This window comes from Artemia sp. Qi Xiang Cuo, chromosome 4, assembly GCF_049724085.1.
Source record: "Artemia sp. Qi Xiang Cuo chromosome 4, ASM4972408v1, whole genome shotgun sequence".
NCBI lineage: Eukaryota > Metazoa > Arthropoda > Branchiopoda > Anostraca > Artemiidae > Artemia > Artemia sp. Qi Xiang Cuo.
Window position 1 is genome coordinate 59,367,073 of NC_142797.1, and position 72,089 is coordinate 59,439,161.

A 72,089-nucleotide genomic window follows, 5' to 3' on the forward strand; every position below is an offset into this window, starting at 1 on the left:
TCATCTTCAAAGACCTAATTTCCAGAAGTTAAAACTAAGTTGAATATAATGGCTATCTCAAAATTTTGCTTGGATGGGTTTGGGGAAAAGGTGGGCATGAGAGGGGGGTTAGTTGCCCTCCAATCGCTTTCGACTATTTAAAAGGGCACTAGCCCTTTTAATTTCCAATCGAATGAGCCTTTTTTGAAGTTAATAAGACAACACCCTCTATAAAAACGGTAAATTCCCCCGGGGCGTAATCCTTACAACCCTTGCCCTGAAGGCTAAGGGGGAGTTTCATCCTCAAAAAAATAATTTCTATATGGAAATCACCAACGCGTAACAAAATGGACATCTCAAAATTTTGATTGGATGTTTCGGGAAATAGTGAGCGTGAAAGGGGTGTTAGTTGCCTTCCAATCACTTTCGACTATTAGAAAGGGCACAAGCCATTCCAATTTCCAATCGAGTGAGCTCCTTTCGAAGTGTAGAAGACAACTGCTTTCATACGAATTACCCTGGTATGGAAAAAAAACAAAAAAATAAATAATACATTGTGCCAACATCTCTTTTTATTTAAGCAGTGCGATTCCTCTGCCTATGATTCATGTTTGCATATGGACACGAATAAATAAAACAAATCTATAATGAAATAGCTTACTAACAATTGTGTCAATTGGGGGAGGGTATCTGCTCACTATATTTTTCGCTACCCCAAGATTTTGAAAAATGCTCCTTTTTGTGGATTCACTTTCATTGAAAAATGCTTTTTTTTGTTTTTTTTATTGTAAAAATGATAAATTTACCCCCCCCCCCCAAATAAATTTTATTTCAGAAAGATATCTATTTAACATAGGATTTACGACACAAAATATCACTGAAATCTATTCTAGTATTCTAGTTAAGCTTGTTTTGCTGTCATAAACGTGACAAATTTCAGGTAAACAAAAAAATCATGTCATGGATCCCAATGTCAATTTTTCGTAATCCAAGATCTTTTTAAAAGACATACATAAAGGAGGAGGGGATTACTACCCCGAATCATTGAGGGGTATTGGGGGGAATCATCCTTCTGAATTTACTCCTCTCTTCTTTAAGCGAAATTTTCTAGAATTACAGGCATATTTTGCCTTACATTAATTGAATCATTATTACGTAACTAACTGGATAAAAACGTTGTCTAAAGTTGAAGTGGTTGTGATTGAAGACCCGAAATAGCTTTGTACCTTCTTGATCATTTCGATCTAACTACTGCCAAGCATTATATTTGGGTGATATTTTCGAACCTGACAATGGAGCTAGACGCTTTACACTGAGTATGCCACAAAAGGCGAAAGCCAGTTTGCGAGCCTTGGCAATCCTTTTGATTTGAGGACTTTGTTTTTGATCTTTCCCGTAACCATTCTCCATAGAAGTAAATTATTGATGACGCAGTAGAGGGTAGAAAAATGATAGGGTTTACCTTGAACAACACGTTAAGGTTAAGCTTCTTCTGGTAGTTCTTACTTCTTCAGACATACTAATTTTTTTTAACTACAGACACAAACATAACATGATATTATTGATTATTTAACCCCCCCCCCCCCCCATCTCAAATCCAGGATAGAAACGTGGCCAAAACTGCTATAGTTGGAGTACATTGACTTTAGTCAACTTAACAATACAGCATCTGTATAACTTTCATGATTTTCATTATATTTACTTACAAGGCTGACGTAATGGTGAATACTACAAAAACCCACTGCATCTACACCCTAAAAAAAGACGAAGCTTACCTAAAGAGAGTTGACCCATAATTAACCATAAAATAAATGACGAATTCGATAAGAATGAAAGGACGCGTATGAACAAGACCACTCACGATTTAGCTAAACTCTGCCGTTCTAACGAATCTTGGATTTGTAGCATTACAGCAAATCAAGTTGCTAGTAGTTGTCTAACTTTTGCTGAAGTTCACCACTCTACCCAGGTTTTCCACTTTAGAAGAATCTGTGAGTCTGAGAATGAGTCTGTTACTTTTTCGGGTTTTTAAAATTATTTTTTCTGCCTCCCTGTTTGGCAGCTTTTTCCTGCTGATTCCTTTGAACTGTAATTTGTTTGTTCTTGAGCGAGCATTTAAATGTTTGTTTTGTCCATTTAATTTTGTCATTTTAATACACCTTTTTTTCGAATGTTGAACAATGGTCTGCGTTGCGCAGGTACAGATCTTTTGATCCGATGCTTTCAGCCAGAAGTGCAATGCGTGGTTGGGGGCATATCATCCGACGCTTCCCGTGTTTTCGCCCCATATTTCTTCAGGTACCGATTTAGAGCTGGGACGACTCTGGTTGAGCTTAAAGAGTCACACCATTGACCCCGTCCCGAACCAAATAACCAACACCAGGACTCTAACTCCTGACCTCAGGGTTTCAAGTCCGGAGCACTAACCACTCGGCTAAGACGGCACTTTTTAATATAGCTCTAAAATTAAAGCTGATTGGTAGGTGAGTGTTATATCTTCGAAATTCAATGGAGTAGCAAACCTGCTCGTCAGACATGAGTGACCGTTTAAATTAGTTCCTTGATGTATTTAAATTGCTTATTGACCTGACTGAGCATTTTTAGACAGACTAAATAAGCAATTTTCTAAATAAGTTTTTGTACTGTCTTCACAGTTTACTGCAGGTGATGTGAACTAACGTCGACCAACACAAAGAAATAACAAATTTGATTAAATTTTACCTGAACTAGAATTTACATACCACCTTATGAGCAAATTAAAAAAAAAACTTTCAAGAGAAAACCAGTACTGTGGTATCAGTATAGCCGCCTCTTCAAATTAATAGATATGGCAACGCTGCTGGCTCTTTTTAATTCCTATTTACTCTGCAAAAAGACAGCACTTTTAGACTGCTCAAGATAATGACGACAATCAATTTTAATGTTTTTTAACACGCTGAACAGCCTTTCAACCGTAACAGTGTTGAGTGGAAGAGTCAAGAGTCTTTGGATAGGCATTTTGACTTTGCTAAGGTGAGCATTTCCGGTGCCATTCTTAAGGCTCAACACGTAATTAGAATTTAAACCCCACCCCCTCTAGCTAAGTAAATTCTATTGACTTGTCTAACCGTTTTCTTCAACCTTATTCACCTCTCAAGATTTTTTGAAGTTTCCTTTTCCATACGCTCTTTTCTTACTTGCAGATATAGTTGGATAGCACAGCTCTTCATACCAAAATTTATTTTGCTGTGTCTTGTATTCCAATTTCCTTTTGTAAAATCACTGGTTCTTTATAACTGTCCGAAAACCCAAACATATTTTTCAGTTTTCTTTCACCCCTTTAGAATTTACATTGAGTAGCACACTGAGTTCTGAATAACAGCACATGGGGCGCTGATACTCAAAAGGTATAAATGGAACACTAGTTCTTACTTCCCAGCAGGTTTGGTCGAGAAACTCTTCTGAAACTTGTTCTGAAAATTCAACAATCTTCGTTCTTCTCCCCCACGGAGGTCATATTATATCATGCCCCTGCTATTCCTTGATATCAAGTTTGATACGGAGTTGACAACCCTATCTGGTAGAGGTGCATATGACAAGATTCCAGAAATTCCCCCTTTTTGGAGAATGTCAGTGATGCAAAGCTGAAATCACCCAAAAAAGAAAGAAAAAGGGAAACAAGAAGAAGAGGTGAATATTACACACATGTAGATGGCTTAAAATTTTTGAAATCAATCCATAGGCAATTTATCTGGAAAACATCTAGCAAATGTTCCTCAGTTTTTCGTAGCGCCCATGCTTTAGAATCATGTTTGACCGCTGCCATCATTGCAGCTTCCAATATTCTAATCTTGGAGAAAACTAATTCCATTGCATAGCTTTCATCATTCCAGAAGTTTCTAACTTTTAATCTCGGGATGATTTAAAATCTTTGGGACAGACGAAGGCTACTCAGACTGATTTAGAGCTAATATAGAACAACAATTATCAGGTTTATCCTGAAATCAAACAAATATTTTCCTATTACGGGCTCTCTCAAAATATCCTCACAAATAAAAAGTTTCCAATTGTTAATTAATGTCGAAACGTCACATTCATACAAGTCTTCAAGATTTAAAAACTGACGCGCTCTTTAAAAAATATTGTTTCTTGGTATTTTCGTAGAAAAGTAACAAAATTAGCCCCTCCCAACCCCAATTTAGAAATACATTTTGCCTCCCCACTCCCCATACATTTTCGTGAATTGAAGCCCCTGTAATTGACGGCGATTTGTCATTTCTTCAATCCACTTCAGGTAAATAATTCATTTTCCATTTACTTGGCATTACAAATCGGCTTTGTAACTTTATTGACAAAAACAGGAGGCAATGAAAAAAAAAATAAAAATAAAAAAGGCAATTTGAGTGTTCACAATCAAGAACAACCGATATATGAGCATGATTAAATACTACAATGGGGGACCATCACCCAAACATTGCATCAGAAGAAAACTAAGGTACTTTTAGAAAGCAATCTATATATAGTTAAATACATAGACATAATTTAAGACATTAGCACAAGAATTTTCAACATAAACGATTCCTCAGCCTTGAAAAGACACAAATTATCTATCTTCTACAGGATCTTCTCCGAAACACAAATCCAATATTTCTTTGCAATACTCTTCCTCTTCCTGAAAACAATTTAATTTAATTTTTAATTTAATTTAGTTTAAATTAGTTGCACTTTTGTCAAACGTGAAAATTCACTTGTCAGACTGGGGAGACTGGTGAGCCACGAGAAAAGATAATCTTTTACCCCTATCTTTCTTCCAAATGCATAAAATTAAGTGCGTGTGAGCATCAAAGGAGCAGATGAAACAGTTACAGGGGGTCACGGGAGCCAAAAGGACTAAAGTTAGAAAGTCGATCTTTCTAATATGTGATATCAAGCATCTCGCCCAACATTTTTTACAACCCGAAAAAAGAAAGGACGTTGTCCGTGAAATTATTATTTCTTTCTTCCAACACTGTGGCTTCTTTAGAGTCAAATTAATTTTGATTAAACCTTATGGTGTGAAACCAAGAGTGAAGTAAAATTAAAATTTATTCATTATCAACGAAATTTTTACAAGCTAAAGTCAAAGAACTAATTTTTGTTCAATTCTTGAACAGCTAATACTCTGCAGGACACTAAATAAAAATAATAGGCTCAATTTTACAGAAAAAACAACGATTATATCTTAAAGTTTAAGCTGGAAGAATTTTAACCAAGGATTAACATGAAAAAAAAAATGACGGTGCGTAGCTGAATATTGTAAAAAAAAAAAACGAAAAGAAAAAAACCCCTATATTTGGGTACAAAGAGCCAGTTTTGGGGCTCGGATTTCACAGACTAAAGTCCTTGAATGATTTTGATTTCAAAAAGCTATACACGCCCAAAGTTCGACAAAATCTATCAGTGAGGATTCTCTTTAAATCTCTTTAAAATCTAGATTCTCTTTAAAACCTATCAATGAGGATTCTCATAACGCCCAGGTGGCATCTATTCGGCTTTTCGACCATTCTGATTAAAATTTTTGTTTTATAATTTCGATGAGACACTACGTAGAATCAAGGATGGAACAAAGGCGAAAAGGGAGGATGAGTGTCGTACAATCTGTTTTTCCCTTATAGAGCCCCAAAATTATTAATTTAAGATCGACCGTCTCAATTTTCAAATTTCATCCATTCTCTCTGATGAAACTGAGAAACCATTAATTATATATATATATATATATATATATATATATATATATATATATATATATATATATATATATATATACATATATATATATATATATATATATATACTATATATATATACTATATATATATATATATATATATATATATATATATATATATATATATATATATATATATATATATATATATATAGAAAAAGCACTTAAACACATCGTTCTTTGTTAAATATACACTATTATGTGAATAATATCTATTTATTAAAAATAAATATTACACTATTATTTTAAAATACCTGAAAATTAATTAGAATGTTTGGAGTAACACATAGTGTTTTCAGAAAAGGCAAATTGACACTTAAACATGGAAACTAGGAGATAGTAGCCGTTCTACCGAAGATAATAACTGTTCACAAGGATCTTAACATCACTCTTTTCTTTTATTCGAAAAAAACGAATTTAACAATACCATAAAACAATTCTCATTCCCCTTCGAAAAATATTGAAAATAAACTTCATTCTAATTAATAAAAATGTGAATTTCAGTTAAAGATTCAAAGTTATTTGGACCCAACCCGAAATATTAATTAACTCAACAAATTATTTAGTTTTTTTTTAATTAATTCTATTGATTCTTAAACAATTTGGGCTGGCTTAGTAAGCAGAAAACAGGCTAGTTTAAAAAAAAAAAATACACCAAAATAGGTATTGAGTCCTATTAGCAAAAGAGGCTCTCTTCTTTTTGTCCCGATGTAAAATATAAGAAAAAAAACATAAAAAAAGAACTAATGAATTCATGATTAACTAAAATTTGTCTGGGTAACATAAGATGGTATTATTAGTTGCTTAGTTCTCCTCCAGACGAATTTAACTTCCTTCTTTCATCAGTTTCGTGCGCTCTTTGATTGCTGCTTTTATTTCAATAAAGTAGCTGTAAAGAGGCTTAAAAAGTGGGACAAAAAATAGGCTTAGTTAAAATAATCTACTTCTACTTGCAAAAAAGGAAAAAGGAAAAAAAAAGAAAAACAGCAATGTGAATTCCAGCTACACACAATTTCTACGGATTTGGAGACTCTTTTTCTAGTGTTTCGGTACTTACAAATATTGGCTATAATGGCTCTTTTTTATGCTAAAAAAAAATAATTAGTATGGAAAGAAATCCTGTTTGGGTTGGGATTCCACATGGACGGGCTTTTCAATTTCAACTAAAAAAACAATTCATTTGCCAAAAGAAGTTTCTCCATACAGCAATTTTTACAATTGGATTACAATAGGTACACAAATATCAGATCCTTAGGGGGGGGGGGATGAGCACGTTTTTAGGCCACTACTTTTTAATTTTTCAATGGGAACGTCCTTCATACAAATCTCAAGGAAGATTATCCCTCCTCCTCCCCCCTGTGTGCAAATATGATGATGATTGCCGGAAAGGTTTGATAATTACAACACAGTTTCAAATACTATAATGTTTGGTGCTATGATAGTATATTTGCTTAGTAACAGAAAAACCAACAGATAGGAAAAAAAAGAATTTTTTTTTTCATGATCATCAGTGAAGCGTCCAAGAATGAAAATATTACACACCTTTAGAGATTCTTCCCCTTTACATTCTTCAATTTTGTCAACTAAAATCTTCTGCAGACCCAAATTTGTCCTCTGACACTCAATTCGAGCTGGATTATGATCTCTTACTAAAGACAGCAAGGCAGAAAGGAGGTGCTCGTGTGCTGAATCCCTGTCAGTATAAAGGAGGCCAATAATTTGTTCTGCAAGTCCCATTTTACACAATGTATCTGTAAAAGCAACAAATTCAAAACTATTACTACTACTACTAACAACTCACCGCAGCACCAGGCCACCTGAGGCCAACACGGCTACGCACGCTCCAGTGGTTTTAAAAGTGGGACAAAAAATATGCATAGTTAAAATAATCTACTTCTGCTTGCAGAAAAGGAAAAAGGGGAATAAAGGAAGAAAAACAGCAATGTGAATTCCAGATACACACAATTTCTACGGATTTGGAGACTCTTTTTCTAGTGTTTCGGTACTTACAAATATTGGTTATAATGGCTCTTTTTTATGCTAAAAAAAATTAATTAGTATGGAAAGAAATCCTATTCAAAGCCTCCCTTTTTACACCCTCCCAGGAAGTTCCCATTTGCTTTAAATCTTCCTTTATGACGTCCTCCACCCAAGAGGAGGACGACATGCTTTCCGTTTAGCCCTAGACGGTTCGCCGGAAAGGAAATCTTCGGCAATCTGTCATCCGTCATCCGCACAACGTGCCCTAACCATCTTAACCTTTCTTTCATTATAGCCCTAGAAAGATGGATTGAACCACATTTTTCGTACAACCTTGGAAAGTATAAACAAAATCAAATTGAATAATTGACATATAATGATACCAATTGTTGAAAGATCCATCACTTCAAGATCTTATTTCACTGTAATTTTATTTTCATTTTCAATGCTGTAAGAACTGGAGAAGAAAATATTTGTAATATAATTCATTTTCAGTGAAGCGCCAATGACGCAGTAGGGTTTATGTTTTTACAATTAAGGAAAGGGGCAGTATCCAAACTCTTATTTGTTGTGAAACCATATTCTTTCTTGAACAATCTTAGAAAAAACTAATAAATTAAACTAAATATCGATGTATAATGACATTAATTGCTGAAAGCTCATTAATTCAAAAATTTACTGTAATTTTAATGTAAGTACAAAAGAAAATATTTGTATTATAATTCGTTTTCAGTAAAGCGCTAATGACGCAGTAGGTTTTAGACTTTTTACAGTGACAGAAGGAGGCGATACCCAAACTCTTGTTTGCAGTGATTTTTGTTCGTTTCAAGCTTGATTTGCATGTTCAATTTAAGTTTCACTCGTTTTAAGATTTATTTATGAATTTATATTAGTATCTATTGTATGCTTGTTTGCATTGATTGTTTATTTAATTTCTGGTCGCTTTCTTTAATAGTAATTTCTGGTCATTTTGAGTTTCAATTTTAACAGGTATTTGTATCTGCTAATCTGAAGTTTCAAATGGCCTTTAGACTACATTTCTTTGAAAAACTTCTTTTTCGGAAAGTTTCTTTTAATTAATTTTTGTTAGTTTTTGATTGCAAAAAGTTTCAAGTTTTTAAAAATTCCTTATTTCAAAATCAAACTTTTTCAACATCAAAATAAAAAAATAACAAAGCAAGGATAGCACCAAGGTAAACAAGGCATCGAAGTAACAATAAGCAACTTGCATAACTTACAGCCCTTGCACTGTAAATCAAAGTTGCCACGTAAATCACTAAATCCAAGTATCAAAGTAAACAAAGTGTCAAAGTAACAATAATCGAGTTCCGTAACTCAAAGTCACTTCCCCGGGGTGGGAGGCGGGGGGTTCAACCCCGGAAGCATAGTTATTTGGTCTTTGAACTTTTTTGAACAAAATGGCAATCTCAAAATTTTGACCGGATGTTCTTTGAAAAAGTGGGGCTTGGGCTAGTTGCCCATTAATCACTTTTGATTCTTAAAAAAGTACTAGAAGTTTCAATTTTCGATCAAATGAGCCCCCTCCAAATTTAATACGACCACCCTTTCCCCAAAAACCTTATATCTAATAACAGGCAACTTACATAAGTTAAAATCTTTTCCCCGGGTGCTATGGAGAATTTCTCAACCCCTAAGCTATAGAATTTTGAATTTAGAACTATTTTGAATAAAATGACCTTTCAAAATTTTGATATGATAAATTTGAGGGAAAAGACACAAGGGGGGGGGGTTAATGCTAAGGGATGGGTTTGGCTGTGCACAGCCTTCCCGTGGAGGCTCTGTTTTCACTAATCTTAATGCACAACTAAAAAAATAATAAAACATCGAAACATTATTGCCTTTATGACCTTTAGTTTTCTATTGTCAAAAACTTAGTAACAGAAAAAAATTAATTTAAAAAACTAAAATAACTTTACACAAGAGATAACCATTCACAAGCAGTAGGCTATATAGAGCTATCCTCCCATTTGCGCTGCAAATATGAGGATATTAGGGGGTCAGATTTAATTCTAGGGATTGTGTCATTTGAGTCCTCTCCAATGTTTATACGACCACTTCTTGCATAAAAACCTTGTATGCCCCCGCAGCATGAGTTACAGTCCTTCTCCCGGGCTCTGGGAGTGGGGGGTTATGTTGACCCCCAAGTTTTTGTTATCTGATCGTTGGACTATTTCAAACAAACTAGCAGTCACAACATTTTGATCGGATGCATTTGGAAACAAAGGATGTGTGTGTGGGGGGGGGGAGGAAGGAGAAGATACCCTCCGATACCTTTTGAATCATAAGAAAGTAACTAGAACTTCCAATTTCAAATCAAATTAGCCACTTCTGAAGTTTATACGGTCTCTCATTGCATAGAAATCTTATATGTCCCGGGGCATAACTTAAAACACTTACCCCCGGGCTCTGGGGGTTTGTGTCAACCTCGGAGTTTTTATTATCTGATGTTTGAGCTATTTCTAACACAATGGCTATCTCAAAAATTTTTATCGGATGGGCTTGGAGGAAAAAGGGCGTGGGGGGGCTAATTGTCCTTCGATCTCTTTTGACTCTTGAGCTACTTCTGAACTAGAACTTTCAATTTCCAATCAATTAAGCCCTCTCTGAAGTTTATAAAAACATCCCTTCCATAAGAACAATATATGCCCACAGGACACAAATTACAACGAATGCCCCCAGGCCCTGGGGACTGTGTCGACACCGGAGTTTTTGTTGTCAGACTTTAACTATTAAAAAAAAAATGTCAATCTCAAAATTTTTATCTGATGCATTTAGGGAAGAAAGGGCAGGGGGGGGGGTTATCTGCCCTCTGATCACTTTTGACTCTTAAAAAGTGAACTAAAACTTTAAAGTCCCAATCAAATAAGCCGTCTCTGAAGTTTATACAAGCATCCCTTCCATAAGAACCTTATATGACCTCAGAGCATAACTTACAACGCCTGTCCCCGGGCCTAGTTGGTTGACATCGGATTTTTGATATCTGACCTTTGAACTATTTTTAACAAAATGGCTATTTCAAATTTTTTATTTGATGTACTTGGGAAAAAAGCGTGTGGAGGGGGGGGGGGGGGCTAGTTGCCCTCCGATCTCTTTTGACTCTGAAAAAGTGAACTAGAAGTTTTAATTTCAAATCAAATGAGCCCTCAGCGAAGTTTATACGAGCATCCCTTCTATAAGAACCATATTTGCCCCCAGGGAATAACTAACAACGCTTGCCCCCGGTCCCTTGGAGGTTGTGTCAATCCTGGCACTTTTCGTTTTTCTGGCGTTGTCAATCCAGCTGCCCTTCGATCACTTTTGACTCTTAAAAAGTGAAATAAAACTTTTAATTTCCAATCGAATGAGCTCTCTCTGAAGTTTATACAAGAATCCCTTCAATAAGAACCTTATATGCCCCAGGCCATAAATTACAACGCCTGCCCCAGGACCCTGGGCAGTTGTGTCGTCATCGTAGTTTTGTTATCTGACCTTTGAACTATTTTGAACAAAATGTCTATCTCAAAATGTTTATTTGATGCATTTGGGGAAAAGAAGGAGTGTGAGGGGGGGGGGGTAGTTGCCCACCGATCTCTTTTGACTCTTAAAAAGTGAACTAGAAATTTTAATTTCCGATCAAATGAGCCCTCTTTGAAGTTTATACAAACATCCCTTCTATAAAAACCATATTTGCCCCCCGGGGCATAACCTACAACGCCTGCCCCGGACCCTGGGGGGTTGTGTCGACCCCGGAGTTTTTTATTTATGATCTTTGAACTATTTTTAACATAATGGCTGCCTCAAAATTTTTATCGGATGTATTTAGGAAAAAAAGAGCGTTGGGGGGGGGGGGGGGCGGTTAGTTGCTTTATTATTCTTTAATCCTTTTAGTACTGTCGCTAATTCTTCCTCAAAACACAAATCTTCCTTCACATCCAAGGTATGACAAACTTCTTCATTTTTCTCTATATCTTTTCCTGTAACTCATTCTCGGTTTTGCATATTCTCAAAATGTTCTGCCCATCTCTCTTTAACTCTTTCCTTGTCACTAATTGTGGCCCTCTTTCTATCTTTAACTGGAACAAGTCAGGATTGACTACTCGCTCTCGATATATTACCATCCCACTACAACTTTTTTACTATTATGCCGTCTAGCTACATCTTCCAGATCTTTGGCAATTTTATCCATGGCCTCCACTTCACGCCTCCTTTGTTCATATTTCAATGCTTTCCCCACTTTCTTTACATTCCTTTTGTTTTCATATGATCTATCACCAGATAATTCCTGTACAAGTCCTTTCTCCTTTCTATTAAGCATAAAGATTTTTCACTAATATTTCTTTCACAAATTCAAAAAAAGAATAAAATTACAAAAGTAAGGACAAGAAAGTCTGTAGAAGGCAACTTAGCAAAGTTCCTATACGCCTCCTCCCCCCAAAAAAATAAATAATGGAAAATAGTCTAAAAAACATTCAACTCAAAGCAAAAGGTTCTTCATCCCAAACATCAAGCCTGTTTGCTGTATTTTAAAGGCTTAAATATTGGGACGGACAATTTAGATTCTCCCTATCGGAGTATTTCAAATATAAATTTGTTAAATTTTAAACTTAGACAACATATTCGAAGGATTCTAAACTGAAACTAAAGTCGATAAAGGTAGCGGAGGATAAAATACTGCTCCCCAGCGATTAGGAATTACTCAGCTTTTATGTTGTCTGTTAAACGTGTTGTCCGTTAAATGTGTTGTGTTGTCCGTTAAAAGTGCTTTAAAATCCCAAGTCATCATGTTTAATCAAATAATTAGCAATATTTCACCTGAGATATTGAAAATTCATTTGTTGAAAAAAACATAAAAAAGAGGTTTCAGCCAAATCCGAAGGCAATAGTTAATCCGCTTCAATGTACAAAATAAACAAATTTGATGTGAATGCGGATGCGTTTTTGCTCCAGCACGACAAATTAATACAATATGAACTGAAAGAATAGTCAGACTCGTATGAATTATTTTTACTCTACCAGAAATATTGATTTTTTCACTAATTCCAGTTTGTATTTGAAGCTGACGTTCACCTGTAGTAAGAGAAACAGCAACTGTTGAATTATCTAGGATTTAATATACAGTGAATATTAGGGTTACCACCTTAAGCACGAAAGCGCTATTTTAGCACTATTTATTATGTCTAGCACTGTAGCACATGCTCAGGGTTACTAAAATAGTGCTAAAATAGAAAGAAAGTGATCTAATTAGCACTATTACAGTCATTTGTTTTTACAATAGCACCGAAAATCGCTGTGTAGCACGCAATTTTGGGCAGTTGTAGCTCTCTACGAACAGACCGTGGTGGCAACCCTGGTGAATATTTGTGTTTGACAAAACTACTACAGAATATTGTAACAAATACTTTGGAAAGATTCACTGGAATATTTACTTCTGTGTCGTACGATTGCTACGTTCCTCCAACACACAGCTAAACTAACAGTTTGTAAAATAGGTTTCCCCTACACCATTTATTAAGAAAACTACTACTACAACTGCTATTACTAGAAACTTACCGCAGCACCAAACCGCCTGAGGTCATCACAGCTACGCGCGCTCCACCTCCACCCCAATATATTCAAAGCCTCCCTCTTTACCTCCTCCCCCGAAGTTTTCATTCCCCTTAAATCTTTCCTTATGACATCCTCCCACCCCACACGGGGACGACCTGCTTTCCTTTTAACCCTAGACGGTTGGCCGAAAAGAACAGTCTTCGGCAATCTGTCATCCTTCATCGGCAAAACGTGCCCTAGCCACCTCAACCTTTCTTTCATTATAGCCGTAGAGAGCGGTATTGAACCACATTTTTCGTATAGTCTATTGTTTGAAATACGGTCAGCCAGCCGGGTACCCAGAACAATCCTTAAGCAATTTTTCTGGAAAACATCTAGAAAATCTTCATCCACTTTTGGAGCGTCCATGCTTCAGAGTCATATTTGACCACTGTCATCACTGTAGCTTCTAATATTCTAATCTTGGTTTGCAGACTTATGTCCCTATTCTTCCCGACTTTTTTTAACTGTGAAAAAACACTCTGAGCCTTGGCTATTCTATTTTTAACATCTTTACTGCTCCCACCCTCTTTACTAATGATACTACCAAGGTAAGTGAAGCTGCCCAACTCATCAATCTTTTCATTACCCAACGTCACCTTTTCATCTTAAATTATTCCTAGCCTTAGTGACTTAGTGTTCCTATCATTAATTTTCAAACCTATTTTAGCACCCTAAACTCGCAAAACCTCTAAAAACTCATTGATTTTGCTCATGCTTTCATATAGGATTCTTAAAACATCAGCATAATCCAAGTCTAGGATACTTTTCCCTCCCCATTTGATTTAGCGGTCTCCCATTGCATTTCCTTTTCTCCTTAAGGCAAAATTCATCAAAATAATCAATATTAAGGGGGATGGAATACAACCCTGCTTAGCTCCTGATTTAATACAAAACCAGCTGCTAACCACATTTCCTACCTTAGCCGCAGCAGTTTTATTCTTGTACAAAGCAATAATCACTTTCATGTATTTGTCTGGTATACCATACATGGATAAACCCTTTACTAAAGCTCTTCTATCAACAGAATCCAACGCTTGCTCATAATGTATAAAACTGAGGACCAAAGATGTTTGACAACTCAGGCACTTCTCAATTATTAACCTAAGAGTGAAAATTTGGTCGACGCATCTTCTACTTTCTCTAAAACCGCACTGTTCTTCTCTTAAAACTTTGTCTACGGCATCTCTCAGTCTAAAAAGTACCATATTACAAAGTAATTTTCTACCTACAGAGACCAGACTAATGCCTCGATAATTACCACACTCACTTTTTTCACCTTTCTTATAAAGTGGCTTAATTAAGGCTTTCCTAAACTCGTAAGATACTTCCCCTTTTTCAAAAATCATATTCATAATCTTCAGTAACTTATTTCTAAGCTCAGAGCCACCATATTTAAGAAACTCATTTACCATCCTATCAGCACCTGGAGCCTTATTATTCTTTAATCCTTTTAGTACTGTTGCTAATTCCTCGTCACAAAACAAATCTTCCTTCACATCCAAGGTATCACAAACTTTTTCATTTTCCTCTATATTTTTTCCTGCAACTCTATCTCGGTTAAGCAAATTCTCAAAATGTTCAGCCCATCTCTCTTTAATTTTTTCCTTATCGCTAATTGCGACCCCATTCCTATCTTTACCTGGGCCAAGTCCGGATTGACTAATCCCTCTCAATTTGTTAACGTGCCCGTACAATATTTTACTATTATGCCGTCCAGCTGCATCTTCCAGATCCTCGGCAATTTTATCCATGGCCTCCACTTCACACCTCCTTAGGTCACATTTAAATGCTTTCTCCACTTTCTTTACATTTCTTTTGTTTTCATAAGATCTATCAATCAGACAATTCTTGTAAAAGTCATTTCTCCTATCTATTAAACATAGAGCTTTTTCACACATATTCTTAGCTGCAGTTCTAGCTTTCTTCCCTAAGGCACATTCAGTAACTTCACAAATTATTTTTCTAAAATTATTCCAACCATCTTCCACATTATCAGATTTTAAACTCTGAAGTTTAGTATTCAACTGTTCCTGGAAAGTTTCTCTCAAATTCTCATCCTGGAGTCTACCAACATCATAACTTCCCGGGAGGTAGTTACCCTTCCGATATTTCAGGTTTACATTAACCCTTGACACTACTAGATGGTGATATTTACTTTTAACCTCAATAACAGCACTCCTATATACCCTAGTCTCTTGTATTGATCCTGCCAGTCTTCGGTTTACTATAACATAGTCAAAAAGGTTTGCTATCTTACCATCACGTGAATACCATGTTAACTTATGAGCCATTTTATGACCAAACACCGTATTGGTTATAACTAAATTGTTATACCTACAAAATTGCAAAAGTCTGTATCCATTACTGTTTTCTTTTCCTACGCCAAATTTACCTAGGCTGGGATACCATCTATCCCTATTTCTACCAACCTGGGCGTTAAAATCTCCCAGTAATGACATCACATTTCTACCTGGGACCCTGTCTATTTGCTCCTGTAACTGTAAGTAAAATTCATCTGAGTCATTATTATCTCCGTCAGTCGGTTCTACAGGGGCGTATACTACTATAACTGATACCCTGAACTTTCTAGTGATAAAATGAGCAACTAGTATTCTATTATAAATAGCTTCCCAGCCTAAAAAAGACTTAGCAGCTTCCTTATTCATCATGAGCACTACTCCCTGTCTATGTACCCCATCCTTCCTGCCTGAGTAAACAAATTGTATATCACCTAATTTGATGCTTCCTACCCCTGGGATATGAGTTTCTGAAATTCCTAATAAATCCAGTTCGAATCGTCTGAATTCGTCAGTCAAAATGTCGATACGATAGTCATTTTTTAATGTCGTAGCATTCAAAATTTCAATTTTCATGTTCTTTAAATCACTGAAATTACTTTCGCCTCAGGAAAAGCAATGATCCCGGATACCAGTGCAGGACGGGGATCACATATCTTCTCAAGTCTACACCGAAGTGCTTAAGCCGGCTTAGAACCGGACAGCGAGAAGTCCCTGGGACCTCCATGAATGGAGGCTTTGTGCAATCCTGGGCCCATCTTGGTCACAACATGGTTTTCAGCCCTTGGCGATGCTCTTCTATAAACTAGAATTAAAGCCCTGCACAAGCATTCTCTGGCTCATTACCCATGTCTCATTATATGGTCTTGCCTAAAAATGTTACTCAACTATAAAGAGGTGGCCCATAGTCGGAAAACCAGCTAGTATGAGGTTTTCCCGCACATACTCATACGTCAAAACATACTACGATTAAAAAAAAAATTCATTAGTCTGAATCCCGTGCGAATGTTGTGTCGTTTACTAGGCTATAATTTCTTCGAGGGGCACCACTCCTCGAGTGGGAATCGAGTTCACCGTAAGTTCCCCAGTCTTGCAGGTACCCCGAAAAGGTCGAGGCAATCCTTTGCAGAGGCCGTTGTTCATAGATCTGGAGCTTACGCCTTGCCGCAGTTGTCCATCTATAGAGTATCCTCCCGCGATGGTGTTCTGTATCACCATGCTATTTAAACCATTACTGGAAGAAGGTTTGTAACTCATGGAACTTGTGGACACACCGGTGGGTCCTATTGAGTGTACATTAGAGGGGCCTTCTTCCTCCTCCGCCTGTAGTTACTGCCCCAGGCGAGTGTCCCAGTTTCTATTACGTACCCTCAGGGACAAAGTCCCCCCTTGGTCTGTGCCTCCTATGGAGGTACCCTATTTATCTGTAGAGCGTTCCCCTATCGCCACCTGGGGACACGCTGAATGGCCTGGGGGAGGCCAGGAACATAAAAATTAAATTAATTAAAAATATATACGTAATAATTTCTGTTTGTTTTATGTTTTAATGTTGCTTCTTACTTTCAGTTGAAATTTTTTTTTAAATTTAATTTCTGATCTTTTTTTTAGACAATACCAGGAAATCTGGCCACACCTCCACGAAAAAATCCCTCATCCCTATGGATTCATTATCTAGACTATTCAATCCTGTTGAAAATTTACCCCATACAATGTAATCTTGATATCTCCACGCGTGATTCGGCAAAGAGATAGCAAGACATGAGAAGAATTTCGTATAGGAATTCTGGCAAATTCCACCCGTGTAAAATTTCCCCTGAAAAATTAACTCACTAGAAACTTCCCTCCCCATGTAAAACTATCCTTGTGGAAAATAACGTCATCAGAAAATTCCCTTCCCCCCCCCCAACCAAAAGTGTATGCATACGTCCCAATAACAGATACTACACGTAAACAATAGGCAAATTTTGTAACCTAAAGCACTTTCCCCAGGGGCTCTGGGGTTGATGATATCTCCAAAGGGCATAGGTATTCGGCCTTTCAACTATGCTGAACAACATGGCTATCTCAGAATATTAATCGGGCGATTCTGAGAAAAAAGGGGATTGGGAAGAGGCCTAATTGGCTTCCATTTTTTTGGTCACTTAAAAAGGGTACTAGACTTTTAATTTCCGTTTGAATGAGTCCTATACCGATATTGAAGGACCACTTGGTCGATAGGATTCACCCCTGAAAAAAAAAAAAAAAAAAAAAAAAAAAATCCGCGATCTTTCTTCTGGAAGGAAATGCAAAATTCCACACTTTTACAGATGGGAGTTTGAAACCTCTACATTGGGGTTCTCTGATACGATAAATCTGCCGGTGTGATATTCATTAAGATTCTATGACTTTTAGATGGTGTTTCCCCCTTTTTTCGAAAATCAGGTAAATTTTCTCAGGCTCGTAACTTTTTTTTTGGGTATGACTGAACTTAATGAAACTTAAATATTCAAAATCAGCATAAAAAGCCCATTCTTTTGATATATCTATTGGTATCAAAATTCCGCTTTTTTGGAGTTTCGGTTACTATTGAGGCGGGTCGCTCCATACTTACAGTTCGTTACCAAGAACTGTTTGATTTAACATGTCTACACTGAGCTTACTTGTTGGTACGAAATTTTTTAAGCTGGTATGGGATACTAGTAACACAAACATGGTAAACATTGCAGAATACGAAAATTTGCCAGAACGCGATTGTTTGTTGTTACTTTTTTTTATGTATTAAAAATAGTTTATTTGTATCGTTCAATTTTCTCAAACTTTATAAAAGATTTTTATTTGCTTTTTGAAATTCCAATCCCGAGTAGTGTCTTAAAAAGACAGTCTTTGAACTTACCTCTGAACTCCAGGTTGTCCCCGCAAAGAGCCGTTAAGAGAAACGCAGCTTTTGTTTTCAATTTTTCAGAATTACTTTGCAAAGTTCGCAGAAAAACAGAAAAACCGTCATGTTTGGCTAACTCTTCCTGAGCCTCTTGACAACCTCTTGCAACAGCTAAAATAATATGAAGTTGAAATAGAGATAACTTAGACTAGAAAAGAGTCTTTTTGGAAACATACTCTTTCCTAGGGTGGAGTACAGGGCTACATATAACCATACCAAACCCATACGAAAATCTAGCTATATCAAAGACGAAGCACATATATCACATTTTATGAAGAGAGGAGAACGGATCTGATGGAAATAGTTTCTGTCTCGTGGGTTTGAATAAGAAAATAATAATGTCTTGAAGGATAATATACATTCATTTTAGCATATAATAGGAAAAATGCACTGAATTACAGGTACACCTTTTGTCCAATCATAACTAGTCTTCCCTCATATCTATAAACAGGCCAGTAAATGGACGAAAAAAAGTGGCTTGACTCAAGAAATATAAAAAAAGAAATGAAATTCGTGCTGCCCAATATAAAAAAGACACTCTAAATCCGAAAAGTTCCCGACTCTATCGAAAAGTAATTCGGTAGGCGGGAAAGAGGACGCAAAATTGTTGAATTCAGTCATTTTATATTGAAACTGTGTATTGTGATGACGAACATAAAAAAAACGATTTATTTGTATGCATGGGGATGAAAACCACTACCCCTTCCCAAGCGTGGGCATCCAGGGTTGCCAAGACAACAGAGATCCTGTCACTTTGACAGAATTTTAACGCATAGTAGACGCTTCCTCCATCGCAAGGGACGAACTGGTATCATGTACCATGGTTTTCGGTACAAGACCAAATCCACTGGAAATAACTACTCCTAGAGCATCCCACCCACAATTGCCACTAATTTCACATTTCCAAATTATTTTCTTTAACCTTTATCTTGCTCAGCTATGGTAACTCAACCCCAACCACAAAAAAAAACGATATCCCCTCTTTGAATAATTTTTTTTATTTGTCTTACTTTCTCTTTGGCTGTCAAATTTTGCATGCGTAGGAATTTTTCAGGGGGGTTATTGTCTACAGGAAGGGGGGAGTGGGATTTTGTTGAGGGGGGGGGAAATCAGCCTTGAACCAAAGACAATATTTAGCAAAGGTTTTTGTAGTAATATTGCGTTTGCCAATGCATTAATAGGAACGACAAACGTCATAAGCTTATGGGCTTGGTGAATGACGAACCATAAAGACATTTCAGACGGAAAACAAGTTTGTCAAGCTTTCTCAGGTGTTCCTACAGCATACCTCTACCAAGACTCAATTAAATAGGCTGATGAAGTAGCAACGATAATTGTTATGAAACTTGACGAAAATTTGATATTGAATCAACCATAGACAATTTGAGACATAGTAAATTCGTAAAAAAGGTTGCCCATTCTTCATTATTAGTTAAATCCAAATCATAACCGCCACTCGGGATTCTTGCAAGCTCCATTCCTAAAAAATTTTTTTCAGAAATTTTAATTGCTACAAGAACTGGATATTGAAATCGAACCTACAGGGTTTGGTTGAAAACTAGAACAGGATAAGTCCAAGCGTATGCATGGGGAATTACCTTCCCAGTGTAATTAAGCATAACAAAGCTACAGTCGAAGTGTGTTAACTACAATTATTCTGCATACTATGAAGTAAGAATTGTTTTCTTAGCATATTTCCTTCTTAGCAGCATCAATTCTAGAGTTATAACTAATCCCGGTACTTATCGGTTAGCTGGAACACACGCGAGAAGTAAAGTTTGGTTAATACTAATGAAATAAAAAATAGGATCAAAATATTATAGTTTAGAAACAAATTTGGGCTATATATTTGCACATAAGGGGGGAAGGGGGGCTAAAGCATAGCATATATTAAATACGTAACCTAGCCTAACCTAATTAAATACGTAATTCCCAAAGGCACGAATTACCTTCTCAGTGGTCATTAAGTGAAATTACAGACCAGGGTGTTCGTATGTTCGATGTTCTCGTAAGAAAATCAAACTGAAATGTACTTCGGCATCTGGCGAGTGCAAAGGCACGACCTGGACAAACTCTCAGAGAGTAATGAGAAAGAAGATTATAATATTAGGTCTATGTAAGGTTTTCTTAATTTTCAATATTAAAGTTGACTTACCTTTTTGTTTATGACTAGAAATTATTCAGAATAACTTCTTAACTATAACTTAAGCGTGATTTTGGTAAAATCTGAAAATGCGCTCCCAAATGTGCAAACGTCGGGAAGGAAGTGACATCTTTCAACAAAATTAAAATTAATCACAACTACAGCGCAAATTATGAATCCCGTTCGTAATTTCTCGAGTTGGAAAATGCTCAGCTTTCAAGCATAAAATTTATTATCAACTAATCAGAGCTAAGAGTTAAGTTATAACTCTTTGAAATTAGAAAAAAAGCAAGCTTGGAACAGCCGTTTTCCCATCTGTAAGATGAACCTTGCGAAAGATACAAATACATGGTCTTAGAAGGCGAATTAAATAAAAAAAAAACAGGTATTTTTTTCACTGAAAGTAAGGAACGACGTTAAAACTTAAAACGAACCGAAATTATTCCGTATATTAAAGGGGCTGCCCCCTCCTCAACGCCTCGCTCTTTACGCTAAAGTTTTTTATTGTTTAAAAAAAAATATAGTTGTGAGAAAGTCAAACTTTAGCGTAAAGAGCGAGGCGTTGAGGAGGGGACAGCCCCTTTAATATACGGAATAATTTCTGTTCGTTTTAAGTTTTAACGTCGTTCCTTACTTTCAGTTTAAAAAACTTGTTTTTTTTTTTTAACTTTTCAACATTTTTGAATTAACCCAGGTTTTGATTTTGGCTCACCGTACATTAATAATTAAAACAAAATTTGTATATTAATTTTACTTGTACTTGGTTAAATGGCTTTCTTGAAGGTTGTTTGATTTTATTTAAGAACGTTTTAATTGGTAATAAATATACGTAGCTTGCGAATTAACTAACGTAAGGAACTTCTATATTCATAGATTTTTAATACGTATATTAAGGGTTTTGCCCCCTAGTCAATACCTTGCTCTTTAAGTTAAAGTTCGAATTTTGTTCCAATTCTCTAAAAATGACCTCTTAATCACAAAGGCCGTTAATTAGAATAAATAGCTCTTATGAAAGTACTAAAAAATCTTTGTCTTAAAGAGCGAGATATTGACTAGGGGGTGAACCCAATCATAAACGTAATATTCTCTGTTCGTTTCAAGTTTTGATGTTGCTCCTTACTTTCAGTTGAAAAGCTTGTTTTTTATATATTTAATTTCTGATCTCTTTTTTTTAAATAATGCTGGAAATCCGGCGCCCCCTTCATAGCAATGTCCCTTCCCCCATGAAAACTTCCTTCATGGAAAGGTCCTCCCACATAAACCCCGACACCCCCCCACTATCAGAAAAAATCCCCCTGCAAACGTCTGTATACTTCCCAATAACCAATACTATATGTTAACATTGGGTAAAGTTTATAACTTTCAGCCCTCCCCTTGGGGACTTCGGGGGATTAAGTCATCCTGAAAGACATAGTTATCATATTTTCGACCATGATGAACAAAATGACTATCTCAAAATTTTGATCGGATGACTTTGGAAAAAAAAAATAGCGTGGGAGGGGGCCTAGTTGCCCTCTATTTTTTTGGTCACTTAAAAAGGGCACTAGAACTTTTAATTTCCGTTCCAATGAGCCCTCCCACGATATTCTAGTACCACTGGGTCGATAGGATCATCCCTGGAAAAAAAACGAACAAATAAACACGCATCCGTGATCTTTCTTCTGGCAAAAAATGCAAAATTCCACATTTTTGTAGATAGGTGCTTGAAACCTCCACAGTAGGGTTCTCTGATACACTGAATATGATGGTGTGATTTTCATTAAGGTTCTATAGCTTTTAGGGGGTCTTTCCCCCTTTTTTCTAAAATCAGCCAAATTTTCTCAGGCGCGTAACTTTTGATGGGTAAGACTAAACTTCATGAAGCTTATATATTTGAAACCAGCATTAAAATCTGATTCTTTTGATGTATCTATTGGTATCAAAATACCGTTTTTTCGAGTTTCGGCTATCATTGAGCTGGGTCGCTCCTTACTTACAGTTCGTTACCACGAACTGTTTGATCAACATGAGAATTACCATATAAGACGGAGATAACTGATGATACCTCCACTATTATAATTTTGGATCAGAAAACGTATCCCTTTTTTATCAAAAAAGGCTTTTTATTCTCTGGGGAAAAAACAATATTATCCCATATGTTTTTTGCAGCGTCATTCTAAAAAAAGGTGGCTGGAAGAGTTATTTCCTGAAACTTCTAAAAGAGAAGGATTCTTTGCATGCATCTGTGGCTAAAAGCCAACTTTTTGGTGTTTTTCTATAGTACTTCTAAGAAAGGAGGCTCCTTTACATGCATTTATGACTTAGAATAAACTTCCGATTAGTGGTATATAGCCCCATTTTTTATGTATTTTTTAAAAGATGAACCTGACAAATTAGAAGATGAATTAGAAGAGGAATTAAAGAGCAAATTAGAAGATGAACATGGCAAAAAAAAAAAAAAAATACACAGTATTAGAAGGTGAATCGTTGAGAGCAAATTAGTGTCGATACATACTTTTCAAACGAATTTCATGCTACTTCAATTTTCCGCTTCTGTAGTACAAATGTGACGTTAGTCCAGGAAGGGAACGGTTTGACCAGGAACAAATTGCAATAGAAATGATTCTTTCTCTACCCGACTCAGAAAAATGCGCTGATTCCAAATATGCAAAGTTTGCTCATCGAGCTGTTACACAAATATTTTTTTTTTTAGGTTGAGGTTGATTTTGAGGAGGTAAAATTCGTGTTTCCATATAAAGGCGTACAACAACAAAATTGATGTCTAGTATATGGTACTAGATCATGATGATTATGAATATCACCTTTATTCGAATGTAAAATTAGAAATTTCATTTATCTTTTAGGTTGAACGATGAATATAGAGCAAACTACTAATAATTATGTTCTTGAGGTTGATGTTAATTTTGAGGATGTAAAATTTATGTTTTCATATAAAGGCGTACAGCAACGAGATAAATGTCTAGAACAGGGTGCCAGATCATCGTGATTACGCAAATCATTTTTTGTGTACAATAAAATTATGGCTATCAGCTAAATATTCTATGATTTTCATTACCCTTTCGCTACTGATGGGACCTCATTGTCCCAGCAGGTAAAAAATCCTTTAAGCCGATTTTGCATCGGACACTACAGTGATAAAACCTATTCCATCATGTTTTGCCTTACCTGGCCAGTCGATTAATGGATAACAGGTCAAAGTTGTGTTCAGTCAGTGAGAGTTGTTTAGCTGATGGTGAATTTCTGCTGTTTTATTTTTTTCAAAAAAGGTAAGAAATCTGGTTTTTTATTAATGATAGCAGATTACAGCATAGTAAGGTCAGAGTAAAAACTGCAAGAGTTTTTGCTGATTTGTAATAAAACATTTCAGTATAGAAAAAAATATGATAAAGCCCTTTGGATGCCCGCTGGGATGGATTCTATTTTAGAGACCTTGCAGTCCCAGTGGACAAGGCCCTTGCCCGGCGGTGACTTTTAATTCCCGTTCGTCGAAGTTGGTAAAACGGCGCTTTTGAAAATGTCAGAGGCGAGAATCTTCCCGTTTATCTGGAAACTTCAACTTCAAATCCGATTGCCTCTTTTGCTCTACGCCAGTTACCATTGACAGAACGAAGAGCTTTCTTGCTGAGAATACCCCTTTCGCAGAAGACCCGAGCTTGCGAAACATTACCTCTGGAGTTACGGCTGATGAAAAAGTCAACGTCGACACAGCTAGATCCGTCGGACAAGAAATCATGGATAGCATGACAGGGGAAAACGTCAACACGTACACATTCAAGAAAAAGTCTGTGGCCGTAACGCTTGCTAATAAAGCTGCACCAGTTATTGACGGACAGTCAGTTGCCGTTGATTCAACATTGATGTTTCAGTGGCTGGTGACAATTGCTGGAAATGGTAAAGACGATTTGGAGTCATACTTTAAGTATGAATTGTGTTCACTGTCTCCGTCACTTTTTGAAGCAAACTGATTTCCATGAACAGTCGATAAGCCTGCCCTCGCCGATGCGATGTGGCGTCTAGTTGCAGAGCAGCAGCCAAAAACTGAAGACTTCGTCAAAGATTTCATTGACAAGCATATAGTTCTCGGTGGTGGGGCACTGCTTTCAGCGAATTCCTTGGGAAAAAAAACTCAACTTATGATAATATCTGCCAGAAGTACGTTGACTACGTTGCACGGAAATACGGGGCGCAAAGGACGTCGGTGGTTTTCGACGGATACGACCAAGCACCTTCAATTAAATGCACACCCCATTTGAGATGGAAAGGGACATGATCCTACCTGCAGATCAATTTGAACAGGAATACTGCCTGTTCAACAACGAAAAAAGTGTTCATAAGCAGTTTCAAAAATAAGCAAGTAATCATGGCCATGACCAGTGAGCACCTGACCAAAGCTGGGTGTCAGGTATACCAAGCAGAAAGTGATGATGATCTTCTCATTATTCTAACTGCAGTTCGATGTGCTTCTTTTATGCCTATTGTTCTGGTTGGAGAAGACACAAATCTGCTTATACTCCTCTGTTATTACGCACACACAGACAGATAGCCAAGCGATCTACTTTTACTCTGAACCTCGAGCTGGAATCGCAAAGAATAGAATTTGGGATATACATGCAACAAAACATAAACTTCGATCTCGAATATGCAGCAAAATCGTGTATGTCCACGCCTTCCTTGGGTGCGATTCAGCTTCTCGTATCTATGGCATTGGGAAGTCAGTGGGACTACAGCTTCTGATAAAAAACAACGAGTTTTACGAATCCGCTAAAGTTTGTATGGACCCACTATCCACCAAGCACGACATTTCAGCAGCTGCGGAGAAAGCAATGATGCTTTTATTTAAGTGTCCAGGCTCAATTTCAACCCTCAATCAGTTGCGTCATCTCAAATTCATCGAGAAAGTTACAGGATCTGCTTCGTATGTTGAGTCTAAAGTTCTCCCCCCCACCAGTGATGCTTGCAACTTCCACTCATTTCGAGTTTATTTGCAAGTTGAATCGTGGAAAACCCTGGGATGTAATCTCGACCCTGGCCAGTTTGGTTGGGTACTTCAGAATAGATTATATCGCCCTATTTTTGGTGAGCTCCCCGCTGCCCCCAACTTTCTCCTTGCAGTTTTTTACTGTAACTACAAAACCGACTGCTCAAATATGCGATGCACTTGCAAAAGAAATGGCATGAAATGCACCAGGGCCTGTGGAGCTTGCAAGGGAACAAGTTGTGCGAACTGTGTTACAACTGAGTTTCTCGGAGTTGATGATCTCAAAGATAACGAAGATCTATGAATATTGATATTTCGTTTTTTTATCACATTTGTATATTATATAACTGAAAAAGTTGAGAAGAATTTAATCGTTAATTAAACAATCAAAATGGTTGGTAATTGTCATTCTACATTTTAAGACCGGTTTCTTTCAGCTTCAGTTTGGTTTAACACTAGATGAGAAAACTCACCCTCCTCCCGAATACTTCCTCTTTAAATGTTGATAACCGTTGTTTGTCCTTGCACTTAGAGATCATTTTCAGATTCAGCGTACTTTATTACTCCTAAATGCATATTTTTTTTCGTGGTTTTAAGCATTTCTGCAAAAGATATATTTCTCTTCTTCGTTATTTACCTCAACTCCCAAAAAACGTATTTGTGAAACAGCTAGATGAGCAAACTTTGCATAATCGGAATCAGCACATTTTTCTGAGTCGGGTAGTCAAAGAATCATTTCTATTGCAATTTGTTCCGGGTTAGGCCCTTTTTTTTCACACACTTCCTGGACTGCGTTAGAATCGAGAAAAATCACATGTCATTCATATACGCATTTTTCAAACAGTTCGTGGTAACAAACTGTAAGTAGGGAGCGACCTGGCTCAATAGTAACCGAGACTATAAAAAACAGAATTTTGATACCAACAGACAAATCAAAAGAATTATATTTTTATGCTGATTTTAAATATATAAGTTTCATTAAGATTAATCTTACCCATCAAAGGTTACGAACCTGAAACAAATAGCCTGATTTTCGGAAAAAGAAGGAAACACCCCCTAAAATTCATATAATCTTAATCAAAATTACACCATCAGATTCAGAGTATCAGAGAACCTAACTGAAGTGGGTTCAAGCTCTTATCTTCAAAAATGTTGAATTTTGTATTTTTGCCAGAAGAAAGATAACGGATGCGTGTTTATTTTTATTTTTTGTTTGTTTTACCCCAGGGGTGATCGTATTGACCCAGTAGGCCTAGAGATTCGGAAGAGGACTCATTCTAACAAAAATTAAAAGTTCTAGTGCCCTTTTTAAGTTACCAAAAAAATTGGAGGGCAACTAGGCCCCCTCCCATGCCACTTTTTTTCCCAAAATCGCCATTTTGTTCAGCATAGTTGAGAGGCCTAATAACTATGCCTTTGGAGATAACATGACCCCCCACAGCCCCTGGGGAAACCTCTTTCAGTTATAAAAGTTGCCATTGTTTACGTATAGTATTTGTTATTGGGAAGCATGCATACATTTTTCGAGTGAGGAGGGAGGACGAATTTTCGGCTGGGGGGATTTTACACGGGGAAATTATATAGTGGGGGAATTTGCTAGAATTCCTATACGAAATTCTTTATATGTCTTGTTTTCTCTTTACCGACTCAATTTTATGCGTGGAGGTGTTAAGATTGATTGTCCGGGGTAAATTTTCACCAGGATCGAATTGCCCATAGGATATTTCCGTAGGTAGGGGGATTTTTCGGTGGAAGTGGAGCCAGATTTCCTGGCGTTATTTAAAAAATATCAAAAATTAAATAAAAAACATTTTTAACTGAAAGTAAGGAGCAATATTAAAACATAAAACGAACAGAAAGTATTACGTATATGAGAGGGGGTTGCCCCTTCATCAACACCTCGCTTTTTACGCTAAAGTTTAAATATTGTCCCAATTATTTAAAAACGACTCCTGAAAGACAAGGGTCCTTTAATTAGAACAATAAGCAACCTTTTTAGAAGTGCCGAAAGACTTTAGCGTAAAGAGTTAGGTGTTGAGGAAGCAACAACCCCCTCTCATATACGTAATAATTTCTGTTCGTTTTATGTTTTAATATTGCTCCTTACTTTCAGTTGAAAAAACTTGTTTTTTTTATTTAATTTTTGATACGGGCTTTATTGATTATTTAATTTATTAATTATTGATATTGAAAGTGATACTATGACGTGTTTTGGGCATAAGAAAGTACAGCAAATGGCCCATTAGTACCAAGGATAACATCCATACTGAAGTTATCTACAGCAGAAAATGAAAAAGTGAAAAAACTGCTACAATGACTTTCCCACAATTCCCTGAAGTTCAAAGTGCTGTCTTGAGGAGGTTTGGAAAAAAAAAAGAGAGAGAGAGAGAGAGAGAGAGAGAGAGAGAGAGAGAGAGAGAAAGAGAGAGAGATAGAGAGAGATAGAGAGAGAGAGAGAGAGAGAGAGAGAAAGTTTAGCTAATTATTCAGACATTTCTTAGTCAAGGATGTAGTGAATAAAACTATTATACTAACAGCTAATAGCAGAAAAGCATCTGACGCGCACAGCTTCGTTAGAGTCTTCTTCAATCATTTTCAATAGCGTTGGAACTAAGTTTGCTTTGACAACCTGCTTTTGGCAATAGAGATTGAGTTGTGTCAAAGTAGAAATGAGGTGCCCAGTTCTCCATCGTATACCAGGATGAGGTGAATCAAGGCACTTAGGAATCACCGTTAGACCACCAATTTTCTGGAAATCTACAAAACCAGATAAGAATTTTCAGTGTATAAATAAGAAAAGTGTAACTGTATAGAAAATTCACAAAAACCCAGTTAATCATGCTACAACCTTTTTCTTTTTTTTTGTCAGGAAATGATTCTAGACTAGGTTTTTAGTTTTTATACAAGTATAGCTTCAAGGCCTCCGAATGTTGACGCTCGAGTATTTTATTTTCGAGTATTATCTTTAAATTTACAGTTATATTTCTCTGTACTTAAACACATTCTCGAGTACTCAAAGAATCTAAATCATACTCGACAAGCACGCAAAAAAAATATCTCCTCCCCCCCCTATTGAAGATAAAAGAAACTCCTCCCCCACCCTTACGAACAATATTTAAATACCCTCTAAAATATACAGCTTATAAACCATTAAAAACTATATATATTTTTTTCAAAGTTTTACATATTAAATTGTTTTAAAACATAAAAAAGCATAAACATGTGCAGACTCATGCAATTGATGAAGGATAGTTTATTGGCTGGTCTAATTTCACGTTTTAAAAACACGAATTTAGTTTTCTCTTTTAATAGTATATCGATTACAATTCATTGACGAAAAAAATGCCTGAGCTTAATTTGACAAACACACGAATCTAAATACTTTTTTTATTTAATAGATTTGGAAGATAAAACGTTTGTAGTGAAAACACTACGTTGACGTAATATCAGAAATAAAACGCGTCAGTCACACATGCCATGTCACCCAATAGCAAAAAATGACTTAAAATGACCGAATATTCGACTAGTTTCTGTTTTAAATCCGAATTGGAAATGTGTTTCCCTGGTCAGCAAATTTGTGTTAAAAATAAATAAAAGCTTACCATTGATGCATTTGCAATGTGCGGTAGATACGTTTTAGAAAGAGTAGAATATGTGCTTACCATTTGCCAAATCAATGGATTGAACAATATCCGCAATAGAGTCTAATGCATTTTCATACTCCTCAGGAGGTTCATTTGAGTCCAGGCATTTGTCTGAATTTAATAGCTGTAAAGATTTTTTTAGTTCTTGTATAAGATCTACGCTTAAATTCCTCAGAGCATCCTCCAGCCATATACGTCTTTCAGGATCCATTGGCACTGCCTCTTGACCTTCTGCATCTTCTCTAGCTGTTCCACGGAGGGCAAAATTCAAAAGACCTTGCATGTCACGAAATGGCGGACGTTCTTGGTTATCCATAGTTCAGTGTGATCTAAATTCCGATAAAAATTGTTGATCAACGGTGATAGAAAAAGTCCACATAATTAAAGAAAAACTACTAACCATCTTTTTACCTGCAACTTATTTCTCAGAATTTTCAATTAGAACATAAGATTTACAGCAAAAGAAAAACGAAGTGACCCATGCACAAAATCAATCCTTGGGTCAATAAAGATAACATAAGGTCTAAACCTAAGGTACTCGAAAACACAAGACGCTCAAAAAGGTCTGGTATTGATACTTGATGGTTGTCTATTTATAGGATATGACCCATGCTATATAAAAAAGTGAGCAAGGGCACCGGGATGCAAGGTGATACCATTCTCACTGTGAACTTTGTGTGCACCGATATCAGAAATGCCATACATAGAAATGTGCTCTTTTTATAGTCTTGCTTATAAAGCTTGAAGCCATATCTTAGCAAAAGTTTTCTTTCTCTTTTGCCGAAAAAAATATTTATATTTCTAATACTAAAGTATATTAATATGCTCCCTTTTCAACCACAATATCCCCTATGCATCATAGAAAATAACGAATTATTGTAAATGACTAAACTGAAGTGCGTGGGCTTCCCACTAGGATAGAAGAAAAATAAGCTCTTCAGATTGTATTCATACTTTGATAGTTAGAGTAAATAACTATAACTGTCAAATGAAAATTATTCATCATCACAAAACTTTTAGAAATAGAAAAAGGCAGATAGCATAATTGTAAGGCTTGCAATGCATAATACATTCCGTTCTTTAAACTTAGGGGGGTGGTGTTATAGCTCACAAGCAGTAGGAACCGAATTTTTTAATAGCACAATAAATTTCACAATAATTTAATTTTTCAAAACAAAATTGTGTTTGGAGCCAAGTCTTGGGTCTTACAAGTCCTGTTAAACCACACGAAGTTAGAAGACTATAAAACTTCACAAGACGTTCAAATCAATGCAACTCGTTAGGGAAACTTATTAACTAATGAATCTTTTGCTCTGCAATTGCTACCAACTATTTACAGGCTCATTCATTGGGAGATTCTTCCAGGAATTATTCTAAAAACAGTTAACCAAAAATATGACACAAGAAAACGCATACAGCTACTGCAGCAAGTGTCATTTGAAGAATACAATTTGAGCTTTAATATTAATTAAGCCTTGGACCCCCCCTCCCGTTTCCTTTCCCAATAAACGATTGATATATTCTTCTAAAATCTAATAATAGTAGTTAATGCTCTTGCTGTATGCTATAATTAAGTACGACTATTAAAAAAATCCCTGAGCATTTAACTTAAATCCTATAGCCATGCACCCCCCTCCTCTCCCGAAAAACGGTCAAAAACCAATCAACATTCCTAGTAAAGAAGGCACTCCTTTACTTGCTCTTGGCATCCACGCCATTATTCCTGAAGAAGTTGGAGATATCCTGGTCATTGAAAAAAAAAAAAAAAGACAAGTAAGGAAATAACAGAACATTGGCTGAAATGCTGAAAATTTCCCTTAAAGCCTTATGTTTAGCAATATATGGGCTTTTAAGGTTGTTCCACCCCCTGTGAAAGTGTTTTAAGAAAGTGATGTATTACAGTGGAATAACTAGAGAGGAACCAGTCAGCTATGTCTTTCAGGAAAACTGGCAGCCTGCTTTATTCAACACCCCATTCAGTCACTTATTGACCAACATTTGTTTAACCTCCCAGGTTATGCCATGAGAGGGAAATGAAGTGACAGAAGTTGCATTCGATAATCATAGACTTCACGAAGGCTCTGGACTCTGTTCATTTCAACACACACTGAATAACCTTTGTAGACTAGAATATCCCTTAAAAAACAGGACAGCTAACCATAGATGTAATGATTGGTAGAATGTTGTATGCAGGTGAGCAACGGTCAGTCAAGGTACTTCAGAATCAAAAAGAGATTCACACTTGTATAGGCCATGCTCATCAGACTTAGACATATTGGACATTTTCAGAATTTCTCCGACAGCCAAAGAATTCTCCAACATTTTTAGCAAACTACATAAATTTTTCATTTTACATTACTAGCCTTGAATGGTAACTAGTCTGGAGCATGCAAAAAAAAATATATACCCAGTGAATATTCTGCTGATGCTTTAAGACGAAAGGGTTTTGATGTATGGGTATTGAACTTATTAGTAGTTTCTTTATGCCAAACAATTAATGAATGAAAAAAAAATGTTTTCAGAAATAGCAATACAACTTTTCAAGAAGAAAGAAATTACAAGGAAAAGTCTGAAATTGCTTTTTTGCTTTAAGAGTGATTGATATCACTAATATGCAACCCCCTTCCCATCAACAACAAAGGCAACAATTGCTTTTTGAATTTTGGCTCCTTCATAATTAGAATGTAGTTTTTTTTTATTAAACAGAAATTTACATTAAAGATACTTCAAATAGACTCCCCTGTAAGGCAAGTGGCCAGGAAAAAACAGGTGAGAAATAAAACAATAACAGAGATTGAAACCACCGCGTCAATCCCGCGCCATATCTAACATTGGTTAAAATATGACGCCACCGCGGATTGCTAAACGCCAGAGAGAAAGTCCAAAAAATAATGTAGATAAATGCGTGCTATGTAACCCAGACTTTGATGAAGATTCTACTGCGCTAAATTGTGACGATTATTACAAATGGATGCGTTGCAGTTAGTGTTGTAACTGGTAAAATTTGTCAAGGCAAATTCGGTATCTTACGTATTTTACGGGTATCTTACATATTTTACTGAAATATTTTACGACGCCTTGCAATTTTCAGAGCACAAAAGCGCGAAGAGGCTGGCAGAAATAGGATTGAATATGATTTTGTTTTGTGTATAGCTGTTCTCCAGTTTAAAAGGCAGTCTGTCTGACTTAGATCTCTTGTTATCAGAACGATAAAGTGTATTATATTACAGGTGATTATAATTTTAAAATGGTGAAATATCGGTATTAGCTGAAATAAAATTACATTAGTTCTATGAATTGTTAAAGACAGAAAGGGCTACAAGCAGGATTGACATATGAAAAAATTGGGGTAAAATCAGCCAGCGTAAAAAAAAGAAGCGAAAATGATACAGGCAGATTTTTGTCACAGAATTCCGCCCAGCCGTCTTCAGTGCTAAAAAAAGAAGGAAACATAACCTTTTAAATTAGCTCTAACTGAGCAGAAGAAAGACTGAATCACACAAACTGAAAAACCCAGCCAGAATAAATGAAAGACTATTCAACAATTAGACTGGGCAAGAATTCTCTGCTAAATGATTGACTTAGCTTGTCTACTGACTTAATTTTCATTAAAAATGTGGTGAGATGATCTTAATTTAAACTGAAGAAAAATGTTATTTGAATCCTTTAAGTTATTGTAAATTGGGTTTATAGGAAAATCTCCAGTATCTCTATTTAAAGCAAGGTTTTTTTATGCTTCAATTGCCTTCCTAAAGTAATGTGGGAAGCTATTTGCTTAAAATATTAAAGTTACCTCATCAACTACAGGATCTGGATTTTCAACAATGTGGAGGGCCAAAGCAGAATCAATATTCTCATTTTTATTTTAAATCTCACATCTCAGAGAAATCTTGTATTCAAGCCGTCTTTTCCCCGGAAGCCAGCGCCCCCCCCCCCGGAATATTCCTTCTTCATCGCGGAAAATTCTCCCCCCTATTTCTCTCTTGGATAATTCTGGATCTTCATTAGAAGGGAAATTGAAATTTCTACTCTCCTGTTTAAGTAAGAGGCAATCGTATCGCATAAAGACACATAAGGGTTCAGTGTATTAATATTTGTTCATTCATTTTTTTTTCACAGAGGTACTTCATGTGGAAGGAGTGGTCGAATAAGCTATGGAGGGGGCTCAGTCAATTGGAAATCGAAAGTTCCAGTGCCCTTTTCTAAGGTTTAGAAACCAATTCTAAGATTCTTTTCAACCAATCGCTACCGAATGAGTTGCTACTCACTACAGTGTCTAAAAGAAATTCTTATTATAGTTTAACGGCCCTTGTGTTTCAGCAGCTGTTTTGAAAGTATCTTCAGATAAGTACAGAATTAGCTCTAAGGAAGAGACGATGGGAGAATGGAGGTAGAAACTGACATATAACCCTCAGGATCGTAGCCAGGATTTTCGTTTGCGGGGGGGGGGGTGCTTGGAAGAGGCACGGTCACCTGAATCAGAATCTAAGTCTGAAGGAGACGAGCTAGATTTGCAATCAAATCCTGTTAAAGACAGTCTTATGACTGTGAAAGTAACTGAATGTTCCGCTATTTTGATCCAGTGCTTAGTTAATCAAAGTCATCAAAGTGTTCCAAACCTCTTTTTTACTTGTATTCGGTACTTTTATAGATAAATGAAAAACAACTAAATGACCAGAAAAAAAATGACTAATAGGATTTTACTCGCAAATAATGGTAAATTTGGTTTATTTATTTTTTATTTACAAAATGGATGTCCGAAATCAGGCACTGTCCAATTGCTGAGGTATTACCCTAGACACAAGATTACCAAAGGGATAAACTAAAGTTATTTATATTGTTGAAACTCTCTATGAAGGGGCATAACCGTTTGTTAAGCCATGGAAAATCAGAATCATTAGAAAATTTCAATAAAAGCTGTAAGTGATGCTTTAAAAGAAATGCTCAACTGGTCTTGTAGCTACAAGGCAACTCTAAAACACCAGTTTTATCCTTTATTTCCTAGGGAGTACCTTATTTTACATTATTTTACCAATTTTACTTACCAAGTTTTTATTCTTCCGTAATTTTACAGCACTAGTTGCAGTTGCCTAAGCAGAGTTTATTCTCCTAAATAAGATGGAAGATAAAAGTGGCTTCAAGTGGACTTGTCCTCAGTGCAAGGTTCCGCACCTGTACTTCAAGCTCCTGTCTAGCCTGCAGCCACCATTTAGGACACTACAAAGGTGATTTCCCAAGCTATGTCCATCTTGCAAGCAAGCCAGGAAAATCGTCCTCAGTGTGCAATCTGAAAGCGCGCTTAGAGCAGAGCTTAGTGCTATAAGAGACAAAGTTAACAGCGTAGAGGCAGCCTTATCATCTAAGTGCAGCGCTGCTGAAACATAGCAAAATGTACTGGAAGAGGGGAGGGCTTTGAGTGTGAATCTCCAGCAGTCACTCGAGACAGATGTGTGTCAACTTATTCGTGCCGAAAAAGATCGCGAAACACGAAAGATCAACATTGTTGCTTATGGTATTGAAATATCAAACGATGATGCCAGTGCTCTCCGAAATTTCCTTTCAAGCTAGTACGGGATTGCATGCGGTCCTATTAGTAATCTCGGACGTCTAAATGTGCAGAGTCGAACAAACAAATCACCAAACACTCCCGCGCCACTTTTATTTACAGTGTCTTCTTTCCAACTCAAGAAACAAATCCTGAAAGAATCATTTGACAGAAAAGAGAATATCCAGTTCCAACATGACCACTCAAAGCAGGATCGTGAACATAAACAGCTTGTTGAGCAGTTAAAGGAACTAACCACAGCTGGTGAACAAAACCCCACCATACGTGATTTCAAGATCGTTATAAAAAACGGGCCACTGACAGGGCAGACCCCTATCCAGGTGTAGAACCCCAAACTTCGGATTGTGTAAATATTAGTTTTGCATCTCTTGAAAAACTTTCAACTGTATGTAGTACAGATTTAACTCAATGTGAAACGGAGTCAGAAGTTTTTGGACTGCAAACTCTACAATGGATATGCCAACATTCGTCTCCCAACAGGACAATTTAGATGAACCCAACTGCCAGACAAACCACCAGAGAAAGAAAGACCAAAAAGAGTAAGTACAACTTTTTCTTCCCTTATCACTAACGTTGACCAGCTTAGTAACAATCTAAATCAGTTGAAATCAGCTGTTTTCTCAAAAAATTGTGATCTGGTTCTACTGACTGAAGTTTGTTCAAAGTCTAGTAGTAATAAGTTGGGTGATTTCCATGTCAAAGTCCCTGTTTATTTTTGTCATCTCAAATCTTAATTTGCCAGGATGCAGGCATGGTACTTTGGCGCTCATTAAGGCGTGCTACAGTACCCGACAATTTAGTGTGCCCTGTGATTCAGATTATGTTGAGGCAAAATGGTTTGACCTTCATGATAATGAAAATATGATTGTAACTAGAGTAGGCTACGTGTACAGAAGTTCATCATCCCCAGATCACCTTGAAACTGAAAGAGTGAAAATTTTTATAATGCAGTTCTGAATTTCAAAGGTAATATAAAGGTCGCTGGTGACTTCAATTTCCCAACTCTCGTTTGAAGAGATGGATTGCCATTTGATACTTCCCAGCTGAATAGGGGTGGTCTGAATCCATTCATTGAGTGTCTACACAACCTGTCTCTATCCTATATAGTTGAAAAACCTACTAGGCACCAATTGCTCCAGAAACCAACCCTCCTTGATCTTGTCTTCCTTAGAAATAATGAGCAGCTACAGAGCATAAGTTACCAGCCCCTGCTTGGCAAACGTGATCACATAATCACTGAAGTCAATCTAGCCTTTCACAAGATCACAAACGACTACACAAAAAGAACCTACACCAACTATACAGCAATTAGAGAAAGGTTAAGCAATGTGCACTGGGGACCCTGATACAAGGGAGTGAATATCAACAATGGTTCAATTTCCGAGAAAAGTTAACTAAGCTTCAGGTAATATACACATCAACAAAAATCATACTGAAGCCCAAGACACTTTCTTATATGACTCTCAGATACGTAGAGAATGAAACTGGAAAAGCCAATACTGGAGAAAGTACGCTCAAAAGGGAAAAGACGATGATTATAATAAATTTGTAAAGGCTCGAAAGAAATTTCGCAATTTTACTAAGCAACTCTATTCTAAACTCGAGTCCAAGTTTGCAGAAAATAGTAAGAAAAACCTGAAGAGGTTCTGGAACTATGTATCTAGCAAAGACCACAGCAGATGTTCAGTGAAGATTCTCAAGACAACTAACGGGACTGAAACTACTGACCTGCAAGAAATTGCTGAGTCCCTTCATGCGCAATTTGCATCAATTTTTAATAAACAGTCAGATAGCCCCCTCTCTCCCACTACAACTTCTGTCACACCCAACCCTATGCTGCCTATTATCATTTCCCCAGAATCTGTTAAGAAGATACTTGAGGCAGTAGATGCTAATGAGTCCACAGGACCAGACAACATTCACCCAAGGCTTCTGAAGAAATTGGCAAATTAAATTTGCCAATGAATCAAGAGGGGGGGGGGTGAAATTTGTACACCAATCTGTCAAATATTTCAAAATCCCTTTGAATCAAAGACAGTACCTGCAGACTGGAAGAACACATATATCACCCCAACATTTAAAAAAGGTGACAGGACAAAGGCAGAAAACTATTCACCCAACAGCTTGACTTCCGCTGTAGCCAAAACCATGGAGTGTATAGTCAATGCAGAAATCCTGTCACATCTCCTGTTCAACAGCATTCTGTCCCCAGACCAGCACGGCTTCCTAGGTAAGTTTTGGAGACTAACTTACTCCAGACATATAATATTATTACTGACCTCCTGGGCATGGGAATACCAGTGGATTTGATACTACTTGATCTTGCCAAAGCATTTGACAAGGTACCACACAAACGTCTTAAGGCAAAGTTATCAGCTGTTGGCATCCATACTGACATGATCAAATGGGTTATGAATTTCTTGACAGATTGGAAGCAGCAGGTCCAACTTTTTACGAATAATGGTGACAAAGTCTTTTTGCTACCACGTAAAGTCGTCAGTGGAGACCCCCAGGGTACGGTTTTGGGCCCTACCCTCTTTCTCATTTACACCAATGATATGACAAAGGAAGTCATCAATAACATCATACTTTACACTGATGATTCCAATCTCATTGGACCAGCAGACCAACAAAGCCTAAACTCAGATCTCCTGAAAAACCAAACCTGAGCAAATAATTGGCTGTTAGAGTTTAACATTATAAAGGGGAGCATCCTCCACTTTGGAGCCAACAACCTATGCCATAAATACATGATGCTTGACAAGGGGTCACAGTCTTAAATCCAGCTGCAGACTAACCACAACAAAAGATATTTGGGTGTTATAGTTGATGACCAACTTAAATTTCATGAACACTGGCTATTGGCAGCATCAAGAGCAAATTCTAGTCTTGGTTTGTTCCAGTGAACAATCACCAGTTGCTCTTGGTCTGTCTTCCTGAGGCTGTATGGGGCAATTTTTAGACCCATTCTGGATTTTGGGACGTGCCATACCTACCCCTCCTATAAGAGTGATACTAGCCTAGTCAAAGGTGTTCAAAGGCATGCCACAAAATGCATAAATGGTCTGCAAATATGCTATACAATAAGACGCTGGAGCACCTACAACTACCAACACTTGTCTTCAGACGCCGGCGTGGTGACATGATACTGACCTACAAATATAATTGCCAACCAAACAATACTCTCTTTGCAAAACAGTAAGTCAGCACCACACAACAGGCCATTTGCCAAAACTTTCTAAACATACTGTGAAGACACAAATACAGCAAAACTATTTTGCTCAGCATGGCATTAATGATTGGAACATCCTTCAAGACAAAATGGTGGCTGCACCCACAACTGCATCCTTCAAGTCTAGACTTGACAAAGAATGGAGCAACAAGCCATGGAAATACGAGTGGGCCTGTTTGTTCTGTTCAGCTGCCCACTGATTATTGATGTAAGTTCTTAATAAGAGTGTGCTGCTAGGAGGTTAATGCTGCTTGTCATTCCCAACTATCTTGTACATTATATCTGAAGTTGCTGTTGTGCAGAGGTGTCAACTCTAAACCACTTGATAATGGTTCTTATGGATCATACCTACCTTGTGGTCACCATTACCAAGTGGGCTTCAATTGCATCTCTCCAGCAAATCTCTCGTATGGAGTGTCACTGGGCCTTTAAACAGTGACATTACATTATATTGCCATCATTGGCACAGAGCAAAACAGATCCAGTATGGACCTTAATATCACTCCAAACTGCAAAATTAAGGTAATTAAAGTGATTAAGAAATACCAACAAAACCCTAATTTATAATTAAGAAATATCCACAAAAATTGATGCTAATAAACATAAATCTATAGTCAAAGCTTCCTTTCCAACTCTTGCCAAGGACACACTACTGTTTGTTTGAACCTCATTTAAAGTGTCCAAGAAAGTTGTTCACTGATTTACCAATGTTACTGTCAAGCCAGTTTTAACCATAGTACTAAGTATGAAGTAATTGTACTCACTCAAAGCAGGATTGCTCCCAAAAAGGCAATAATTCACCTTATTAGAGCAAAATATATTCTAAGAGGCTTAATTTTGTTTCAGTGAGGCACTTCAAACAAATTATGAAACCATACAGCAAAATTTACCACAAGGCAACTGTTACTGCAAGAAAGAGACTACATCCTAGTAAAAAAAAATATGGAAAATACAATTAAACCCAGAATGATATTCATTGTGAAGTTTCACACTTCAATATACACGACCAATCATATATATTCAAAATCTATGACTTCAAATTTCAAGGCAGTGTCTTTGAGTGTTGCCATCTGGTTTACTGAAAACTATTTGAGTTTACCCTATCTGTATCTTGTTTCTCATTCAGTGATTCTATATCATTCTTTGGGGGGGGGGGGATGGCAAGTATATATATATATATATATATATATATATATATATATATATATATATATATATATATATATATATATATATATATATATATATATATATATATATATATATATATATATATATATATATATATATATATATATATATATATATATATATATATATATATATATATATATATATATATATATATATATATATATATATATATATATATATATATATATATATTTAGTTGCCATCTTTTTAAACGAGCAATAATTTGTATGTACTTATTTATTTATTTGTGCATTTTTTCTTGTAAATGGCTCCATATTTTTTTTTGGGGGGGGGGGGGGGAATTAGTATCCTGGGATTTTATGGCCTAAAAAAATGATCTTGTTAAATTAAAAGTTTGAGAAAATTCGTCTAAGCCCTAATTTTGGAAAAAAATCAAATGAGTGATGTAATATTTATGAATACATTCAAAAGGCATACATGCGTCATATTTGCCTCAGTAAAGGTTGCATTGTTATCAGTGTCTATGGAGCAGACAAAATTCCAAAAGAAATATGATTGAAAAGAAAAAGCATATGATTGACATCATATTTACGAGTACATTTCAAGAGAATAAATTACATTATTCCCCCCCCCCCAGTATTAAAAGTATCACAAATGCAGCTTGAAGTGTAAATTGATGTTGTTGAACAGTACATCCATGTTGACCTTTACTAGAGTCCACTGTAACTTGACACATGTGAACTTCTTTTCCTGATTTTTTCTTAGTAATTATATTCTCTTCGTTTTCGTTTTTGACATGCTCAAATTCTTGTTTTTGCATATTTTCTAGCCATCTGTGTCTTTGCGCTTCATTTTCATTTTTGACATGCTCTAATTCTCGTTTTTGCATATCTGCTAGCCACCTGTGCCTATGCTCTTCATTTTTGATATGTTTTTATACTTACTGTTGGATATCTTCTAATTGCATTTGTCTTTCTTCTTCATTTTTGATTTTGATTACTTCAGAAAATTTAGCAATGCCCTTTGCTTTAGCTGCATGATTTGATTGTTCATTTTCACCCATAGTAAATTTAATATATTTGGGCTGTTCTTTTGGTCCTATCACATTTGATAGCTCAGGTGGTTCCAAAGAATCATCATTTGTAATAATTGCAATTTTTTTTTAGCCTTCCTATTGACATTATACAACTGGTTGTGTTCACTGGTTATGTTCCATGTAGCAAGTCTCTTTTATCTAAGAACAAATCAAACTAATATTAAATTTTCAGGTATTTTCCATGTTTGAACTAAAACATCAAAATTATTGTTCAGGCACTATAAATAATTTTGCAGTTTACATAATAACTTTAGCTATTTTGAACTGGCATATGCTGCATGAAATTTTTCTTCTTTAAGAATAACAACATTTGTATGAATTTTTTTTTTAACTTTGAAATTTTTTAAGGACTATGAAATGAAAATAGTATGACATAGTACTCCACATAAACTAAGCTTCAAACCTTTGGTTTTCTTTTTTAAGATATTGAATTGCTGTAATCCCCTCCTTGTCAAAATGTATACAAATATTTTTGCAATCAGTTTTTTGCTCTTTAAGCAATTTAATGTAAGCTTTTACATGTATGAAAATCTTCAAACTCACATAATTTTTTTTTATTCTAAAATTAAGACTCTTAACCAACATTCTCAAACTTCTGACCTATTCAGATAGTTTTTTTTAGGCCAAAATACCCAGAATGCCAATTTCCCCTCAAAAATATAGAGCCAATTTCAAGAAAAAATAAATAAATGAATAAATATAAACACAATTATTGCTCACTTATAAAGATAGTATATATCATCAGTTTTGTAGATTATGACCAACTGTCTGATACAGCTGATAGAAGAGTTTTAGCAAAGGTTTTATCCTTGTATGGTACACCAGACAAATTCATTGAAGTGTACAAGAATAGCAATGCCGGAGTTAAGGTATGAGATGAGGTTGGTTTTAGTAGCTTATTTTATATTAAAATGAGCAGCTGGTTTTATATTAAATCAGGAAGTAAGCAGGGTTGTGTTCTATTCCTATTTATCTGGATTGTTTTGAAGGAATTTGTCTTAAGGAGCACAGGAGAGGGAATGGGAGAACAGGGAATCAAATAGAGAAGTAAAACATTCCTATATATATATATATATATGAGCCTTAATTTTTGAAAAAAAATTCATGTGAGTGATGACATATTCCATAAATTTAAAGAGCTATTATACAATTTAAACTTCAATATTTTCCAAAACAAAGCAAAATTAAATTGGAATGAAGGAACATATTAGTATTTTGTGTGTGTGAGTGGTTAGAAGACAAAGCAAAATTACAATGGAATGAAGGAACATGTTAATTTTGCATTTGTGGGTCTGTGATTGATAAACAGGAAGGAGGAATGAATATTTATTTTCTATGACATGTGCCAATTACACAAGATAACAAATGCTTCTGGAAAGCTAAAGAAAAAGGCATAGAAGATGAAATAGCAACATTTCTTTTTTCTCTATATTATGAAGTAAGAATTGTTTATTTAACATATTTCATTCCCAATAGCCCCAATCATAGGCTTATACTAACTAGCTTAATATAGGAGCTATTCATGACCAGATCAATGTCATAGTCATAGAGAAATTATTAGGGCTATATAGGGAATCTTTGGGAGGGGTGGGTGTTGCATTCACAATTTTGGAAAGAGCATAAGAAAGGAATCAAGTAGTTTGTTCACCTTGTCCCTATGTCAATTACTGAATTGTGTAAATATTTACCCCTTCTAGAATAGGCCTATTAGTGGACTAAAGACAAAAGTATCCTGATTTGAAGGCAAAACTAAAGGGCTAGGCACACGTAGCTGATTTTGGGAACTGATTTCAGCAAGGGTGTATTCCACATCAAGTGATTCTTATTAATGATGCTAAGAGGCAGGGCTTAGTGACGTTTTTGATGATTAATCATCATTAATTACATTCTAGACAAGGAATTTACTAGGGCTTTAGAACTTTAGGCATGTAATTAATTGTATTTAATGATTATTGTAATTAATGATGATTAATCACAAAAAAACGTCACTAAGCCCCACCTCTTAGCATCATTAATCACAATCACTCAACGTGGAATACACCCTTGCTGAAATCAGGTCCCAAAATCAGCTATGTGTGCCTAGCCATTAATAGCTACATTAGTCTAGGCATATTCAGGAAAAGGCCTAACTTAACTTGTGGTTGGCCAAGACAAATATCTGATTTAATCAAATTATTTACAAGTGCTTACTTGTTCCAAATCTAGGACAATATGAAACTAAAAACAAGAAGCACATATCTAAATTGTAATGCTTAAATCTTATTGTTGTTTAGTTGATGTTTGAGTGAATCAACCTCTCATATAGGCACAATACTCTATTAAATCTTGGGCTTTAAGTGGATCCACATCACTTTGAGCATCACACAGATATATAGCCTATTTGGCACAGGCCACATAAACACTTACAATATCATGGGATTGTAATAAGACTTCATACAGTGTTTTTGCCTAAATCCCTGACATTAGTCTGCATATCATATCACTATCCTGCTATGATCACATAACATGTCTAGAAATATATAAACTAAAATTTAAAACCAGCTAGGCCTAATATATAGCCTATATATAAAAAATATACATATATAGCCTATAGATAAATAAAATAAGTCATACATAAATACAATAAAGAGACAAAAATCATAAGACATTATGCAGATTACAAATTTTTATATACTTATTCAATAAGGATATAGCCATTCTATGGGCCTACTTAGGGGACTTTGCATGAACAAGAATTGCTTTCATTGTAAATGCACCAAAATACTTTAAAATTAAATTTATAAATACATTTCTTTGTACATTGTATTTCCTATACTTTTGTAGGGTATTTCTAACATCATAATACTCATTACAAATATCACAATAAGAAGAATTTTTCCCCCATCATGTTGTTTTTAGTATTTATAACACATTTAAAATTACACAAGATGGTAAACTGTTCTGAACAGCAAAATAAAAAGGAATGGAACAAAAAACAGTGAAAACCATATTGAATGGCAAACAAACTGTTGTATAATGAAATTTGTGGTTAGAAAACAAAGCAAAATTAAAATGGAATGAAGGAACATATTAGTTTTAATGTGTGTGTGAGTGGTTAGAAAACAAAGCAAAATTACAATGGAATGAAGGTACATGTGAATTTTGCATTTGTGGGTCTGTGATTGATAAACAGGAAGGAGGAGTTAATATTTAGTATCTATGACATGGGCCAATTACATAAGATCACAAATGCTTCTGGACATCTAAAGAAAAAGGCATAGAAGATGAAATAGCAACATTTCTTTTTTCTGTATATTATGAAGTAAGGATTATTTATTTAACAAGTTTCATTCCCAATAGCCCTAATCGTAGGCTAATACTAACCAGCTTAATATAGGAGCTATAATGCATGACCAGATCAATGTCATAGAGAAATTATAAGGGCTATACAGGGTATCTTTGGGAGAGGTGGGGGTTGCACTCACAAATTTGGAAAGAGCATAAGAAAGAAACCAAGTAGTTTTTTCACCTTGTCCCTATGTCAAATATTGAATTGTGTAGGCTAGATATTTACCCCTTCTAGAAATTGCCTATTGGTGGACTAAAGACAAAGCATCCTAATTTGAAGACAAAACTAATAGCTACATTAGTCTAGGCCTAACTTAACTTGTGGCTGGCCAAGACAAATACCTGATCTAATCAAATTATTTACAAGTGTTTTCTTGTTCCAAATCTAAGACAATATGAAACTAAAAATGGGAAGTGCATATCTAAATTGTAATGCTTAAATCTGGGAAGGTGCCCAATGGATATTCTTTAAAAAATTACATTCTATAGAATGTAAAAATAAGATCCAACTACACTTAGTATCAAGATAGAATATCAAGCTAGACAGATAATAAGCTTTCTAAGACTCTTACACATGTATCTACCTAGCTGAATATTTAACTGTATAAGTAATTTACAGAATATCTACCTAGTTAGATAATAATTTTCCTTAGTGTTTCTGATAGGCTATATATCCAACTAGGCAGATAAGAAGATTCTCTAAGCAGTTTGGGGTTAATATCCAACTAGCCAGATAATTTATTTCTCTTCAGCAAGCATGAACATCTTACTAGGTGGATAATACCAAGTCTTAACACTCCTGATAGGCAATATATCCAACTAGGGGGATAAGTAAATTCCATTAGGCTATGCAGTTTTGGGATAATATCCAACTAGCCAGATAAATTGTTTCTCTTAGGCAGAGACAATATCTACCTAGGGTAAGACACCCAGTAGTCAGCCACCTGCCTATTCTCGGACAGAATGTAACTAACAGGGAACCTAGCTGTAGGCTAATGTGCTTAGAAAGTTTTTATACAAAGACAAAGCTGGTTTCCCTGGTCACTTAGATATCCATATGGATATCTAAGTGACCAGTTTAGTGACTACTAAGTGACCACATTAGCCTAGAGCTAGGTTCCCTGTTAGTTACATTCTGTCTGAGAATAGGCAGGTGGCCAACTACTGGGTGTCTTACCCTAGTTGGATAATAATGTTCCTTAGTGTTTCTGATATATATCTAACTAGGCAGATAAGAAGATTCTCTAAGCAGTTTCTAGTTCATTTCTCTTAGGCACAGCAGTCTTAACACTCCTGATTTATATCCAACTAGGAGGATAAATAAATTCCATTATGCTATGCAGTTTTGGGATAATATCCAACTAGCCAGATAAATTGTTTCTCTTAGGCACAGCAAGAATATCTAACTAGGTGGATAATGCTGAGTCTTAAATCTTTTTATATATCCACCTATTTAGATGTTCATGCTATGTCTAAGAGAAAAAATTGTCTGACTAGTTGGATATTATCACTAGTTTGTATGAACAATTTACTTATCTGTCTAGTTAGATATTTATATATCACAAGCATTAAGTTAAAGTATTATCCACTTAGTTAGAAATACTAAGTTGGCTCTTATGCTTTATTGTATTTGGCTAGCAAGATAAAACTATTTTTCTTTAAAATTTTAATTATTTTAATGGTTGAATAATTCTTTATTTGTTTAGAAGGATTTTTCAGATAGGGCCTAGATAACTAGTTGGATAATTTTGGCAATAACTAAGTATGGTTGGATATTATTTTTACATTCTATAGAATATAAATTTTTAGATATTAAACATTGGGTATACTCCCCTTAAATCTTGTTGTTGTTTAGTTGATGTTTGAGTGAATCAACCTCTCATATAGGTGCAATACTCAATTTAATCTTGGGCTTTAAATGGAGCCACATCACTTTGAGTATCACACAGATATATAGCCTATTTGGCACAGGCCACATAAACCTTAAAATATCATGGGGTTGTACTAAGACTTTATACAGTGTTCTTGCCTAAATCCCTGACATTAGCCTGCATATCACATCACTATCCTGCTAAGATTAAATTTATAAATACATTTCTTTGTAGCCTATATCATATTTCCTACACTATTGTAGGATATTTCTAACATCATCATACTCATTACAAATACCACAATAAAAGGAATTTATGCTTAAATTACCTTTCTGATTTTATGAAGCACTTCAATTAGGCTACTATTTAAATGATGATGAACAGGTTTGCCGATAAAAAGGGCTGGGCACACGTAGCTGATTCCGGTAACTGATTTCCAAATCAGCGCCAATTTTAAAAGAAATCGGCGTCGATTTGAGCTTGAAAAATTTTCTAGTTTTCGCGCCGATTTACAAAATCAGCGGTGATTTTCATCATCATCACAAAAAAAAATAAGGAGAAAAATAAATAGTCAGCCGAAGATGTCTGTGTGAAAGACCCCGCTACTGAGCTGCGAACTAAGCTGAGATCAATCATGCAGTTATTAATAAACTCCAGTTGACTATTTTTGTCCATGATTTTTTGTTTTGAAAATCTCGAGCCATAAGTTTTTTTTCAACAAATTTTTTTACCGCTATCGTTTGTCCACTGATGCTGAAATCAGTTCCTGAAATCAGCTACGTGTGCCCAGCCCTTAAAGGTGAAAATAAACATTTTCTTTTAACCTCGACTCTCACTTATGTGATATCAGGCAAAAACGGCGGTTTTTTCGTAATAAGTCAAATTTCCTTCGTTTTTTGTTGTAAGTCTACGTGTCACAAAGGTTCTACTGAGCCGTTGAAAATCTCATCCGTATTTTCGAATTGAAAGCATTGTAGAACCATGAATTAAAAGTAACCGTGCAACTAAACATGTTTATCAGAAGTATTCCATTAGCATTTGACAAACAACATGAGGCTCGTGTCAATTTAATACGCAAAGCCCGGGGAAATATTTCCAGGGAAATAAAAAAATGAATATAAGAATTATATTTGTCATTAGGCAAAGCTAGCCTACACCATTCGAATATTTTTCCGTTGTGAAGTTGAAAGGGTTATAACCACTAGATGTAGTAAACTGGCCATGTTATGACCACTAAGTGTGGGTAAGGTGACCACTTCGGACCGCCTCCAAGGTAAGGAGGTAGGGGAGGATTACTGCTCTAAATATGGCAAGGGAATAACTGGGGTGAGTCAATAGGGTAGCTAATAATTATAGTATCGTCCTAAATTTTGATTAGCCTGAACTAATTATAAGAGACCATTCCTACTTAGCTGTACGAGACGACATGTATTAGTTTTGGATTACTTTTAATTTACTCTAAACAATGAAGGTACAGACTAAGGACTGAATAACAACGATACAGAGAATAGTATCCCACAGATTAGAAGCACAAGATACAGCTTAAAACTATTTGATAATCCATACACTTACATCGACTCAAAGCAATCCAAAAATTCCGGCAATGATCATAAGTCAAAAGCCGCCGACTTCTATATATATATATATATATATATATATATATATATATATATATATATATATATATATATATATATATATATATATATATATATATATATATATATATATATATATATATATATATATATATATATATATATATATATATATATATACATATATATATATATATATATATATATATATATATATATATATATATATATATATATATATATATATATATATATACATACATATATATATATATATATATATATATATATATATATATATATATATATATATATATATATATATATATATATATATATATATATATATATATATATATATATATATATATATATATATATATATATATATATATATATATATATATATATATATATATATATATATATATACATATATATATATATATATATATATATATATTATCCTTATAAACGAGCAATAATTGTATAATTATGAATGTATTTAGTCTCGAAATCAGCTCCATATTTTTCCAGGAAAATTGGTATCTTGGGATATTCTCGCAAAAAAAAAAACGATCTAGATCGGTCAAATATTCTGAGAAAATTTGTCAAGAGCCTTAATTTTAAATTTTGCAAGTGACGTCCTGTACTATGTTAGTGCGTCATATAAAATTTCGTATGACCTCAAATATGACATCATATAAGTATTTTCTTATATAAGACAAAGGCCATTGCTAAATTGTCTGAAGTAATCAAAATCCTAAAACGTGTCAAAAATGAAAATGAAGAGCAAAAACACACGCGGTTAGAAGAACATCGGAGGTGTTTCAAAATGAAAATGAAGAAAATAGATATACACGGCTAGAAGACATGCGAAACCGAACATGTGAGCGAGTCAATGAAAATCAATCTGGACAGCGAGAATCGAAACGTGTCGAAATTGAAAATGATAGCGACGGTGTTTGATTTTGACATGGATAAGGTCATCAATACTGACCATACCTGTGTTGAAAAAAGGTTCGGCGATAAGTATTTCATAAAGAAGAAAGATAAGCCGAGTTAAATCGTACCAAACAAATTGAACATGATAGCGATCATGATAGGGTTTTGAATTTTGACATGCATAAAGTCATCAATGCCTACCATACCTTTGAAAATAACAAACCTGGACTAGATAAATCGTTAGAAGAAAATAATTTTTTTTGTCCCACCGCCTGAAAAATTAAAAGAAACATAGGTTCGACGTCGTGTCTCTCATATTGACAAAAGACAAACCTAGGCAAAAGAAGAAGTTTTTGTCCTACCACGTAAACAATTATAAGAAACAAAGGTGGAGCGATATGTCTTCCATAATGACAAAACACTAGCCGAGGCAGAAGTTAAAGGTCCTATAAAAAAAATAAAAAATGCAATTTTACAAAGGCACTACTTCTAATTTAAGGTCCATTTGGACGTTATGACATCAAGAAAATGCTCAAATTGCCTGCGTTTAGAAGACAAGCGACAATGAGAATCTATATATAGAAGCATAGAATTTGCACAAGCTAAGTTCTCAGATTTAAAAAGAAAAATATGTATTTGTTATTACAGTGAAAATTCGACATGGTCACTTGTGACTTTGGCATTTTTTTAAGGAATTAACATCAGACTTCTTTCGTTAATGGTAAGTCACATGATCGAATCTTAATTTAGTATTAGCTCAGAGCCATGTCACTAGCGCTTTTTTGGCATTCTAATTCTTGGATTTCCGAGCACTGTTGGTCTAAGATACAACTATAGCTTAAAACTACATCAGTAAGTGATACCTTGTGACGTCTTTTTTCATTTTCCCATACTTATTTTTATTTATTTGTTTTGGGTGTATTAATTTAATCTAAAATTAGACGAGCTGATACGTTGCCTGATCTTCCTTTTTCTGTCTGTTGTGGTTCTTCAGGGTTTGAAATTCCTAATTTTCTGGTTTTCTCCCTGTAATGTTGGCAAGTCTTTTTGGGATATAGGTCTTAATTGGATCTAGGCTTCATGGCTTCATCGAATTATTGTAGTCTCTCTGCTTCTCAGTGTTTCCCTTTTTGCATCAAAGATTTAGCGACTTGAGTTGCAGAGGTTGTCACAGCTGCAACGGCTTCTGAATATTTAATTTCTGTCTAAAGTTTATCTCTTTAGGTGCTCTTTCTCCTGCCTTGAGGCACGGACGAGTCTGCAGAGAAGCTTTCAGTGTCACTGCTTTCTAGTGTTTTTCGCGTTCTCTGGGTTTCTAAAGAAATCTATGGACTTTAATAAATGATATTTTGAAAATCCATCTGTTTCTTGCGATTTCATTGGTTTTTCCGGTTCATTCCGTTATATTCAAGTAGTTTCTCCATGCCGCATTTCGGACAAGCAAATACCTTCTTCATTGTCGTTTTCTTTCCTGAAAGCATGCGTTATACGTTTTGGGATTTGCTCCTCATCATCACTTTCATCCATAATAGCGGTTGGAAAATTGACCTTATTAACTTGCTCCTCTTGCGGGTGAAAGGTATTTAACCATCAGCGTGCTAAATATTCCAATAGATCCTCCTATTTATCTTGATCATTGAAAAAATCTAAGGATTGACATGGTTTTCTTATGTATACCGGCGTGACTATTTCCTCCCCTTCTTCGCCGGATGTTAAAGGCCAAGCTAAGGTTTTGTAAAAACAGAAATAAAAATACTTTTTTCATTCTGTTATGATGTACTATTTCTTCCGTCTGTTTTTCGGTGTGCTTTAAAACGGATGAAAGATTATTCGGAAGTGCTTTTATTACCCAAGGGGCCCATCCAATTTAGATTAAAATTTTTTGATCCCCTCTAGGTTTGTTTTTTATATATATATATACGAAGTTTCCCATTTTGTAGTGTGTAACATTCTTACTTCTTTCATCGTATTTTTCTTTCTGGGTTGCCCTGACACTTTCAAAGTTTTGAATTACTTGCTCTATAGCTTTCTTCATACCTACTATCCTTTCTTGTTTATATAGTTCAAGGTTTTAAAAAGGTTTATCATTTTGTATGTAGCCCATACAAATTCTTTAGTTTCTGAAACGGTGTAAAAAAGATGGGATCTCGTTCAAGATCCGGGAATGCGGCGCATTGATAGGAAATACCACGTGGGTTAAGTGTTCACACCAGTTATTTGGTTCTTGCTTTGCGTAAACACCTATCATATGGGATAGTTCTCTATGTTTACGTTGCATTTTCTCGTTTGTGCTTGCTATGTAACTAGACGTAAATCAGCATTGTATTCCGAGACATTCAGTTATTTCGTCCAAAACTGTTGCTCTAAAACAAGGACCATTGTCAGAAACAAGGATTTTGGGGAAAATCTTGTCTTCTAGAAATAGTATGTTCACCAGAGTGTTTGCTAAAGTGCTTGCCTTCTCATCCTTAATTGGGAAAGTGTAAAGATATGAATTGAAATGGTCTATTGCTGTTAATACAAGCGACTCCCTTTTTTGGAAACAGGCAATCCTCCACCTGAGCCCCATAAATTGACGAAGATTAAATCCCCTAACCACTTTGGTACTGACAATTTTACCAGTTCCGTGTGGGGCATCGTTGGTGGTGATTTCGGTCTTGCACGTTCTTCTTATCCTTGGATGTATGTTTTTAGCTGTTTGTACACATCTGGAATATACAAATTTCCCTTTATTCTGCCAAAAATTTTGGCTTCTCCCATATGGCAACCGCTTACTGAATGTGACATGTATAATATCTCCTCCTCTAAGGTTTTGGAAAAACTGGCAAGGTTATCAGTTAATTTCCCCTGTAGTCCTGGGGCGGTTTGTAATATCTTATAACGCGATTTGTCTATCATCTAGGTCAAATCGATCTAGTTTCTTTAGATAGTGTTTGAGATATTCAGGTAGCTCTTTTCCGTCCAGTAAAAATGATTTCATGGCTGAGCAAAATTCATCCTTGTCTTGATATAAATATATATTTTTATTTGACAGAATATTTGTGTCGACAAGGGGGATATTTAGGGCTGTTGCAACACGTAATTGTTCACTTTCTTCTGGGTTTCTTGAAAGAAAATCTGGCAATATATTAGTAGGGCCTTTTATATAAACAGTGTTATTGTCGTAGGATTGTAAACGCAGAACTCATCTCGTCAGTCTTGCTGAACTATTTTGCATAGTATGTGTCCAAAGTCGCGATTGTTGATCTCACGTTATGAAAAAATTTTTGGCGAGCAAAATTTGGCAAAAATGTTCGGTGTAAACTACTACTGCTAAACATTATCTTTTAACCGTCAAATATTTTCTTCCGGCCTCTGTTAAGGCACGGATAGCATATTGTGTTATTGATTCTTATTCATCAGCGTCTATATTTAACAGTACACCTCCGATACCGTATGATGACGTGTCGGCTTCCGAGCAAATTATTGTGAATGGTCTTGTGATTTAAGTACCGGTACCTTCAATAATTCCCTCTTTAGGGTTTCAAGTGTTTCCATTGTATTCGGAGGGCATATAAATCGATCATATCTTCCCTCAAATACAAATAGTTCTATCCTTGGGTAGAACTATTTACCTTAGTTTTACCCTAGGATAGATGGATGGATGATAGACTGACTATCAACAAATGAAAATGAAATCATTTTATACAATCCTGAAAAAGGCTTATGCCAGCTTTGCCTCTCACTCAGACTATCTGTCTTGGCCTTTTCTCCAATTAGCAAAGGCTTGATGGTAACTTGATTTTACTTCGAAAAATCAACGGGCTCAGTTGGTTGTGGGGTGTTTTGCCAACCCTAGAGGCATTGTTACATGTTCTTTGAACTATTTTGAACAAAATGGCTCTCACAATTTGAATCAGACGTGTTTGGTGAAAGGAGGCGTAGTGGGGGAGGGGGGATTTTTGCCTTCCATCGCTTTTGATAATTAAAAGGGAACTAGAACATCCAATTTTCAACCAAACAGGACTCCTCGAAAGCTTATTCAACCATCCCTTCCATAGTAACCTAAAATTCCCCCAGGGACATAACTTGCAACCCTTAACCCCAGGCTCTGGGGGTTTGTTTCAATCCTAAAAGCCTTAGTATATCATCTTGGAACTATATTGAATAAAACGGCAATCTTAAAATGTCATTTGGATGCATTTCAGGATAATACGACGTGTGTTTGTGGGGGGGGGAGGGGGTATCTGCCCTCTGATCACTGCTACCCTTGAAAAGGGCACTGTAAATTCTGATTAACAATTCAATGAGATCCCTCCGAGGCTTATACGACCACGCTTTCTATAAAAACCTTATGTGCCCCAAGGGAATAACTTACAACCCGTGCCCTGAGGGGGGGGGGAGGGGGGTCATCCTCTAAGACATAATTTCCGGATCTTTCAACTATGATGAACACAATTTGGCTATCTTAGAATTTTGACTGGATGTGTTTTTGGGAAATGATGGGCTTGGAAGGGGGGTTGGTTGCGCTCCAATCAGTTTTACTGTTAAATATGGTACTAGTCCTTTCAATTTCCAATCGAATGAGCCCCTTTTGAAGTCTCTACGACGAATCCTTCTATACAAAGTGCCCTGGACTAAAAAATAAATACTACATTATCCCAAAATTGGTTTTTACTTAGGTATCGCTATTGCGCTGCCCATGATTGCACAAACTTCTTATCTTAGAAAAGCGGTTAAAACTTGGTAACTTGTGTTTTTCGTATTTTAAATTATATTACAAAGATCAGATTCTGACAAGAATTGTCTTTTTACCACATTTCTGGACTTCTAGAACTTATTTTGCCCTCATTATCTAAGACTCATTCAGTAAAATTCACAGAAAATGAAAGAACATTTATTGAAACCTGTGTTCTTTGCAAGTTTCTAAGCAGTATTTAAACCTGATGAATGCATAAACAAAACCATCAAGAGGTTTCCAAAGCTACCCCCTTGAGGACAACCTCATTTATTTTCGATTCTGAACATTTTTAGCCTTCGCCAAAAAAAATCTCCCCCCCTAATAAAAAAAAACTAGCTATGATTGCGAACCGATTCAAACATCTTTCCAAATACTTAATTTAAAATCAATTTAAATATTTCTTTTCAACTTTGGATTTAGCTTTTTGTCGTCTTTTAACAAAGGTATCTATAAATGTTTTCATATATGACTTTTGATTGAATTGGAGTGCTGTGTGAATCTTCGTGACTTTGAAACCATTTAAAACCAACCATTTCAAGAGAACATAATGCACGACCATATTCTGTTTTGGGAAGAGGTTTGCAATAAGTTTATGTTTTGATGGTATCTAATACATCCCCCGTAAATCAAGGAAATACTATAAGGGCTCAAAGATTCTTGAGTCGCAGGTCTGTTTATACAGGGGAAGACGAAATCCTTTACTGAATCAGGTAATTTGATGGGGATCTCATCGTCCACTTCAAAAATTCAACCGACAGCTCCATTCTCCTTGACAGTGGCAATTTCGGGGAAATTAGAACCAAGAGGAGTCGTTTAACCGTATGTAGTTACCTCACGGTAGAAAGTAATTGGCATTGCAGAGGGATGAAGTGATTTCATATGTAAGAAAAACTACATCCGACCACTCACCAAGAACCCCATCAAGGTTGGTGTCAAGAATGTGGTCTCCATGAAAAATATAACCACTCCTCATATATTGCTTTACAAACAAATGCTGTTCAATGTCCGTGATCAAGTCAATTTCCTCTTTAATCAGACAGTTCATGGTAACGAACTGTAAGTAAGGAGCGACCCTGCTCAATAGTAATCGAAACTCTAAACAACGGAATTTTTATACCAACAGATACATCAAAAGAATCCGATTTTTAGGCTGAATTCAAATATATAAGTTTCATCAAGTTTAGTATTACGCATAAAAAGTTACGTACCTGAGAAAATTTGCCCTATTTTAGAAACAAGGGGTAAACACCACCTGAAAGTCACAGAACCTAAATGAAAATCGAACAATTAGATTCAGCGTATCAGAGAACCCTACTGTAGAGGTTCCAAGCTCTTATCTGCAAAAATGTGGAATTTTGTTGTTTTTTTTGCCAGAAGAAAGATCACAGATGCGTGTTTATTTGTTTTTTTTTCTTTTCCCGATGTGTGATCGTATTGACCCAGTGGTCCTACAATATCACGGGAGGGCTCATTCAAACAGAAATTAAAGTACCAATTCAGGTGCCCTTTTTAAGTGACCGAAAAAAATAGGGCAACTAGCCCCCTCCCACGCTCATTCTTTCCCAAATTCACCCGATAAAAATTTTGAGATAGCTATTTTGTTCAGCATGGTAAAAAAACATGATAATTATGTCTTTAAGGATGACTTAATTCCTCAAAGTCCCCGGAGGAAGGGCTGCAAGTTATGAACTTTGCCCAATGATTACATAATATGTGTATATTGGGAAGTATACAAACGTTTTCAGGGGGGATTTTGTCTGGTAGTGGGGGGTGGGTGGGTTGGGGGTTACGTGGGATGATCTTTACATGAAGGAAGTTTTAATGGGGGAAGCGACATCGTTGTGAAGGGGGTACCAGATTTCCAAGTAATATTTAAAAAACAATCAGAAATTAAATAAGAAAACAAGTTTTCAACTGAAAAACATTTCAACTGAAAATTTTTTGACATCAAAACTTAAAAAGGAACAGAAAACATTACATATAAATTTGGATTCGCCCCCTAGTCACGCTAGTCACGCACCTCACTCTTTTCGCAAAAGTTTCTTTAGTACTTTTATAAGAGCTATTTATTCTAATTAACAGCCTTTGTGATCAAGGAGTCATTCTTAAAGAATTGGAAAAAAATTTGAACTTTAGCGTATAGAGCGAGGTATTGACTAAGGGGAGAACCCTCTAATATACGTAATAAAAATATACGAATATAGAAGTTCGTTACGTAAGTTAATTCGTAAGTTACGTATATTTATTACTAATGAAAACGTTCGCAAATAAAATTAAACAACTTTCGAGTAAGCCATTTACCCCCCCCCCCTCCTCCCAAAAAAATATACCAAATTTGTTTTAATTATTCATGTACGGTGAGACAAAATCAAAGCTGCATTAATTCAAAAACGTTCAGAAATTAAACTAAAAAAAATCAAGTTTGTTTTAACTCAAAGTAAGGAGCGACATTAAAACTTAAAAGAACAGAAATTATTCCGTATATGAAAGGGGCTGTCCCCTCTTCAATGCCTCGCTCTTTAAGCTAAAGTTTTACTCTTTATCACAACTCTGTTTATTACAATAATAAAAAAATTTAGCGTAAAGAGCGAGACGTTGAGGAGGGGACAGCCCCTTTCATATACGGAATAATTTCTGTTCGTTTTAAGTTTTAATATCGCTCCTTACTTTCAGTGAAAAAAAACTTAAATTTTTTTATTTAATAGTTTTTAGAATTAAATCCATCCCTAAATATGGAAGTGAAAACTAATATCCTAAATCTAATCCAAATTCGCCAGGATTTTTTTTTTATTTACACATGATATCCAATAATGTCAACATATCACTTGATAAATAAAGTTTCCAATAATCAATTCAATTTCTACAGCAACCTCTTGACCAAATTTTCTTAGCGAATTTTTACTCTTCAAGCGTTATCTTTTGGTTAGGAAATGAAACGTAGAAAAGGAGATGAAACACTTCAATCGAGGGGATATTTTCTTCACTAGACATCGAAAGAGAGTTATAGCAATCATAAGAATATACCACTTTACATGTTAATATATTAGACGGTTCATTGTCTGGAAAGCACTGTTTGAGAAGAGGGAAACCATTTTTGAACTTGAACAAGTCACTCAGAGATTCAGGCAGAGTTCTGTACGAATCTATAAAGCTGATTTTATTCAAATACCCATTCTTAATTAAAAAAACTTTTTCCACAAAATAAGTTTTTCAAAGAAAAGTAAAGAACTCTATTAAACCAAAAATGAGCAAAAATAAAATAAAATTGTCTACGAATCGCGAAACTACCCCAAATCAGCCTCGAAAAATAAAAGAAACCCAAAAGGAACGAAATTACAATGAATAACCGAGTCAAACTCAAAACGAGCAGAAATTAACATAAGTAGGGCTCAAAACCCCTATGCCTTCGCAGGGCCAGAACATAATTTGCACTTTACTGAAAAAATATAAATGTTTTTACTTTTATAACTTTAATAAATCCAATAATATTAACATTTTGATTGCTAAATATCAGTATATCCAATCCTTGCCGTTCGGTGATACTGTGCTGATAAATGTATACCTCCCGTGCAACAAAAAAACTATTTCCGCTTTAAACGCCTATATGAAAGCCTCGGCTAATCTTAAGGCTATTCTTGCGTCTGTTGTATCGACTGGTTATGATTTCATAGTGGTTGGTGACAGTAGAAAGCTATCTTATACTCCGAACAGCACACCAGATATGGGCATAGAATACTGACAGCAAACCAAATAAGGGCATCGAATCCCTAGGGAGAAAGATTGCGTAATCGGTCAATGACCTCTTTTTTCCAAGGTCGATTTATTTGATGTTTCTATGTGTAATAACTCCGGAACGAAGGTTGCACATGCGCATTGAATTCTAACGGGAACAATTCTATTGATCTAGGACTCGAGGGGGAAGTGAATTTCCGAGAACTTGATTGTGTAATCGATTGTGAATGTCATGGGATCCAGAAATAGTATTTGTTGTTGTTGCTCTCGAGCCAGATGTTATGAGTTTCCCGAAAACAGTTAGATCACGTGTTTCCTTCTCAGCCAATCGGCGAGTCGGATACATCCTCCTTCTCAGCCAATCAGAGGGCTGGTTACATATTAGTTACGGTGGGAATATAATGAACGGTTTTTTTTCTATAGTTTTATTAGTCTGTGAATAGAATTCAAGGAGTGATAAGAAGAACAGTTTTGACTTTACTCATTTGGATATAAATTTGTGATGGAGATGAGTGGAATATTTACCCTATTAGAAGTTGATAGTGGAGTTGATGATAATAATACGAGAGCACAAAACATTGCGGTGGAAATCACGATTGGATCACGGCTTTGTCTGGAATGGGATGCAGTATATGCACGATATGTGATATCCTTGAGCAAATTTAAAATGGAGGATCAATTATGTTTCGCCGCTAAAGTTGATATAGCACATGTGAAAAGACTTCAATGTGCTTTAAGTGCATTGGTGAAACATATTGAAGACAATAAACAGTATCGTTAATTGTACATGCTCTGTATTATTGATGTTGATGTTGTAATTATTCAATAAAATTGTTTCGAAATCGAAAATGTTCCCTTTCTTTTCTGGTTAGGGCTAACGAATCAGGCTCAGTCTAGAGTCAGCAGCTAGAGTGAAAGGACTGAAAAATGAATAAATTTGAAAAAGAGAGAATTAGATCAAATCTAGTGCTTATGGAAAAACATTTGATTTTGGATGATGATTTTCTCGAGTTATCTCTTAAACTTAGGATATTCTCTTGTCAGGGAACACTTGACAATATAATGAGTAGTGATTCTCCCCATTGGACTATTGTATGAAACTTTTAAAATGTGATTCAAATGCTTATACTCAATTTATTGATATATTAATTGGAACAAGGCAGAATCATATTGTGGATACACTTTTGAAAACATTGCCAATGAATTTAATGTAGATGGCTCCCCCAACATTCGAAAGAGGTAGCGTTACAGGGCTACTCCCCTCTCCCCCATTTCCCTCTCATTGAATTTATCGAACAAAGAGGATCAGTTTCGTTTTAGCTGTGAGTGAGTTGACCTCGGAAACCGAAAAATGTTCTATATATGTCCATTGTGCATGTACACTCTTGGCAGTTGGAATCAATGTGAGAATTGTACAATTATTGATGACTATAGTGAAAAGTGTAAATTATATAATCCTTGTAAATTACATAGAGGCTATGCAGTACAAATTAAAGGATGTGATTCATGTCTTGAGGAGGTGTGTGACTCACCCTAGAGGGCACCTGTGCTCCAATTGTCACTATGATAAATGTGATCAGTGGTAGAATACTTACCCCGCTATGATTGGAAAGAATCCTAAACGTGATTTCAGTTTATTTCTACGAGATTGGTATCGTCGCGGATTTAAATTATTCTGGGAAGGAGAATCTGGTCTACGATTCAACTGTTGGGGTAACAAGACAATCTGGTTTCTACATCACCGCTGTGACGACACTGCCTACTATGACTATAAACCAAGTGATTTTTATTTGGCAGTTACCGAATGTGATTCACCACTTGAAAACACTGTATGTGATATTGCTTCAAATAGACAGATTGAAACTCTTGAATTTCATAATATGAATGCAAATAGTATAATTGACTATACAAAGAGTTATGACAAGAGTGAAGTTACATTGTACTGTAGAAAATGTGACCCTGACTTTGCAGTCAATCAAGATCAATATACAGTGAATCCAAATGATTTACCAGCATTAGTGGTTCACGATAGTTGCCTATGCATCGAAGATGAAGAAATCTAAAAGTGAAGATTTAAAGACATTTTTGTATATATATTCATTTTATTAATAAACAAATTCACAAAATTTTTTTAAGCAATTTACTCTTAGGTCACTAAAATCAAAACTATATAGGTCTGAGAGGATATTTTACACTAGAAAGTCGTTCAGAAAGGGATTGTCACTATAAATGTGGAGAAACTGCTTGTAAGTATAGCCACGACATCGGAACACAAAAAATAGTAGTGCATGGAAGCCACAGCTTTTAGTCGTTAGATCCTGCACCCTCTTCCGATTTTGAATAATAGTTTTCCCACTGCTCTCAATATAGTTGCTGTGTGGGGTGTGTAGAATGTATAGGGTAGACCAAGAGGATCAAAAAATTCAATCTTCTTCATTGTTTGAAAGATGCACAGCCAATGACCCGTCAGCACAGTCGACGGACTGCTATTAACAATAATCACGGTATTGTTGACACTTTGAATTTTTCCAAGAAAGTCCGAGGGTAGACAATAGGATTTGTACTGGGACATGTAGGGGTCCATATTAAATACACTGATTATTTGACTGGTGTTCATGGCGCCAAGTCTAGTAGAACACTGCCTTCAGGAGTGATTTCCCAATAGGTTTCATAGTGTTTTAGTGAGATTAGGACAAGACTCTCTGCCATTGGCTTGGTAAATATACACTCTAAACGTAACCTCCCTGTGAATACTATACTCATATCTTGCGGACCCGACAAATGCAATACAATGATAGCATGTGTTTTAGCAAACATATCTTCGGTTATACCATATTCGAATAGTTGTGAATCATGATCTAGGGTTTGCATGGTCAACTCATACACTGTTCTCCAAGATTTATCAAAAGATAGATTGTAGAGTGGGATGCCGTTTACTTTGCACACAAGAGATGAAAGTCCAAACATCTCGACCTTATGTGGACATTCAGTCCATGATCCTATTGCACTGGCACTCTTTACAAATGCCAACGCCAATTTCGACGGGATTTCGCCATTGATAAAGGATAAGTCGGTGAAGGTGCGTGAGCCCACTGCAATATGACGTTGATTGGTGATTGTATGAGGAACAAGTAGTTTAATATTGTTGCCATTGGCTCTCAGTTTTTCCACGGCCAAAGCAACAGAACTCATGACCTGCTGTTTGCGTACATGTAGTATTGCTGAGGTGAGGGAGAGACTTACATCGGGATTACCAGCAAGTTCTTTTCTCAATATGAAATTGGAGGGTGCAAGCGTCAATTTTATATCCACTTTAACATTGGGCGGTAGCCATTGGGGTATATTAAAAATTTTGTGAAATATTTTTCCAACTAGATGTAATTCAGTAGTTGTAGCATTTTTAAGTGCAGCTGTAATCTCAGTGTCAGTAATATATTCATATCCATTGTAGGCGCCTCTTAATTCCTTGTATGACCTGGGTGTCATCAACATGAATTGGATATAGCTAGCATAGTTTGAGAGATTGTTGCTTGTGCTCACCAGCGTGCCATTGATGTAGACACTGATTTGACGAAATAAATTATGTAGTATGCAATTTTCATAGGATATCCCATCGGCCGGAATTGGCATTGTATTATCGGATTTCCGGACTTTCATTTGCAAATCTATAAAAATGGACGATAAATCTATGAAGTAGTCTTCATTGTAATAAATTTGAAAGTGGAGATTATCGGAGAGGGGTTGTAGTGGATAAAATTGTTCATAGTATCAATGCTTGACACTCACATCAACATTTTCGGCATTGAATATATTCAATGAGGCGGTGATTGAAGGTTGAGAATCCTTATGAGGTAGGTAGGACATTTTAGGAGAAGAAATCTAGTTTTGATCTAACAATTTTATTCCTGTGGCTTCTGGGTATACTACATGCCGGCTTTTTTCTTCTTTTCTTTGACAAAAGGGATGTCTATCGTGTCAGTCCTGAGTAGAGACTGATGAGGAATGTATTGTTTCTTGGCCTTTTTAAACCTTTACCATTCTGTTTTAGTCTCTCGCCAAGGGTTCGCGCACTGGACCTAAGATTTTTCGAAGCACTTTTTTTAAAATCCTTGCCAGATCTCCAATTGTATAGTGTAGAGGATGCAAAAACTGTCTCAGCCGGTACAAGATATTTTATAGACAGTGGTAGTAATGAGCGAAACAGATTAGCAAACCAACTGCCAAGACCGTAGCCAGACATTGACGAGCGACCCTTGTAGTAGTCCAATCCATTGCCATGTTGTCTTGGGTCAAGAGTATTAACATAGCAGTCAATATCAGGACAAATGAATACCAATTTTCTATTAGACATCTTGTTGTTGAATCATGGGACGAAACTGACATTTTATCACAGCTAACCCTTTTGATATTTCTATGGGATCACCCAATTCAGTTCTTAGTGTTAACTGACAGAGGTCCAAATAGGAAGTGTTTACGGGGATATACTGAAGATGCTTTATATTGTAGTGGTGAACATGCTCTTGATTGGTTTTTCGTTCAAGAACTCGTAGGAGGGGAACATTTGAATTACCAACCCGAGATGTTTCCACAAATGAAGCGTAGAGAAATATACAAGTATCTGTGGAGAAGGCAGGTGGGTAGTCAGCGAAAATGAAATTAGTGTTTCCAGCACTTTTACCATTGATCATATTGAGCTTAAAGCCAAGAACATCCTTTAGATTATCATTGATAATAACATTTTCACTGGCAATAGGTGAACTAATGTAGATCTTGCCCTCCTCCTTTGAATAGTTGAAATTAAAAGCTCCCTTTTTACTATCGGAAATTCTTTTATTGATAGTAAGACATAAATCATTCATACAGGTGAGTTCCTCGTAGGGTAATTCTATATATGGATAATCCAACCAATTGATTTTTTGAATTTGTTCTTGATCACCTGGTGGTGGCGGCCAATCATAGGGTCTGATTTTTATTTTATATTTACGATCCTTTGTCAGGATGTCATAAGTATTTTTGAGAATACAGTCGACAAGAGCCACTTCATACTTTCTATTGTCGTCGAATTTGATGGTGGGGGAGAGTTTCGTCCAAAAATCACTTGTTTTATTCAGATCATTGTAGAGAGGATCAGAAACATTGGACATGAAAGTCACATAGCAATCATTGGGCATTGTTAATATCTTAAGCACTGACCCAAGAATCAAAATCTAAGTTGTATCCTAGCCAGCGAACAAGCAACTGTTTCTTACCATGGCGTGTACGACTCTTTAATATCTTTTCAATTTGATAAATTTCACTAGTGTTTCTAACTTTTTGCAGCTCATATTCATAAAAACCGCCGAGAATCTCATCATCTTTGGTGTCTCGCAGTCGATAAGTTATGGGTATGGTGTCTAGGATTTTGGACACTTTAAAAAGTTCGGTGCTCCATAAATAATTCCCTTTTTCAAAAATATTGGTGGTTCTATTAATTCGAACAGTATCACCAACCTTGAATTTCTTCTTATTTTTCTCTTTTTCACCATAGGAATATTGCTTTAGAAAAGCATCAAATGTATTTTCACTATAATGAACATCCGTTGTTGTAGAGTTGGACAGAGATCGATGGGGTCGATGGTTGTATATCTGAATGATTTTATCTAAATCATGAATAAAATCCGGTGTATTTTTCAATGTGCAATATATTGAAATTAATAGAAAAATAGTTCTTATTAATCGTTCAGACAATGCATCATTTATAGGGCTGTGACTATGATAAAGTGTTGTATTATATTTCAAAAGAACCTTTTGCACATGGGGATTAACAAATTCACTGCCACTATCCGATTGAATTTTTCTATACGAATCCTTTTCAAGAATACTTTCAATGGTCCGAGCAACTTCAACACCTCTCTTTGACCGGAGTGGAATTGCAAAGGCATAGCGACTAAAGACACTGATTGCCACTAGAATATATTTGTAGGGCGCATTGTGACGCTGTTGAAGTGCGTCTAAAGTTAAAAGATCCATTTGCATTATATGCAGAGGGAAAAAGGCTTTAGTTTGTCAATATTGTTTACTGCGAATCCTGTGATTTCTATGCAGTGTGTAACTCGATTCATTTTCTAGATACTCTTTTGTATTTTTCAATGTGGTGGTGCTGGAGACAGCTTTGGAAAGCGTTTTGGGAGAACTTAAACTCCCCGCTTCGCCAATATTTTCATAGACACCTTTCAAAACTTCATCCATTTTGAGTGTAAACACATAGCGTAATGACCATTCCCCTTTTGCACACTGGTGGGCAAATCAATTCGTCTTCGATTTTGACTAGCAACCACAGGTGTTGTAAAATCAGTGACTCTGCTAGTATCTTCAAATATTGAATCTTCTTCTTTTTTAAATGGTGGTGTTGGAGGACTATATTCTCTTACTTTCTTTAGAATTTGCTTATTGCTAATAAGACTTTTGGGAAAGTTTGATACACACAGAAAGGTGTATAGATTATCGTCAAAGGATAAGAGTCCTTTACGATTCGTCACCATATCACAAATTAAATCAACTAGATTATAACTTTTTCCCTGAATTATAATTCGTGTCCCTGTGCTCTCGACTTGAACTTGATCACCAGTTTCGTACATGAGATATGATAATACTCTTTTACTCTGTTTTCGATAGGTGAATGGCAATAGGTTTCCAATTTTCAATACAATAGAATTCAATTCCTTCTCCTTTGATTGTGCAGAATCTTGAGATTTTTCCTGTTTAGAGGGATCAGTGACGGGTCTCTCACGATATGGTTTATGTTTGTCCACACGTCGCAATGCATCTTGAAGTAAAAGCAGTTTTTTGTCATCGGCAATATTCTCATCGTTAATGAATTTGCTTAGATTGTCCTCAAAATGTTCGATGGGCGAGAGGACAAGTTCAAAAGGTGTCAATTTATAGGGTTTTGCCATTCTCTCACTAGAGAAAACTGTTTACAAGTCCTGCAATTATCGGCAGTAAAATTGTGAAAAAGCTACCGCCCGCTTGAAGGAGCCGTTGTGGTTTTATATTTTTCCACGTTTTTTTTCAAGACCAGGCGCCGAACGGTGAAACATTGTTGGTTTTCTTTTTTCTTACACCTTCTGGCATGTTTAAAATTCCCTCAGTTAAATTTAAACAAAGTTCAGATATTATATTAATGAAATCATTGTCAACCCCATGTTTGAGTATAGCCTTCCTAAGCAATGGTTTTGAGGTGCTTAAAACGGAAAACAAATGCCGTTGTTCGTGTAGTTTCTTCAGTGTCATAATGGCGACTAATAGTCCTTTTTACTGTTAACCGGAAGATATACAGTAATTTCATTGTTGAAAATGTCGGTGACTACACGTAGATCCTCGGGTGTGTTCTTATTAATATCCACCAAATTGTAACCGTTGGGTTTGCTTGGCGCCTTTGTGTCCGCTTACAACAGATATTTTGGGGGGCCGGGGTTTTTCTGATTATTTATTTTTAGGCGCGAGCTCGAACACCGAACGACTCGATAGATAATATAGATGGTGCAATTCAAAGCAAGGGTTCGCATACATTTGCTCTGATGAAACAGATTGTGTAGAACCAGAGTAACGGAAATGTGTTCATGATGGGAGCTAACGGTGAACAGTTGTAGCATTTCCTGTGAGAACTGTTCAATGGATTCAGCCAAATCATCAATAATCAGCCACGAGTTCGATTCAATACTATTTAAAACATCAAGTCCCCGTATGAATTGTATTTGTATGGTTGTGGCAATAGCTTTTATTTTATCATAGGACTCCTGCCAAATACTATAGCAATAGTAGATTTTTTTTGACTTTTCCAAAAACATTTTATCGCAATTTTGAATTATTTCAGCTAAGCGTTGTTTTCACCGACATTGAGGGACCGCACAGAAACGATCTGAAGGGTGTTTTAAATTGATACATGCTGCTGCTGTTGGGGACAACAGTCGGACTACAACTAACTGTAAATCATATGTGCTCAATGAATAAGTAGTAATTTTCCCATAGATCTATCTATTCAAGAACAACAAAAAAAACAATATTTCATGGCAGCATTTATTTCGGCACTGCATGAAAACAAATATTTGCAGTCAACATGCATAACGATAAAAATAACACTTGTTCAACAAGAACAGTTGACAAAATTTCATGGTGGTCAAAATGAAAACTCTATTTGTTCAACATGAACTGCAATGATAACACTTTATAATTAAACACTTTTCTGTACAACACTTTATGTACAATAGAAAGCACTTTTTGTACATCATCAACACTTTTTTGTACAACACTTTTTGTCAACTTAAACACTTTTCTATACAATAACACTTTTTTTACAACAAAATACACACACGGGAACTAGCAGCAGCACAGTTTAACTTGATTCTGGTGAATGTAAAGGTTTGGGTTCCCCCCTCCCCCCCCCGGGGGCCAAGGGGCCGAAGGCCGGCCGGCCGCGGGCGGGACCCCCCACCCCCCACCCCCCTGGGCGGCCGCGGGAAGGGACCCCCCTCCCCCGGGAACCGCGATGGAAAAACAATAGTTGTCGTCACTGCTACTGTAGGTTAGTTGAGGTTGGGTTAGATGAGGTTGAGTTAAGGTAGTGAAAGGTTGAGTGGTTAGTCAGATTAGGTTAATTTATCCAGACCAAGTTGATTGCAATAGTCTATGCATTCAACTCGGTCTGAAATGCGGTAGTGGCCGTGGGGTAGGACACTCACACCATTCTCGAGCACATAGACCTTGTCGGATATACACGACATTGCATTCTTTTCTACTCTCACAGTATAATTTCTATACTGTAGAGAGCGAATTGCAAGCACTTGTGCTCTCGGCACTAGGCTACTTTCTACACAGTCTCTGTACACGCTCATATTAAAATTGCTCTTTACAAAATGCGTAGGCACCCATTTACACGCCTTCATTTCATCCCCACTAGGAGTTTCAGCGCACTAAAATTTGGGACCCGGGAACACCCCCCGGGATATCAAATCACTCCCCGTCTCTGATTTTTATTTTAATAGTTGGTTGGGGGCTTGACGTTTCACCAGCTCGGGGTAGAGAGATGGATTCCAGTTGGTGAAATCCATCCACGAGCTGATGTGCACCCCATTTTGCAAATCACCCAATAAATCCAATTCAGTCCCATTTACCTTTAACAACAGAGAATCTGTATCACCATAGTAAACTTGAACCTCCCCCTCCCGTGGCCAGTGCACCTTGCAAAATTGTAAAAGAACGACAACATGAGCTTTTTTGAAATTTCCAGTACTGAACTACCGCCTGCGATATTCTTTGTCAGTAATACATTTTGCTTTCGTATGTGTAGAATACCCATTCCGGCCCCTAGAGTCGTGAATGGGGTGAAAGCGGGATCGGCAATACATCGTGCCCCCTTTCAAGGGTCAGTCATAACGTCACATTAAAATCTATTAAGTATACTCTCACACATTTTTCCAAACGCTGACTTTAGGATGAGCTTATACATTTCCTTCTCCGCCTTTGAGTTTGCCCTCGAGCGTTTATGGACAAAGGTGTCTATAAACGTTTTCAAGTATGGTCGCTGATTGAACTGAAGGATTATGTGTATTATAGTGATCTTGAAACCGTTGCTCACCATTCAGTGCAAAAGCACATGGTGAATAACGATATTCTCTTGAGGGTCCAAATCAGCAATCAGTTTCTGTTTTGAGGGAGTCCAGTGCATCCCCATATCCTCAACCAATGAACGATTGTAGGGGCTCAGAGAGTCCCTGCTCACGGGCCGATTGATACAGGGAAAGACAAAATCTTTGACTGAGTCGTGAAGCACCAGCGGAATGTGACCGTCAACTTCAAAGAACCATCCTTGTGGCCCATTGTCTTCGACGGTGGTAATGTCGGGGAACTCACAAAGATTCTCAAGCCATTGATAGTTCCCACACGGCAAAGAGTAGTGTGACATTGCCGAGGGGTACAATGAGTTCATGTCCAAGAACACTGCATTTGACTTTGCACCGGTGCTTTGTCCGCTCGGATCGGTTGATAAGACGCGGTCCCCATAAAAAATATACCCTCCCCGCATTTAACGCTCTACAAAAAGGTGCTGATCTACGTCGGTGATTAGACCTATTTCCTCCCTGCTAATTTTCAAAATTAAATCCATTACTAAATGGGGTGTAGAATAATAGTAACCTATATCTAACCCGAACTCTGAATAGATCTGGTCTGTGGTCTTACAGACTATATCCAGCGGAGTTAGAACGTCACTGGCCAAGTACAGTCTACAATAATCCCACCCATTTTTACAATCCCCCTTGGACCACACCTTCTTGGCAAACTCATACTCCTCGGCTGTGCATTCACTGTTGGTCAGTGAATTGTAAAAAGCTTCAATTGGAGGTAGTTTCTCCTCGCTTAAGCGTGCGCCAGAACAGTAATAATCGTATTACTGCATACAATTTTGTTGACCTTTGCAGGTCAACAGGTCATACATTTCACTGTCTGGAAAGTGCTGTTTAAGCGAGGGAAAGCTATCAAAATTGTCTCTTTTTTGCACTTTAATCAAATGGCTCAATGCATTGGGGAAAAAACTAGAAGAATCTATAAACCTGAATTTATTACAGAACATTCACCCATTACCCACGGCCAGCCAATTAAGCTCAAGAAGCACCAGCTTCTCGGCCGATTTGGGACTTATGTTATAGGTAAATGAACTATTTATCCATGGACAATCTACTCCCCCTCCCTCTCTATGCATACTTGCCCGTGCTGGTCCAATAAATTTTAAATCATAATTGGAATTATGAATAAAAACAGGGATAAAAAACTGCTGGCTAACATTTACATTACATGATTGATGCGCAACCCCCCTAAAATTACTACCCCCCGAGGACATTTCCTGCCACAAAGGATTGTGGTCTCTGACTTTCCCCCGCCCCCCTGGGTTCCTGGTAGTCCTCTTATCCACCTCTACCCTATACCCCTTCACTCACTCCCATATTTTTTGTTTTTTATTACTGAGCAGCTAATCTGCGGCAAGCACCATTGGATAAATGGTCTTTATCAAACATGAAATAGCACCATTAGCCGTGCCAATCAGTTTAGTCAGTGCCTTGACCATGCACTCCCGCTCATCCAATGTTTCAACTATTTCTAACAACCGCATGGTGTTAGAATTGTCTCTTGGTGGGTGGGTGTAGGACACCGCAATGACCAGGTGTTCTTTGACTCCGTTTGGATATTGGGGGTCATTCACCTTTACCAGCTTATCCTCACAATCTAAAGATATTTGGTTGCACTGGAGGAGGGTATTCTGGAAATTTTTGAATCGTAGAATTGACCTATCCCCCGACACGGTTTCCACATTGTAGCCGCCACGGCGGCTACAATGCCTCATATGATCCCGTAACTTTAGTTCAGTCCAAAATCTAGAGAGGCATGTTGGACAGTAGAAACGTTCCCCACTCTGCTTACCACCCCCCAGACCTCTCCGCCTGTCAGTGATGGGATGAAAATGAACGAGTGCGTACGGGTGTCTAGTTGGCATGTATAACAACCGAATTCAGTGTTTAACCAAATCAGCTGACGGACCCCTTATAGGAAAGACCACCCCCTTCTTTTTAGAGCGAGTCCCATCTTCAAATTCTGTTTCGTATTGTACCACAGTAACGCCAATATTTAAGTGGGCATTAGCCATTTCAAAAATATCAATAGATCGAAGCGTTACTGGGTATTTTCCTTCTAGACAAGAAAAATCTACAACTGGGAAATCGAACCCTTCCTTCCCATGCACAGCCCAATTTTCTAAATTCGTCTTAGTGGCGTCTCCAGCTAGAGGCTCAAATGCCGATATGAGGTCAGCATATCTGAAACACTTTTGATCTGTTTCAAAACAAAGCCGTTTGACATCTTTGCAAACTACTAGATCTGGATTATATTTTAAAACTACTGCCCTTTCCCCACTCCCCTCACTTAAAATAAAATATTTCTTAAATGTGCAAATATTTACGCTAAAATTTTCAACAAAAAGAACTAGAGATCCACTACCGTTTTCATTAAAGTTCTAGAGATGCGTTATAATTTGATCGACCCAATCGATGAAAGTACCCTCAAAATTTTCCAAATATGAATAAACCAAACGCATCTCGGAATGTATAAAATGATAATAAACTTCGCTTTTTCCCTCATTCAAATAAAAAACCTTTAAAACAATAGAGACCTTAATTGAATCCCTCCCCCACAATTGAATCTGGTTCTCCAGAAGTGCACGACTTTTGTATACATATGCATGCACAATTTCTACAGGGTCATAAACAAATTTTCCCGCCATAAGTGTATTAAAAGGATCCCCAAACGTCGCAGTGAAAACAACTATATTATTTAAAAGTCTGTTGGACAGCTGACAGTCAGGGAGAGTTGTTTCCTCAGCCCCCGCGTGGATATGATCCCCGTCTCCCAGGGGGTCCATAAAATAGGGTGCAGTCTCCACGTCCGGTGGTCGAAGGGGAGTCGAGAGGCTATCGGAGGTTGGAGGGTTCTCTGTTAATTCCCGGGTAAAATCCTCTAAAATCTGCAAAGTATTAGGACTTAGCAAAGGTAAGTCCCCCTGTTCAACTTTGCTACTATCCACATTAAAATAATTAGTTATAAACTCATCAATATTATCTGTAATTTGATGTAAATCATCCCATAGTGAATTGTTGGGGAGCTCCAAATGTGCATCTTCTTCTCCTTCTCCAACTGACGAGCAGGGGGAGATGGAGAGTCTGGAAGCATGACAACCTATAAATGAAAAATAGCTTATTTTCAAAGTGTTCAAATCATCCCTACCGTTAAAATTGAATTATTATTGCTTAGTAACATTTGGTTAATACAACTGAAGGTAATCTAAGATATGACATACAATGCGACAATTTGGTCGTTTATTTTCAGTGTTCAATTTTTTTTTTTTTTCGTGGCACTTTCCCACAGTGCACCCCCGTGGCGCTTCCCTAACCTTGCCCCACAGCGCTTCCTAGACCACCCGTGGCGCTTTTCGGAGCCACATTGTATCCCTGTGGCGCTTCTCGGGGCCCGCATCGCTTCCCGCGATGCTTCTCGAGCCCGTGGCGCTTCCCTGACCCGTGGCACTTCCCCCGACGCTTCCCTGACTCGTGGCGAATCCCTGTGGCACTTTCCCACAGTGCACCCCTGTGGCGCTTCCCTAACCTTGCCCCCACAGCACTTCCCGGACCCACCGGCTCCGCGGCCCCCGGCCATTTACAAAATGTCCCAAAAAAGTTGAAATATTCGCTTAGACTGCATAAGTCCAAGTTTCTCTCTAATTCCGTTCTACAGGTTCGGTGAACTCCGATGTTCCAATTTCCAATTCAGTGTTCCGATTTCCAAGACCGAACTTCAGACGAGAAAACAGTACAATTAAATGCTGTAAACCGTTAACTCAGTATATTGTCAACAATGTTTCCCCATCACTAAAATATTGGCAAGGGTTTGTAAGATTGAAGGCTATTTTAAAATATCCTTGCGCAAATTACGGGATCCATATGTGACAAATAGATAAATGTGAATAATCTCGCAGTTCCTTCTCATAAAACTTTGTGATAATCAATTGTGAAAAATAGGAGATTTTGAGTTTCAAATGGTGAACATAAATTGAATAGAAATTACCCATGAAAAATAGTCACTTATGAGATAGCGGCGAAGAGATAGGGAGAATGCATAGAAAATAAAAAAGAATATAAAGAACTGCATTTTGTGTTTCAAAGGCATTTATTATTAATATAAATTAAATAAGAATTTTCGATTATTAAATATAGAAGCGATAGCAAATATTATAAAATATTGGTTTATTTGCAAAAAAAAAAAAATTAAATTTATATATGTAATATTAGGTTAATATATAACAGAGATAAGTTTATATTGGGATTGAAAAGGACTAAAAATTGGAAGAAATAGACAGGTAGGAAAAAATGCTTACATTTGAATAATCCCTCTGGGCTTGGGTACCCGAAGGATCGGGTAGTGTGTGTTGGAGGGTGTATGGGGCGTCGTCGCTATGTTCTTGTGCGACTGGGCCGGCTATTTCACGATCTTGCATAGATGAGCCGGCAGGGTTCCCCATATTATAAGAAGCCACCCATTCTCTTTTCGGTTTTTGACCGGACTGTATGGTGGTTGCCTCGTCATCTCTGGCTTTCTTGGAAGGAGGGGGCACGCATTCTTCATAATTGGCCTTAAAAAGAAGAGAAAAAATTAGTATCTAAATAATTTGCCCCTTTTTTACAGAAAGAAAGTTATTAACTACAATTTTGTTTAGAAAAGTATTGCATTTTAGTAAAGCAAAAAACCCATATTCTCTCCCCTAAATTTAGGAAAATTAACCCACCCTAAGTCTACCCACTCATTGAGTTAATCATATGTTTTATTCAAGCGAAAGCCATATCTTACTAACTTTTATTAAAATTGTTTATCTAAAATCACTAAATGACGAAGAAGACACTTATTTTAAGAAAAAATTTTCTTTTATATTTTGTCACTATTAAAATTGATACCCACCCCCCCAGAAAAAAAAACTGGATTCATGCTCCCCTTCCGGGACTATAAAATAAACTTTATATAAAGAAAGCTTGAAAATAATCTGTTTCTCTTCTCCAAAATAGCACATTGCGTCTGCGCCTAATTATTACAATTGCCTCAAAGTGTTTTAATTTTGACGGAGAAACAGTTCCTTTTGACTTTGGCTGCTGCGTTCGTAAACACAGAGGGAAAAGGGTGACAGCTAATTATAGGCCTCGCGCTGGAGCCATGTGTCAAAACCAGAGCGGGTTAATAACAACAGTGACGGAAGTCAATGGTCGCTTTTAGCTTGGATATAGAACACTTAAAATTGCATAAATTTAACTAAGTTATAATTATTTCTTTTTGCGAGAGTTTTTTTGTAAAACGGTGAGGGGGGGGGGGGTTTGGGTTTGAGGGTAAAAGAAAAAATTGTATTTATTTAATTTTGAAGGAGAAAAAGGTACGTGGGAATTTGGCTGCCGCGTTCGTAAACACATTGGAAAAGGGGTGAGAGCTAATTTTAACCTCGCGTAGAGCATTATGTCAAAACCAGGTTAGGTTAATAACAACAGTGACGGAAGTCAATGGTCGCGTTTAGCTAGGATATAGACACTTGAAATTGCATAAATTTAACGAAAGAAAATTATTTCTTTTTGCGAGAATTTTGGATTGTAAAACAATGGGGGATGGGGTTAGGGTAAAAAGAATATATTTTATGTTTTCCTAGTGAGTATAATGAGGTTTGTATGGTTTGGGGGGGGGGTTTGGGGTAAAGGAATATATTTATTTTTTAGCTGAATAAAGTGGAGGATGTCCAAGGAAAATAATTTTTAAAAAAAAACGGAACTTACACGGTAAATTGTAGTTGCCAAGGCTTTTAATTCATCAATATTATCCATTGTAGTTGTTTACACGGTGTCAAAATACTTTCTGATAATTTAATCACATTGCATGTCCGTTATATACAAAATCTCGAGGGCGAATTGTTATGTAACGGTGAAACTATATGTAACCAGCCCTCTGATTGGCTGAGAAG

General features: G+C 36.4%; 1 protein-coding gene across 2 annotated transcripts; it reads right to left on the minus strand.

The window, feature by feature from the left end:
- Positions 1-4,203: 4,203 nt before the first annotated feature.
- LOC148953283 (hsp70-binding protein 1-like) lies at positions 4,204-45,968 on the minus strand. Of its 2 annotated transcripts, none has more exons than XM_089087604.1 (6): positions 38,836-38,977; positions 29,292-29,602; positions 28,165-28,386; positions 18,464-18,619; positions 7,268-7,476; positions 4,204-4,630 (listed from the first exon to the last, which is right to left on the minus strand). In XM_089087604.1, exons 2-6 carry the CDS (start codon positions 29,587-29,589, stop codon positions 4,562-4,564), a joined length of 954 nt encoding a protein of 317 aa, XP_088943730.1. In that variant the 5' UTR covers positions 29,590-29,602; positions 38,836-38,977; the 3' UTR covers positions 4,204-4,561. The 2 variants fall into 2 exon arrangements, with proteins under 2 accessions (XP_088943730.1, XP_088943728.1); XM_089087602.1 differs by lacking the exon at positions 38,836-38,977 and adding an exon at positions 45,849-45,968 and having other exon boundaries at positions 4,205-4,630.
- Positions 45,969-72,089: the final 26,121 nt, after the last annotated feature.

Coding starts and splice junctions, on each gene's coding strand:
- LOC148953283 (XM_089087604.1), bottom strand. CDS start 29,589: ATGGATAACCAAGAACGTCCGCCATTTCGTGACATGCAAGGTCTTTTG. Junction 28,387..29,291: donor ATCCATTGATTTGGCAAATG/GTAAGCACATAT, acceptor CTGGTTTTGTAG/ATTTCCAGAAAATTGGTGGT. Junction 18,620..28,164: donor ATGCTTTTCTGCTATTAGCT/GTTAGTATAATA, acceptor ATATTATTTTAG/CTGTTGCAAGAGGTTGTCAA.